This window comes from Quercus lobata, chromosome 5 (assembly GCF_001633185.2).
Source record: "Quercus lobata isolate SW786 chromosome 5, ValleyOak3.0 Primary Assembly, whole genome shotgun sequence".
Taxonomy (NCBI): Eukaryota; Viridiplantae; Streptophyta; class Magnoliopsida; order Fagales; family Fagaceae; genus Quercus; species Quercus lobata.
The window spans coordinates 48,308,500-48,379,286 of NC_044908.1; the positions used below are offsets into that span (position 1 = coordinate 48,308,500).

At 37.6% G+C, this 70,787-nt stretch overlaps 7 protein-coding genes and 1 non-coding gene across 9 annotated transcripts; 4 read left to right on the forward strand and 4 right to left on the reverse strand.

Moving 5' to 3' along the window:
- Positions 1–19,609: 19,609 nt before the first annotated feature.
- LOC115991753 lies at positions 19,610–23,415 on the forward strand. Its single transcript, XM_031115652.1, has 2 exons — positions 19,610–21,024; positions 22,663–23,415. The coding sequence occupies exons 1-2, from the start codon at positions 20,279–20,281 to the stop codon at positions 22,880–22,882; spliced, it is 966 nt and encodes a 321-aa protein (XP_030971512.1). The 5' UTR covers positions 19,610–20,278; the 3' UTR covers positions 22,883–23,415.
- A 1,802-nt stretch (positions 23,416–25,217) lies between these two features.
- Positions 25,218–25,685, reverse strand: LOC115989383 (ubiquitin-NEDD8-like protein RUB2). The gene has a single exon (XM_031113060.1). It carries the CDS (start codon positions 25,683–25,685, stop codon positions 25,218–25,220), a length of 468 nt encoding a protein of 155 aa, XP_030968920.1.
- Positions 25,686–36,218: 10,533 nt separating this feature from the next.
- LOC115990597 lies at positions 36,219–37,160 on the reverse strand. Its single transcript, XM_031114413.1, has one exon. The coding sequence runs from the start codon at positions 37,158–37,160 to the stop codon at positions 36,219–36,221; it is 942 nt and encodes a 313-aa protein (XP_030970273.1).
- A 1,933-nt stretch (positions 37,161–39,093) lies between these two features.
- On the forward strand, positions 39,094–39,166 carry TRNAE-CUC. The gene has a single exon. It is a non-coding gene; the product is annotated as a tRNA-Glu (tRNA).
- A 59-nt stretch (positions 39,167–39,225) lies between these two features.
- LOC115993144 (60S ribosomal protein L11-like) lies at positions 39,226–41,633 on the forward strand. The gene is made up of 4 exons (XM_031117432.1): positions 39,226–39,336; positions 39,439–39,589; positions 39,696–39,891; positions 41,201–41,633. The coding sequence occupies exons 1-4, from the start codon at positions 39,334–39,336 to the stop codon at positions 41,394–41,396; spliced, it is 546 nt and encodes a 181-aa protein (XP_030973292.1). The 5' UTR covers positions 39,226–39,333; the 3' UTR covers positions 41,397–41,633.
- A 990-nt stretch (positions 41,634–42,623) lies between these two features.
- LOC115988980 (SAP-like protein BP-73) lies at positions 42,624–45,445 on the reverse strand. Of its 2 annotated transcripts, none has more exons than XM_031112624.1 (3): positions 45,240–45,445; positions 43,779–44,120; positions 42,624–43,472 (listed from the first exon to the last, which is right to left on the reverse strand). In XM_031112624.1, exons 1-3 carry the CDS (start codon positions 45,346–45,348, stop codon positions 43,024–43,026), a joined length of 900 nt encoding a protein of 299 aa, XP_030968484.1. In that variant the 5' UTR covers positions 45,349–45,445; the 3' UTR covers positions 42,624–43,023. The 2 variants fall into 2 exon arrangements, with proteins under 2 accessions (XP_030968484.1, XP_030968483.1); XM_031112623.1 differs by having other exon boundaries at positions 43,770–44,120.
- Positions 45,446–45,564: 119 nt separating this feature from the next.
- Positions 45,565–49,489, forward strand: LOC115992975 (pentatricopeptide repeat-containing protein DOT4, chloroplastic). The gene is made up of 2 exons (XM_031117231.1): positions 45,565–48,642; positions 48,774–49,489. The coding sequence occupies exon 1, from the start codon at positions 45,651–45,653 to the stop codon at positions 48,282–48,284; it is 2,634 nt and encodes an 877-aa protein (XP_030973091.1). The 5' UTR covers positions 45,565–45,650; the 3' UTR covers positions 48,285–48,642; positions 48,774–49,489.
- A 3,302-nt stretch (positions 49,490–52,791) lies between these two features.
- Positions 52,792–54,934, reverse strand: LOC115988363 (receptor-like protein 51). Its single transcript, XM_031111892.1, has one exon. It carries the CDS (start codon positions 54,770–54,772, stop codon positions 53,360–53,362), a length of 1,413 nt encoding a protein of 470 aa, XP_030967752.1. The 5' UTR covers positions 54,773–54,934; the 3' UTR covers positions 52,792–53,359.
- Positions 54,935–70,787: the final 15,853 nt, after the last annotated feature.

Genomic DNA, 70,787 nt, shown 5'->3' on the forward strand with positions numbered 1-70,787 from the left:
GTTAGTTTATTGTTTACATGGCTAATGGAATATTAACTTAACAATTTTTTTAATAAAAATAATTACAAAAATTATTTTATAGTTAGAGTTCATTTGGAAACAGCTTATTTAGCTGAAACTAAAAACTTTTTGCTGAAAGTGTAGAAAAAAAAAATTAAAGCTAGTTGAATAGTACAATAGGACCTATAAATAGTACCAAAAAGTAAAATGAGACCCGTGAATAGTAAAAAGAAAAGCTAAAAATTTAAATAAGTTAAAGCTTGCATCACATTCCAAACGGGCTCTTATGAGAAACCCATTAATATCAAAATATTTACACCATGTTTATGGTAAAGAGTTTTAAACCATATGATCATCGAATAAGCCCAAAGCTCCCAAAATGAAGAGCATGTTATCAAAATCAGAAACAACAACGCAACAAATAATAACTGAGGGACAACTTTCCCTTTGCCCGTATTCACAGCTATGCAATGTGATAAGGATAATTTTGTAATATTGGCACTTACCCATGGGTAAGGCGAAAGGCGATGATCTTAAATAACCCCATCAGCTTTACTTGAGAGGTAATGACAATAGGAAGTCTACGTCTCCACCTCGAAGCTGACGGCAGTACTGTGGTTAACGAAATAGGAAGCTGATGTGAAGGAGTTGAAGACTACGTATGAGTCTTTGACAATGCTGGCATGGCCTTACTTGGCCTTACTTGCGCCCGACGTTCAATGTTAATTAAGAGAACTCCTACAAGGAAATGATTCCATAAAATACGTTCATAGGGACTCCTACAAGGAAAGGACTTCCAAATCAAGGAATAGATGTCAACCTTCTATTACTATAAAAACCCCTAAACCCTCACAAACCAAGGTACGCATAATTTACTCCAGCTTTGGCACTCTAAAGTTGTGAAAAGTTCTAACTTAACTTTCAGAGGGTATTTGGCCAGTACCACACTGATGCTCTCTATTAGGTCTTCTTTTTTTGTTGTGCAGGTACTGTTTTGAGCGCGCAAGGACTGTGTGGCTCACTGGTAATTTTTCGGCATCATTAGTTGGCACCATCTGTGGGAACTTGCGACTTATAAGCCATATTATCGCTTCTCGGAGAAAGAGTTGCATGGTACTTATTCGCTCAATGGTGGCCACCAACAACGTTCAGGGAGACGAACCACGCACAACTACCCTCGAGAGACAAGTTCAAACTCTCGCCACTGTTGTGAAACGCCTCACCAAGCAAAACCATGATTTGAAAGAGCAGCTACGTCAGAAAAACGCAGGGCATAACACTCAGGAAGAAGACTAAGAAGGTACCAATGCTAAGAGAAGGGACCAAGAGGGGCTGGAAGATAGCAACGCCCCAAGCAGACCAGAACGAGAGGACATAAGCCATCCATCCGTCACAGATACGACTTCACCTCACATGGTTGCAAAGATGCAGATGATGAAGGAACAGATGGACTTTATGATGAACACCCTCAGAGGACGAGTGTTTAGTGACCTTGATGACTTGGTCCGCCGAACCTATTCGCCATTTACCACATCCATCAATTCCTTCCCCTACTGCCAAAGTTTCGTATGCTGCAGATAGAAAACTATAGCGGAGCCAAGGACCCCCTAGATCACTTAGAATCTTTCAAGACCCTGATGCACCTTCAAGGGGTGGCGGACGAGATCGGGTTGTGAAGACGTCGAACATCTTCTTTCGAGAATCCAATAATAGGGTTGTCGATTCGCACAATCTTTGGGGCGAAGCCCGTTAGCTGGACGTTCTAAATCATCCTGAGGTAAGTTTTCCGTTCCTTTTTGGACGAGCCAGTGGCCATCATGCCTCCCACGATCATCCTTATGTCTCCAAGGGCGACTTTGGACGCTCGTTGTCACATCGGGGAGGTTGCTCTTAAGGTGGATCTGCTCTCTCCCTGCTGATGAACTTCTGTAACTTCCCTTACCTAATGAGGGCTTCGATCTGTTGCTTTAAGTCGTAGTAGTCGGCTATGTCATAACCATAGTCACGGTGCAAACGACAGTATTTGTCTCTAAATCTCTTATTGGGATCTCTCTTCAACTTGCCAGGAAAGGTTAGGGCTCTTTCGTCCTTAATTTGCATCAGAACTTGGTTGATTGAGGCAATCAATAGGGTGAAGCTCGTGAATTTCCCCGTGGAGGGCTTAGAGCGCCTATCCTCCCTTCATTCTCCAGTTCTTGCCATCTTCGGTCCTCTGCCCTGCCGCATGTCTTTCTGTCTTTCTCTCTTCGTGGGTTTCTCCTTTCGGGCCAAAAGCGCATTTTCCGCATTCATGTATTTGGTCGTTAGCATCCAAGTAAGGGACTACAACACACACCGGGTCTTGGTTGACAACGGGAGATCCGTAAACATCCTCTACTGCCCAGCGTTCCAACAGATGCAGATTAACATAGAACGTCAAGTCCCAACCAACACTCTACTTGTTAGGTTTGGAGGAACAAAAGTATACTCCCTCAACGCAATCACATTGCTGTGACAGTTGGAAATTATCCCCAACAAATCATTAAAGATGTTACATTCCTTGTCTTCGATTGCTCGTTTGCCTACAATGTTATCCTAGGACAACCTACCTTCAACTCATGGAAGGCTGTAACTTCAACCTACCACTTGATGATCAAATTCCCCACTAAATATGGAGTAGAGGAAGTGCGAGGAGATCAAATAGCCGCGCGCGAGTGTTATATTGTGATGTTAGAGATGGACGACTATTTACAGACCATAAACATAGAAGAGTAGTGGACAGTGGCGGAGCCCGTAGAAAAACTTGAGGAGATACCTCTCGACGGCTCCAGGTTAGACCGAACCACAAGGATCGGCACCTTCGCCAGTCTGACGGTCCACCTGGCGCTCGCAACTTTTCTCAAAGAGAACAAGGATGTATTTGCCTGGAGCCATGAAGACATGCCATGAATTAATCCCGCGGTCATGATACATAGGCTGAATGTGTCACCTTCTTTTCCACTTATCCGTCAGAAGAAACGGGTGTTCACCCAGGAACGAGACCAAGAAATAGTAGAAGAAGTCAGCAAATTACAAGAGGCATGCTTCTTTAGAGAAGTATCTATCCCGATTGGCTAACAAATGTGGTAATGGTCAAGAAAGCCAACGAGAAATGGAGAATTTGTGTAGATTTCACGGACCTGAACAAAGCTTGCCCAAAGGACAGCTACCCTCTCCCACGAGTTGACGTCCTAGTAGACTCCACGGCCCAACACCAGCTACTAAGCTTCATGGACGCCTTTTCTAGTTATAACCAAATCTGAATGGACGAGTCGGATCAGGAGAAAACTTCATTCGTTACCAACCAAGGCCTCTTCTATTACAAAGTGATGTTGTTCTGCCTCAAGAACGCAGGCTCTACGTATTAGAGGCTTATAAACAAGATGTTCGCGAACCAGATCAGGAGGAATGTTTAAGTCTACGTCGACGACATGCTGGTAAAGAGTCAAAGGAAGGAGGACCATTTGGAGGATCTCATGGAAACATTTGACACCTTTCTTACAACATGAAACTCAACCAGAGTAAGTGTGTGTTTGGGGTGACGGTGGGAAAGTTCTTAGGGTTTATGGTGTCTCAAAGAGGTATCGAGGCTAACCTAAACAAGATTAGGGCCATAGTAGAGATGCTCCCCCCCCCCCCAAAGAATGTAAAAGAAGTACAAAGTTTAAACGGTAAGGTCGCCACCTTGAACAGGTTCGTGTCAAGGGCAACGGATAAGTATCTACCCTTCTTCCACACGCTGAAAAAGTATTTTGAGTGGACGCCCGAGTGTTAACAGGCGTTCGAGGATCTAAAGGCCTACTTCTCTTCCTCACCGCTACTAAGTCCTTCACAACCTGGGGAAGAGCTCTTCCTCTATTTGGCTGTCTCCCTGGCAGCCGTCAGCGCGGCCTTAATTAGGGAAGAAGACAAGGTTCAGAAGCCCATGTACTACGCTAGTCGAGAACTTCGCGGTGCAAAAGAAAGGTACCTGCCAATGGAGAAGCTCACCTTCGCTTTGGTTACGGCAGCCCGCAAGCTCAAACCATACTTCTAAGCTCGCATAGTGATCGTCCTAACCGACAAGCCCTTACGACGGGTAATGAGCAACCCTGAAGCTATTAGGCAATTGGCACTATGGGCAATAAAGTTGAATGAGTTTGATATTCAGTACCGCCCGTGTACCGCCATCAAGGGACAGGTCATCGCTGATTTCATAGTAGAGTTCACCAATGGGGAAGACAAGGGGGTAGATAAGTGTCCTTGATGGAGCATACATATAGACAGATCGTCTAACAGATAGGTTGGTGGAGCAGGTATCGGGCTTCTTTCTCCAGAAGGAGCCAAGATTGAATGTATGGTTCGCCTCGACTTCCCTACCACCAACAATAAAGCGGAGTACGAAGTTCTAGTGGCAGGACTTGATCTTGCCAAAGTGGCAAGGGCCGCAAGTGTGGTTATTCATTGCGACTCCAGGTCGTCACAAACCAAGTAAATGGGGATTACGAATATAAGGGTGAAAGGATGAAGAAGTAATTGGAGCAAGTAAAGAGAAAGGTGGACAACTTGTAGGCCAAGATTGTTCAAATCCCCAAATGAGAGAATGAGCAAGCCGATCGCCTTGCCAAAGCCGCTTCAGCAGAACATATGATTATCCTTGACAATGTACCCTCCTTTGTTCAGTTTTCTCCACTAATAGATTCCGTCGATGTGCAGGAAATAGGTTCTGAAAATAATTGGACACGCCATTAGTCTCCTACTTGAAAAATGGTGTGTTACCAAATGGGAAGGAAGCTGCAAGAAAGCTAAAGGTCCAAGCAATGCGATTCGTTCTGATAAAAGATGTCTTGTACAAGATAGGCTTCTCCCGCCTATACCTAAGGTGTTTGGGCCCTGAGGAAGTAGACTACGTCATGAGAGAAGTCCACGAAGAGATCTGTGGAAACTATTCAGGGTTACGATCGTTGGTACACAAACTGATTCGAGCAGGGTACTATTGGCCCACTATGCAGAAGGATGCCCAGACTTATGTCAAAACCTACGACAAGTGTCAAAGGTTTACCAACGTCATTAGATAGTCGTCCAAAGAGTTGACCTCGATGACAACCCCATGATCATTTGCTCAATGGGGATTAGACATCATGGGACCATTCCCGATAGCGGTGCGACAGCTGAAATTCCTTATAGTAGGCATAGACTACTACACAAAGTAGGTAGAAGGTGAAGCCTTGTCAATCATTATAGAGAAGAACGTGCAAAGCTTCGTGTGGAGGTACATCATCTACAGGTATAGGATCCTTAGGGTCTTGGTCTCAGACAACGGGAAACAATTCGACAACGACTCCTTCTTGGATTTTTGCTCATAATTGGGGATAAAAGACCACTACTCCTCCCTCGCCCACCCTCAAGCTAACAGACAGGTTGAAGTCACAAACTAATCCTTACTTAAAATTATCAAGACTTGGCTCGAGGGATCAAAGGGTATATGGCCTAAAGAGCTGCCAAGCATACTATGGGCACACAGAACAACAGCAAGAACACCTACTAGAGAGACACCATTTTTGCTAACATACAAGAGTAAGACGGTTATTCCAGTCGAGGTCAGGCTCACAAGTTACAAGGTGGACAGCCACGATGAAAGTAAAAATGACGAGGCTATGCATCTACATCTCAATCTACTAGACGAGGTCAGGGCGACAGCCGAACAAAGACTCACACGGTACTAGGACCTCATCGCCAAGCATTACAACTCCCGAGTTAGATACAGAAACTTTTAGGTTGGAGATCTCGTTTTGAGGAAGGTAATGGGTGCTACTAAAGATCCTACCCAAGGGAAGCTTGGCCCCAACTGGGAAGGACTTTACAGAATCACGTTATGGCAAAGGAAAGACACCTACCACCTAGAGACACTAGACGGACAGAAGTTGCACCATCCATGAAACACCAAGCACCTATGGAAGTACTACCAGTAGAGCTGATAGCGTCACTCTTCATTTTCCAGTTTACTTTAGTTAATTTTAGCTACACTCCTCAGTTTTCCAGTTTACCTTAATTAATTTTTGCTACAATACTTTTTAAGTCCAAAGGGCAGGTCTTTTTCTTTAGAGAACGACTTTTCTACAAATGCATGGTTTATTCATAATAAGAGGGGTTTATTTAGACATGACTAATGTGTTTTTCTACAAAATATTATCAAGTCCACAGGTGGACAAGTTTATTAGTAAGTCCATAAAGTGGATGAGTACATTCCAGAAGGATGAATTATTATTAGTCCATAAAGTGGATAAGTTTATTAGTAAGTCCATAAAATGGAAGAGTTCATTCCAGGAGGATGAATTATTATTAGTCCATAAAGTAGACGAGTTCATTCCAGGAGGATGAATTATTATTAGTCCATAAAGTAGACGAGTTTATTAGTAAGTCCATAAAGTGGACGAGTTCATTTTAGGAGGATGAATTATTGCCCATAAAGTGGACAAGTTTATTAGTAAGTCCATAAAGTGGAAGAGTTCATTCCAGGAGGATGAATTATTATTAGTCCATAAAGTGGACAAGTTTATTAGTAAGTCCATAAAGTGGATGAGTTCATTCCAGGAGGATGAATTATTATTATAGTCCATGAAGTGGGCGAGTTTATTATTAAGTCCACAAGTGGATAAGCTCATCCTACAAAAGTGCTCTAATATTAGTCTACATGTGAACAGGTTCATCCTATAAAGGTGCTTTGATATTACCAAGTTCACAAGTGGACGAGTTTACTAAGAGGACGGATTGAAATTGTTTAAACCCACTTAGTGGACGAACTCAAAATGGACGAATTAAAATCATTAAGTCTACAAACTAGACGAGTCCAGGCCATGAGGATGCCTTGAGGCTATAAAGTCCATAGGAAGACGAGTTTACTATGGACGGGTTCATCCGAGTACAAACATGTCCTTGCATACAAGCATAAGAAATGGACATACATATGCCAATAAATAAAAAGTAACACGCATATAGTGACGGATGTAAAATGCCATAGATAAAGTAAAGTCTTTACAAATAAAGCCCAAAAACAGTGGGGCACTTAATATTGTTTGAAAAATAGACTAAATATACAGGAAAAATAAAAAAAAAACTAAGTTAGAGGATCTTGAGCAACGGGAGTTGAAGGGTTCTCATCATTCTTCAAAGGGGGGTCCTGGGTATCTTAAGCAGGGGAATCTTCAACGATCTGAGGAACAGTAGATGGGGTCAAAGAAGTGACGGGAGGGATGGCAACAGGCTGTGCGAGGATGATGCTATCATCCTTTAGGTCTGGCTCTGACTCGATAGAATTGTTGCTCTTCCCAAAGGTTGTATCGCTAGTAGGTGGTTACGGCAAGGGCTCGTCCATGGTAACCCTAGATAAATCCAAGGTTGGGTAGACAGACTTGACCTGTTTAAATCAGTCCTCAAACCCGCTACCATAGTAGACGGCGTAGGAATCGATAAATGTTTGTGAAGCTTTGAACTCCTCTATGGCGTTAGCTCTAGCCGTCTCCACCTGCCCAAGTAAGGTTGTTAGCTCTTTTTCCACTAACGCCTTAGCCTCCTACATCTTCACCTTCTAATGACCCTCCTCCTCCAACTTCTCCCTTAACTCTTTCACCTCCGTATTTAAAGTGCGAAGGGCATCCTTATATTGATCTTGTTCATTCTTTAAGTTTGCATTATGCTTCCTTAATCGGCTGTCGACCCCCTCCTTAGCGATGCACCAATCCTAGAGCGCCTTCACACGCACCAAGACCTGAAAGGAACACAACCGTCAGTCAATGAATAAAAAGTGACGAAATAAAATTGACTAAGGAAATAAACTCACCCAAGAGAGGTCGAAGAGAGTTGACGCCCCCAACTCCTTTGTCCCTTGCTCAGCATAAGGATCCACATTCGTTGGCTTTATGATTGACTTTATGGTCTCAATGGCATAGTCCTTGTGCATGAGAAGGCGACGAGGTCCCTCAATGACGGGACTAGTTGACGTCATCAATCCTTTGCCTACTCCATGGCTAGGCTTAGGAGGTGACTTTTTCTTGGGGTGCGTATCCCCAGGAGTGACGACAGCTTTTTTGGGAGGATGGTCATCCTTCTCGTCAGCCTTCCTCTTGGGTGCCCCTTTTTCGAAGGCCTTAGGGGCTGACAAGGACGCCCCTCTTTCCCTTTGGCCTTCTTCTACTCCTCTTTCTTATGAGCAGCGATTGTCCTCACCTGCGCCTTCTGCCTAGCTAACTCCATTTTTGCAAAGGACAAGTGATGTATGTTAGAAAAGAGACGTCAAGAATAGAAGTGACGGGAGAAGTTATGTACTTACGACAACGGGAGTAGGCGTTTAGTTTACGAGCAACTAGCGTCAGCTCTAGACCTCCGTAATAGGCGTGCAAAGTGTCAAGTGTAATGAGATCTCGACACTTCTGCTCCTCCAATGAGATTGCTATTACCAGACAGATAAAAGCTTCCTGCTTGTCGGTAATGTGTGGGTGAATACTAGCTGAAAGCAAGAAAAGTAGACGAGGTTAGAAATATGAGACAAATTTGCTAATGAAAAAAGAAGCAGATGGGATTAACCTGAATCCTTGACAATGCCCCAAGTATTGTCAAAGCCATGGGGCATTATCTCCCATTCTTCCTGACGACACACCCAGTTTGTCCCTTTGACGAAGAAGTACCTACCTTTCCAATTCCTGTTGGAGTCAGGCATGTTGGATACCAACTTCAACTCCTTCTTCCTTATTGTGAAATGGTATATCTCCTTAGACGAGATGATATGTTGGGGTTGATAACACTAAAAGTACTTGTCAAGGGTTAGCTAACGATTCCCACCACTTAGACGACCCCACAGAATCTCTGCCTTAATAAATATCCTCCAAGTGTTGCGGGCAATTTGACTAACAGATAAACCCATAAAATTGGCCAATTGACGGCGAAGTGCCATCAGTGGCAACCTTACTCCAGCTGCGAACATGGCATCATACATGCCGACGTTTGTGGTCCTCCCTGAGTAACACCTCTTAAACTTCCCAGGAAGACAGATTGGGATATTGTCCGGAATCTGATAACGGTCTCTTAAGGTTTTGAAAACCTTGGCTGACATCGTCGGTAAAAAGTCATTAACCGTCCATATTTTGGGAAGAAGAAAAGGATGGTTATCCCCGGGACTCCCTAAAGTTTCCTCAAAGGATTCCTCATCACTGTCATCTTCGTCGCCGTCACTCTCTCTCTCCTCAACTTCACCTTCCTCCTCACCTATTACTTCTTCCTCACCTTCTTCTCTATAACTTTCAACTTCTTAGTCAGGAGATTGGACTGACGTTTCCCTCTCTGACGACCAGGAGAAGCCCTTCTTAGGCTCTTGACCTGAATGAAAGACCTCGTTGTAGCCTGCTCCCTCGCAGATTGACGACTGTCCACTCGTCGCTTCTCTAGACATCTGACTACCTACAAGCAATGGATTCATTCTAAGAACCTAAGTTGACAGCCTCACTATGGAATTAATCAACTAGAAAATGAGAAGTAAAGAGATAAAGTAAAAGAAGAAGGGAGCTTACAAAGTAAACGACTTCCTGGAAAAAGGATAGTCTTGAAGCAATGGAGATAGCAAGAGTGACGAGATCAACAGGCTGACGGAAGCAAGAAGTTCAAAAGGCGACAAACTCTCTCTCTTAAGATCTGCAAGGTTGAAATGAGAGAAATGAGGGAAGGGGGTGAGGTATATATAGGATAGAATATGCACGGAAAATGAAGCGACGCCTTTGTCTTAGAAGCGAAACCAATTAGAGTGCGCCACGTGTTCAAGCATTTAATAAAGGCTGCTCAAGGAATCGCTCATAAATGCTTTTTCCTTATTCCTGAGTGAACGAAATTAAATAAATAAAAATTACAAAACTAAACCCCATAACCCGTCAACTAAAATTGACGAGGCTATGGAGTAGGGGGCAGCTGATAAGGATAATTTTGTAATATTGGCACTTACCCATGGGTAAGGCGAAAGGCGACGGTCTTAAATAACCCTGTCAGCTTTACTTGCAAGGCAACAACAATAGGAAGTCTACGGCTCCACCTCGAAGCTAACGGCAGTACCATGGTTGACGAAATAGGAATCTGACGTGAAGGAGCTAAAGACTACGTATGAGCCTCTGACGACGCTGGTGTGGCCTTACTTGGTCTCCACGCATGTGCATATAAGAAAATATCTTGCACCCCACGTTCAATGTTAATCAAGAGGACTCCTACAAGGAAAGGATTCCGCAAAATACGTTCATAGGGACTCCTACAAGGAAAGGACTTCCAAACCAATGAATAGATGTTAACCCTCTACTACTATAAAAATCCTAAACTTTCACAAACCATGGTACACATAATTTACCCTAGGTCTAGCACTTTAGAGTTGTGAAAAGTTCTAACTTGACATTCGGAAGGTATTTGGCTGGCACTACATCGGTGCTCTCTGTTAGGTCTTCTCTTTTTGTTGTGCAGGTACTGTTTCGAGCACGTAAGGACTGTGTGGCTCACTGATGATTTTTCGGCATCATCACAATAAGTCCTAGAATGGTTACAATCTATGGTATCCAAAAAAGAAAAAAGAAAAATAAAAATTTTGATACAATCCAAGCTCAAGTATCCTACGTTATATTCAACTTTCCCTTTCGTTTCATTTGTACCTAATCTGAAAGACTAAAACTACATATCAATGGGTTTGATTTTTTGGATCAATTATTTTAGTCTTAAAGGATTTATGCCTGTAAAATATTTTTTGTAATTTTTTTACTATTCTATTAGCCATGTAAGTGGATCAGTTAGTTTAGTATTAAGGGATTTATGCCTATAAAATATTTTTTGTAATTTTTTTACTATTCTATTAGCCATGTAAGTAATAAACTAATGGAAGTTAAACTATTTTTACTATTCTATTAGCCATGTAATTAATAAACTATTCTATTTTATTACACGTTTATTAAAAAACAGCAACATACTACACATGCAAAAATTTATAGATATAATTTTGTTATTATCAACTTTTCTTCTATTTGAGTTTAACTAATTCTTATTTGGATACCTTTAAACTTCTAAGTTGATTATAAATTTAAAAAAAAAAAAAAATGTCTATCCTATTTCCTTATTGCCATTCACGTTTACTTAATTCTTCATCTAATCATTTATTAAAATAAAAAGGCAACATACTATACATTTATTAAAAAATAGTAACAAACTACACATGCAGAAACTTATAGATATAATTTGTTATTATCAACTTTTTCTTCTATGACTTTATCACTTTTTTTGATAAAGTTATGTTGACTTTAACTTCTTTTTGTTTGGATAACTTTAAACTTCTAAATTGATTATAACTTTATATATATATATATATATATATAAACTTCTTTTTGTTTGGATAACTTTAAACTTCTAAATTGATTATAACTTTATATATATATATATATATATATATATGTATATGTATATGTCTATCCTATTTCCTTATTGGCATTCACGTTTACTTACTTTTCTTTTTTTTTTTTTTTACTTACATTATGTTCAATCACTATATGACATTTTTTTTTTTTGGATAAACATAAATCTTAAGTTAATTTTTTTTCGCTTATAATTTCTAGAACAATTAGAAATTTAAGTTCCTCACAATTGAAAATTCTATGTGTGTGTGTGTATATATATATATATATATATATATATTTATTAAGTGTATTTTTATATATTCTTTGGCACTACTTCTTCTTCTTCTTCTTCTTCTTTTCTCTTCCCCATCATCAATAATTATCATTCTCTTACAATTTCTATGTTGTTTAGAAATCTAACTCTACTTTGTTTGTTTGTTTGTTTTTTTTTCTTTATTACTTAGGCAATTTGATGTTTGTGAAATCCATAGTAAAAGTCTTTATCAAACCTACCATCCAAACTATTACAAGTATGTATTTCTCTTCTTTGTTTTTGTTTTTGTTTTTTTTTTTTAAAGGTTTTGCTTATGAGTCATAAGTGCAATTTTAAATCCATGAAATCTATTATATAAACCTCTATAAATATTATTTAAGAATGATCAAATTTTGTATTCTCTCCTACAACAACGGTTCTATTTGTAGTTGTGTTATGTTTATATGTGTGTTATTAGATTAAATTAATTTTCTTGAGAAGTAAAATTTTTATGTTACAATATCTCATTTTTATTTTTTTTTGTTAATGATATTATATGTGTGCGAAGGAAATTGTCTAACATTATGAGCATGTAACTTTTTTTATTATTTTAAATTTCACTGTAATTAATTTTTATTTTGGTTTTTACAAATATTAATATCCATACCTATATTTATCACCCACAACACATTTGAATAGTATTCATGATTTTTATTTTATTTTATTTAACATGGCATGTTATAAATATCAACAACATATTCCTTCACAAGATTGCTATTAGCAAGTAATATTAAATCTACATCATGAAAAGGAATTCACATCTTAATATGATCATGCAACTATTTGCTTGAACCAATAATTTTTTCTAACAATTTTCTTTATCCTTTTTATCCATTAAGACTCCTTTAATATTAAATCTTCATGACTCTCCACTCACTTTTAAGGAGACCCATTTAGATAAAAGAGGCCATTAGTGTATCAATATGTAACTCTAAATAAAGGTTTGAAGAACAAAATACCATGTACTCTATACTCTTCAAGTGCATAACACATTTTGGATGTACTACAAATATTCCGGCAAATGAAAAACCTCTGGTTAAGTTTCCTTAGGTTTTTAATTATTAAATTCAGGAATTGTTTTCATATAAATATGTTGTGTGATTGTTTGAATCCAAAGAACAGTACTTTATACACAATTTATATGATCTAGACTCAAGTGATTATTAATTTGTTATTTTTCAATAAAATTATTCCAAAGGTTTATAACCAAAACTGTGCAACACACGAGAGTAATGCTAGTATATAAATAAAACCAAAATCTTTGAAACTCTCACAATTTTCCATATCACCATTTTAATTTATAATTTTTTTTTTAATTTTTTAAACTAAATAGTGAGAGAGTTCTAATAGGACTCTCTCTCTCTTTTTCCTTAATCCTAAAGTTTTTTATTTTATTTTATTTTTTATTTTTTTCGTGAGTCTTTCTTCTTCTTTTTTTTTTTTTTTGAAACCTAAAGTTAGTCCTTTAAAAAAAAAATCCAACGTGTGGTCTTTTTTAAAACTAAATAGTGGGAGAGTCCTAACAGGAGTCTCTCCCTCTTTTTTCCTTAATCCTAAAGTTTTTATTTATTTATTTTATTATTATTTTTTTATGTGAGTCTTTCTTTTTTTCTTTTTTTTTTGGAAACCTAAAGTGAGTCCTTTTAAAAAAAAAAATCTAACGTGTAGTCTCTTTTAAAACTAAATAGTGAGAGAATCCTAACAGGAGTCTCTCTCTTTTTTTTCCTTAATCCTAAATTTTTTTTTTCATGAGTCTTTTTTTTTTTTTTTTTTTTGAAACCTAAAGTGAGTCCTTAAAAAAAAAAAAATTCTAACGTGAGGTTTAATTAAAAAAATTATAATTTTTTTTAATCCTAATTCTAACATAAGTCTCAAAAAGTCAAAAATTTTGGTTTTATATTATATATATAGATAATAATAATGATGTGGCAAGCTCTAAGGATATGAGAATGCAATTTGTTGATCTACTATCAAGATAATATAGATTAGATTGGTGGTGGATAGTAGATTTAATTGCAGTTGAGTATTATGTGAAGTCATCACCATAGAATAGCCCACGCCGGAATGTGTTATGTGGAACCAATGATATGAAAGAAAAAGAATTTTTCTAAACATTGAACAAAAAATTACTTATTTTCATTCATTTTCAAGTTATACATTTTTTAAAGTAAAATCATAAACCTTTAAGCAAAATAAGTACTTTTAATTTTTATTTAAATATCCCGTGCATTACATGGATTAGTAACTAGTTGTTATTATTATTATTATTATTTATTTTTTTATGGTTATATAAACATAGTATTAACAGTAAAAATTGTTCCTTTTTTTTTTAATTTTTTTTTGAGAAGCAAGTAAAAATTGTACTTAAGAAAATAAACTATATAACTTAACTATCAAATTAAGCATTTTTATGGGTTTTTTTTTTTTTTTTTTTTTTGTTGAGAGAGTTTCAACTTATAGCGTCTACTCCTGATGATATCTCTTTATTATCAAATCAAGATACTAATCAATTTTTGGTGTAGGTGGAAATTAAACTCTAAATCTCTTATTCAACTATCAGAAATTTTACCAGTTAAGCTAACTAGAATTTACATTTTTATGTTTTTTTGAAATAGGTAATTAGTGTTGGAGAGGGGGTGGGATTCAAATCTAGATACACTTGAACTCCTAAACATTTCCAACTTTTACTTAAAAAAACCTATTGAATTAAATATAATAGATAAATCATAAATGTGTGTGAAAAGAATAAGTAAATTAAGTAATTTGTAAATAAGTTCTCACTATTCAACAAGAAAACAAACCAAACTTTAATTATGAAATTTAATTTGGAGATAATCTCAATTTCAACTCTTGTACAAAAAAAAAAAAATATATATATATATATATATTTTTTATAGAATGCTAAGTATTTTTAACACACACATGGGGAGAGAGGAGAAGATTTTTTAAAGATACTTACAGTAATATATATCCAAAAGCCGAAAGGGTCTAACTCTTGAATACACAGCACAGACTTTTAATATATCACTTAGCTCAACTTGTTTACCACCTTAGCAAATGATAACATGGAGTCCTCTATTTAAAGGGAAAAAATAGAAGCATGAATTAATACAACTCCATTCAAATATAAGGAACAACGTTGGTTTTAATTCTTTGTAAATAACATTATTTTTTAATAAGCTTTGAAATTTTCTCTCGAAATAAAATGTTTCAATTCAAATATGTTATAGCCCAATATAAAAAGGGTGATACTTCATGTTAGGTTTAGAAGTTGACAAATTCCATGACTTGTAATCTTGGAGTTGTAACGTATCTATAACATCAAATATCCAAGATGCAAAAGAATATGTAATTTAGACTACATTTCAATTGAGTCTTGATAGATCGAAGCAATATTTTTCGTCAAACCTTAGATCGAGTTTTGATTGGTTGAAGCACGCCTCTCAACACTTCTTATGCACAAACTATTGAGAAATTTTACATGTAACTATTGATAATTTTTTTTTCCTAAATGACATTGTAACTCATCCTTATGAATAGAAAAATTTAGCAATGATGATTAGTTAGTCTTACCTTGGTGAATGTGATGGTGGTCATCTCTGTTTTTGCACTGAGTCTCATTAATGGGTCATTTGGCAACAAAATTAAAAAAATAAAATAAAATAAACAACACAAAATTAGACTATAATTAAAAATTAATTTAGACTTTATATGAAAAACTAAAATAAAAATAGATCTTTGATCTTTCCTCTCTTTTTTTTTTTTTTTTTTTTTTTTTTTGCCATTTGATTAAATCATTATTGAATAAATTGCTCTTGACCATATAGATCATTGGTTGGCAGGAGAAAATGGGCAAATGCCCATTTCAAAAAAAAAAAAAAAATTCAGCATTTTGCCCAATTTTCCAAAATAATTAGGGAAATGCTTATATTTTGAAACTCAATTTTCTCAAAATTGAGTTATAAAAAAAAAAAAAAATTCTAAAGCCCTATAGTGGTGTTTTAAGGAGCCTATAGTGACATTTTAAGGACCTATAGTGACATTTTAAGGACCTATAGTGGCGTTTTGTAACTCTATCTCCATGAAGTCGAGTTACATGCAATTTTTTTTTTTTTTTTTTTTATAACTCGATTTCAAGGAGCTTGAGTTTTAAAACGTCACTATATTTCCTTAAAACGTTACTATAAGCTCCTTAAAAACGTTATTATAGAACTTAACTCAATTTTAAGAAAATTAAGTTTCAAAAAAGAGACATTTTTCTAATTAGTTTTAAAAAGAGGGTAAAATGCTGGATTATTTTAAAAAAAAAAAAAAAAAAACAAAGGCCAATTTTTTCCTTGGTTGGCAACTAGGCATCGAAGTACATGCCACTTGATCCAGTGCCAGCAATTGGGTTAACTATTTAAGCCCATTTGTTTGGTTCTTAATTGAAGGGTATGACGTGTACAAGCTGTTAACAGCTGCTATCTGCTTATTATAAGCATAGGTGATAGGACCCTCGTGCCTTTAATACTTTTGTTGTACGCATTGCATTGCCATACACTTCTATTCAGATTGTTGGATGAATTCAATCTGTGCGGCTGTCTTTATTAACTTCACATCCTATTATTTATGGCGTTTCCTTTTCCAAGATAGAACCCGAAATTGTACGCATATTCGGTGTATTATCTTCGTTTCATTTGGCACATAAAATCTCTATTTATGTGATAAAGGGATGTAGTACGCTAAGTATATAGAATAATTTTTAAATATAGATAATTATCTAATAATATTACTTTTTTTTGTTGCAAGAAGAAGACCTTTCTTACTCTCTGCAAATATGGAAGCTCAGAATATATTTAAGAGTACTGTGTTAGAGATATTATAAATTTCATTATACTATAAAACTTATACGCATGACACATGACACTGATTCTACAATATAATTTAAATATTAATTTATTTTGTTATTGAAGTCTACGTCTACTAATCAATCATATTTTGTGCTAAAATGTAATTTTAGCAATTTTTTTATATATATATTACCTATAAATGTTACATGGGTTATAGTGATAGCTCAATTTTTTAATGGTATTTTTTATATTATCTCATGTATTTTATTTGAATACTAACTTCACCTCCTTAACTTTCTATGTATTTCAAAAATAAAAAATAAAGATGTCACACAAGGCAACCAAACACATGTTACTAGTTGTATTCATAGATAAGGACCTCCAACTTCCCCTCTCAATTGTGTCCGCAATTTTTTATGAGGTTGAAAATGTGTCCACACTTCCATAAATATAGTAAATGAAAATACTTTGAGTACCATCAGTTATTAAGAAATACCATCAGTTATTAATAACTGATGGTACTCCTTTCTATTCAGCTCACGCTTATAAGGCAAAGGGGGGAAGGAGTCTTCTTCGATGTAGGACACACGTAAAAAAAAGATAGGAGTATAAGAGTTTCCCACTCCAAAAAAAAGGACCCCCACAGAAACCATAATAAGTATAATCATAACATGAACCATAATAAGTATGATCATGACATAAAGTAGGACCACCTTTGTCCTAGTTTTACTAATATAGGCATATAAATTACGCCATTATTTCCTTTGCTTCTAATTCAAAAATTCTTCTTTTTGAAGTGATTGGCACTTCATTCTTAGCTTTAATTGCTATTGCCTTAAGTGTGTAAGGAACAATTTTTGTTAAGTGAAAATCTAGGAAATGACATGGGTGGAAGTGGAATATATTCTTTATTTTCTTAGAAGAAAAGGAATTAATATACTAATTAATATTAAATGTTTGGGGGCTCAAGAATTTTTGTATAATAATTCATATAGTTTGCTACTTTGCTCTTATCAATTTTACGTATTTTTCACAGAAAAGGTAATAATGTACTAATTAATATTAAATGTATGAGGGCTCAAGAATTTTTGTAAAATAATTCACATAGTTTGCTACTTTGCTCTTATCAGTTTTAGTTGTCAAATATCACAAGGATGTTAATAATTAAGGATTTATTATACAATAATAATTGAGCAATTATTCTTCTGTCACATGAGCCAAGATAGCCCTCAAGTTTGAAGAATGATAGCAAATCTGCGTGTTGCATTTTTACTCATGAGTATATGTGTATATTTTTTACTAGATTCAACTTCTTTGAATTGCGCATAAAACAAAATTTACTAATCCATCATCCAACGGTTATGCATTCAGAGCAACATTAAACAATTGCTAGGGTCAATATTTCATGCTATTTCGTAATCCTTTCTGTTTTCTTGAGAAGCAGGTGGGAGAATTAGTAGCTAATAACCAAAAGAGATTCATATGGAAGTAAAGCCATCAAATCAAATTGACTTGGATACTTGTTTTACTAATCAACTTCACTATTCTTCTTAACTTTCTTCTGTTACTTGGGGAAGTTTTATTTTATTTTTGGTGGGCACCTTTCTATTACTAGAAATAAAATTTTTTGTTGTCCATATACTCTATTCAGTGCATACAAAAAAGGAAAAAGTTCTATATCATCATTACAATCGTGTGGCCTAAGTAAATGGATTAAATGTGTGCATGTGTACGTGGTTTTAAAAAAATAAAATAAAAAATGTCAAGAATTACAGAAAAAGACCTCCTCCCAGACAGAAAGCTCTAATTTATTTTTAGAGAAGAGTCAAGATCAATGCCAGCTTGCCTTAGGTTCAGACAGAAGGCCGCTTAAGAAGCAACCAGTGACCAAAGAGTTGAAAGGATTACACCCCCGGGTAGGGCACCAGATGGCCTCGGACGGGGTAGCCCAATCTCGGGGGCCCGCCTGTACCATTGTGTGAGGAGTTACCCCATTAAGGATGCCCACCAACGGACTCTTGCGGGCAGCGGGATTCGAACCTAGGTGCAGTGCACGAAGTGAACGAACCTTACCCACTCAACCAAACCCCCGTTGGTGACAAAAGTTTTCGTTAATGCAATAAAATCCCTTACTGATTTCTCAAAAAAGAAAAAGAAAAAGAGTTATCTATCTTCCTATGAGCATTTACAGTAAAAAAGCTAAAAAATATAACTTTTAATAACTCAAAATACTACTTGATCGATTTTAATACCTCAATTTATAATACACCCAACATCAAAAATTTTATTTTAACATTTAACACATTAAAATAATATAAATAACACAATAAAATAATATATCCAGCATAATAAATAACAATCACAATTATTAACACATTAAAAAACTATTTTTTTAACACCACACATTAAAATACTATTTTTTTGAGTTTTAAAATTAATACTTTGCTATAGTACTACTTTTAAAATTATTGGTTACTAAATTGACTTTTTAGTAAATTTAGCAACCTTATTGCAAGTGCTCTATAAAAAAAGAAAAAAAGAAAAGAGAGTTATCTATCTACTACTTAAATACTTATCTTATCGATTATCAAAAAATACTTATCTTATCAATCAATTCAAATAAAAAAGGAAAAACAGCAAATGTTTATTAATTTCATGAAAACCCTGGCAATGACATGGCAAATTGGCACTTAGCCAATGGCTATCACAGAGAAACCGGGCCTAAACTTACCGCCTCACCGGACAGAGACCCCCCACCAACAAAAATCCACTAGTTAGAGTTTACCTTAACCTTTTCAAAAAAGAAAAAAAGTGATCTCCAAAATCCCAAATGAGATTATTGTAACAAAACCAAACATAAATGTCTAAATGCGCGTTACAGTACAGTACTGTTCTGGTGGTATTAATGATTCTGTGCTATTCCTATTCCAAACAGCAAAAAATAAGAGAAATGCTTGGGACACATACTTTAGTACAACTTTGTAATTGGTTAATTGGTTAGAACGTGTTAATAGATCATATAGAGACTCAGACATATTCTAACTAATTACAACTCAACATATAACGAGTTGTGGTCAAATTTATACAAAAATGTTGTGAACCTAATATTTCTCCCAAAATCATAGTAACGTGTCCAATTCATTCCCTTTCGTCACTTCTCACGATTTCATTTTTTCACTCAAAAGCTTTGCTTTTCTTTTTCTCTTCTCTACTATTTCTCAGTTCACCGAATCTCTCTCCCTCACTCTTCTCTTTTATATTTATAAATATATCCCACAAATTAGAAACCCCACAAACTCATAGATAAATTAGTTTACTGTACAGTTGTTGGTGCAGTTGATCTTTCAACTTTTTTTTTTTTTACTTACAGATTTTGATAAAGGGAAGTGAACCCATTTGTTTGATGCTGATTGGAGCTGTTTTTTTTTTTTAATGATAATCTACGATCTAAAGGTTTGGTATTAATCAGATTTCGATTTGGGTATTGTTAGTTTTTTTTTTTTCTTTTTTCTTTTTTTGTGTGTGTGGATATTATATGATATGTGTTTTATGTGCATGACATGGAGTGGCTGATTAAAACATTAGGATTGGATTGGACACGTTGTTTATGTTGTTTTGTTTGAAGAAATTCATGTTGGTTATGTAAAAGGGTGCAATATATAAAATTTTTATACACAAATATTATTGCTGGGGTTGTTTTTGTAAGAAAGTTTTGGAATTTTGATGTAATGGGTGGAGAAAGTTTTTGCTTGGTAATGGATCAGGAGGAGGGTAAGTTACCGGGCCGGTTTGATCCGGGGACGAGTGTGAAGAATCCGAGAATTTTGGGTAATGGGGTGGTGTCTGAGGCCGTGAATTTAGTGAATTCAGAAGAGAGGGATACTGTGTGTAATTGTAATGAAAATAAGGGTTTGGAAGTATTGGGTGGTGATTTGGGATTGAGTGAGGTACAAATAAAAGGGCATGAGCAAGTGCTCAATCTGGAGGTGATTGATCGTGGCAGTGGCAGTGGCAGTGAGGTACTCAGTCGAGTTGATCAAGTAACGAGTGAGACATCGAGCAATTCGGTTGGTGGGGCTGCATCTGAGACTGTGGTTGTTATTAATTCAGATGAAGATCTGCGTGTTAGTAGAGATGAAAAGGGATCCGGAGCAAAAAGTAATGAATTGGGGTCGAGTAAGGTACCCACAAAAGAGGTGAAGAAAAGGGTGTTTGAGTTGGAGAAGAGTTCGTGCGTAATTGATGTGAAGTGTGGCAGTGGTAAAGGGTTTGCTGAGGATTGGGATGGGGAAAGGGTTTGTAGGATTTGCCATTTGAGTTCTGAGCAATCATCAGATGCAACGACATCAGTCACTGATAATGCTACTGTTGGTACTATGGAGGATTTAATTCAGCTTGGTTGTGGGTGTAAAGATGAGCTAGGCATTGCACATAACCAGTGTGCCGAGGCATGGTTTAAGCTAAGAGGGAACAGGTAATTGTTTATTGTTTTTGTTAATGTTGAAATTTGAGTTGAAGATTGGAACATATACTGTCGTATTATAAGAGTTTTCCTTAATTAGTGATAAAATTTTATAAGAAAGAAAGAAGAGTTTTAAAAAATGTCCCATGATGATTATAATACTTCTTGTCAATAAATTACAACTGAAAATTCAAATGAGCAATCAAATCCAAGAAAGAATTACACTGCAGGAGGGTTAATCTTTAGCTTCATAATCTTGATTTCAAATTTTTTTCTCTGCTGAATTTGGAATTCAAGTAAGGTCCATATACAGCCACCATAGTTATGAGGAAGAAGGTGGTAATCTCAAGCATTCTATACTCACGCTCACAATACATGAACTTTTTTCCTTGTTGTCATCAGGATACTAAATATATAGTATTGGACTGCGTCATTACAACCATCTCATTGAATATTAATAATTTGTTAGCAAGCAGTGAATTGTATAAGAGCATTTTAGGCTTAAGCTGAAGCTTGGTTCTTTGAGTTTCTTGGCCTTCTTTTCATCCAAGATTCAGTTCCTGCTCTCTTGGAGTTTAGTTATGCTCTTAGTCTTAGACTTTGATCTTTGATTTCTGTTATTATTCTTTTTCCTTTCTTTTGTGTGGGGCTTTTCTTCTTCACTAACTGTTGAGCTGGGGCTTGGCCTATTAAAGTAATTTCTTATTTATAAAAGAAGCAAATGAGTTTTGTCACAGCTTCATCAGTCATCACATCAAAGTCATGGTTACATAGTCAATAGAATTCACTGTTGTAGATGGATCGTGATTCCAAATTGTACAGTTTTGATTTACTTATGTTGGATACAAAAGCACCATGCCACAATACAGACACATTTTATTTTTATCTTAAGTTTTATGCCTATTTGTTACCCTATCATGGATAAAAGGGCCATTATCTTACAATAACTCAATTTTACAATAGGCCTGTCTCTAATCTACATCAGGGGCTTTAAATCTCTAGTCTCAACTTATATAGGAGGTCACTTGGGAAGGCTACCAGATCTCATTAATCCACTGCTTCCCCTACTGTTTATTTATTCATTTTGACCTTATAGTCAGTGTGTATTCTGAAAGGAGTTCACATTGTGTGTATGTGCATAAATATAATCTCTTTTTCAGCTCTTCAATCACATTTTGCAAATATGTATTCTCAGTTGAAGTGCTATTGTGCGTGCTTCAAGCAGATTTGTTCTCATACCATTCTCACAAAAAATGCATTGCTCCTTCAATATGCACTGTTCTATGTAGTGTTTGATACATTTTTACATATGGCAATAACCGATGGTAATTTTGATCCCAAGACAGTAAAAATTGGCATGCAGAAGATACTTGTCTAATATGGTAACCTATAATGTCAAACTTCAAGTACATTTAGGTGCATAAAAGGGGGCCATAATTATGAAATGGATAGTGGGGAAAATTGTTTGCTAAAGAATATGAACTTGCAAGTTCCTGAGTTTTAAGGTAGTTCTATGGTTGAATGGTGTATCCTGAGATTAGTATAAAGTCCCAGCCCTAAACAGAATTCTTGTCAAAGTGCTTTTGAACAAGTTCCTAGCATCAGGATTCACGATTTATGCAGATAACTTTCTTTCTTTCGTTTGTGCAGATTGTGTGAAATTTGTGGGGAGATTGCCAAAAATATTACTGGTATCGGGGATAATGGATTTATGGAGGAATGGAATGAAAGTAGATATACAGGTGTCAGCAGTAACTCCTCAGACAGGAGTGGAGGATGTTGGCGGGGACAGCCATTTTGTAATTTCTTGATGGCATGCCTGGTAATAGCTTTTGTACTTCCATGGTTTTTTCGTGTAAATATGTTCTAGTATATGGGTTTGAATAAAATTAAGAGGTTCTTCCTGTGCATCATCATGTGGTTTCTGGCATACTTTTGGTATGACATATAGCCTTAAGCTTTAATAGGACCATGCTCTAAAAGACATGCTCTGTGAATATAGTAGGGTCCTTCATATAAAAGCCCTGAAGTTTTGAGGCATCAAATTACAAAAGTTGCAACATTTACAAGCAGCAGATTGTGCAGTTCCTTATTGCTTTGCCGTTAGTGTAGCTGATAATGTGCCAGGAATTAATTCCTCATTATTTCTTCCAGCTAAAGTATTGGATTTTGCCATAAATTTCATGTTTGAAGGCTGGAAAATTGTTTAGGCCACTATTTGGATGCGTTCTTTTCTTTCTTGCTCTCTTTCTTTATTTTTATTTTTTTGTTTTTGAGTTTTCAGTGTTCTATTCATTGCAGCTCCATTTGACATGTTATCATGTTTGGAGAGCCTCCATTGTATACATGAAAGTTATGACATTTTTGGATCATACTAGCAATAAAAAGCAGTGATTTTTTTGGTCTGCATATATCCTCTCCATTGTTCTGGACTTAATTCTGATATAGTAATTGATTATACAGTTTTACCTAGCGGTAGTGTGAGTGAGAAATTTGTTAATAAGCACTGATAAGCTCTAACTCAAATGACATTTTCTTTCTTTATAAAGAATGAGATGGAAGGTGAGGCCTTTGAAGGCAAAACCAACTGGATGTGCACGTAACTTATCAATTAAAAAAAAAATTGTTGAAAAGCTAAAGGGAATGGCATTTTCATGAAAGTACATATTTAGGTGCAAAGATCAAGTTAGATTTGGTTTGATTCTAACATGACAATTGAATTAATGTTGATTTTTTAAGTTCTGATACTATTAGATTGCTAAATGTAACTTTCAAGAGTCATGTACATATATGTTTGGTGCAAAGACAAAAGTTGAATCTGTCTGTTCTGGCATGGTTTTTGAATTAATGTATATTTTCAGTTACTGTTAGTATTAGATTGCCAAATGTGTAACTTTCGGGAGTCATGTTATACGTATTTGATCTATTCATGACACAGAAAGTTGATCCTTAAATGTGTGATTATAACTCAACCAGAATTTTCAATACCCCAATTTTATCTTCTTCTTTCTTCTTTTATTCAATTGTTATAAAAAGCGGGAAGCGGCATTAAATTACAAGGTTCTTGGCGATACCCAAACATTAACTTAATTACCAAACTCTAAGAAATCTATTGGCAATGGGACAGGTAAGCTGTGGGTTGGGTTAAAGGTATTTGTCATCTCTAAAGAGGTGGCTTAAAAATTAATGAGGTTGAGATTAAACAAAAAGAGGAGGGACAATTGTGAGTTTTTTATTTTTATTTTTTTTTACGAGATATAATTTCTACTCTAGCCTAATTTAAGTCTATATGTATGTGAAATTCCCTCCTAGATATTTAAACCTCGGCCCTTACCTCTACACCTCACAAGCATTTATACTTGTGGAGTGACCACCGCATGAGTTGGGTTAAAGGTATTTGTCATCTCTAAGGGGGTGACTTAAAAATTAATGAGGTTGAGATTAAACAGAAAGAGGAGGGACAATTGTGAATGTTTTTATTTTTATTTTTTTTTATACAAGATATAATTTCTACTGTAATCTAATCTAAGTGTATATGTGTGTGAAGGTCCCTCTTAGATATTTAAACACCGGCCTTTGCCTATATGTGTGTGAAGCTCTTTCCTAGATACTTAAATACCGGCCTTTACTCTCTACACCCTACAAATATTTATACTTGTGGAGTGACCACCGCACTAAGGATGTGCGGGGTAGGACAATTTTGAATGTTAAAAGAGAGAAAATAAGTGTTAAAGTCACCTAATATGTGGTTAATATGTTGACAACAAGGATAGAAATCACACAATTTATTATCTAGCACTACAAATCCACCTACAAGAAAGAAAGAAAGGAAAACAAGAATATTTGAGGAACAATAAGAAACTATCTAATTAGATTTGCACATGCATGCACCATCACCTGCTTGTACTTTAATTCCTACCATCAAAATATAAATTTTTGGATTCTTCAAATAAGGTAATGGTCATTATGTAAACTGCAAAGAAGATGTACTGGTAAAAAATAATATTCAAAATTCTAATAATTTTATTTTGCTTAACTAGCATATAGTAAGTAGTACTACAAATCACCAGCCTGACAACCTAACTCTCTGAAGAAAAGGTTTCTAAAAAAAAAAAAATAAAGAAAAGAAACAAACTGAATACTATTAAACTCTCTAATAATAATAATGTTGCCATGCAATTCCTAAGAAAGATAGAATACTACTCTCATAAACGACCACCCCTCAACGCAAGCACAAGATGAAGCACAGAGCCACCCTCGATTTTGTAATCTCGAACTGTTTTCTCGTCTGCAATCTGCTTGCCTCCATAAATAAGCCTTTGCTGCATAGGAGGAATCCCTTCTTTTTCCTGAACACGCTCCTTGATCCTTTCAATGGTATCATTCGGCTCAACGTTGAGTTCAAGCTCTTTGCCTGTAAGAGTTTTCACCAAGATCCTTGTTCCTCCTGCAAGCCTTAAAACCACATTGATCTGATTGTAGTCTTGGATGTTATAATCAGCAAGAGTATGACCATCTCTTAAAGTTGTACAGCCTTGAAAAATCAGGCAAAGTTTTTCAAGAGTGACACCTTCTTTTTCTTGAATCATGGCCCTGATGTTTTCAATGGTTTCTGTGCTCTCAAACTCTAGAAGGCTATTCTCCCCCTTAAGGTTTCTCAAAAAAATCTGCATCTTCTTCTTCCTAGAGAGTAGAGACCGAGAAAACTCATAGAAAAATATGAGGTTTTGATCGTTTATATAAGGCTGAATCTATGTACTACTCATAGTAGGAGTAGGAATTCGTTTCCATGTGTAGTTGTGTTGTGTGTTACTAGTCTTTGTGATCAAGAGTCAAGTGGGCCTTGGACAAAACTTTTCCCAAATTGGAAGGAATAGCAAAATTCGTGTTTTTAGGTGCCTACGGGCTATGGTCACTATGGAAAAATAATTATTGGTAACCTTTTTTTAAGAATCCATTTATTATTATTATTATTATTTGATGTGAAGCTTGAAATTTTATTAAGCACTAGCAAAATGAATTACATGGTGGGCAAGAGTTGTCTTATAAAAAAACTGAAATGATGTTTCTTCAATAACCTAGGCAACTTGGCGGTTATATAAAAGTTGTCTAATTTGTTATAAATATGCACAAAAAATATTTCAAAAAATTAATAATTCTCTATTCTTATAAATAAAAACATAAAGAAACTAACAATCAAGACAAAAGAAACAGTAAGCATGTATTTGTTTTGGTTCCAATGGGGAGCTACTTTAAGCAATGCATTTAGATTAGGATTTTTTTAATTTTCAACTTATGTATATCCTTTTTATAACCTTATTTTTTTGAGGTATAACATAATTTTTTGTTTATTTTCAGAAAATCAACAAATGCAGAAAACTAGAGAAGTTGTTTTTCAAACTCCACTTGTTTAGTTGGCCAATATTCCTTTTTCCCCCGTAATCTTTTTAGGAGGGCCATTGAATTTGCTCAAATATTTTGGAAGGGGAACAATTCAAATTTGTGAATGTTTAAATTATGAAATATATACCAATGTCCACCACTGAAGCTTCGACTATTATTAATGTTCTATCTTGATGGAATGATGGAAAATACAGAGTATTCAAAATGTATGAAGGATAAAAAAAAAAAACTGAGAGGAACAAGAAAATCTCATTTTTTATATTGTATTAGGTAGAAGGAATGATTATATACGAGATTCTTTTATTTAATTGAAAAAATGATTATCAAGAGTCTTGTAACTTAATTGACACATTCTCATAAAATAAAATAAAAAAATAGTAGAGATAACAATTAGGTGTACAATACAAAGAATAGTAGAGTAGAGATAACAATTGATGTGTGGCAACAAATCAACACGATAGAGATAATAATTAATGTGTGGCAACAAATGCATTACTGAATTTGATGTGGAGCTTGGGTTGGGTTCGGAGGGGACAATTTCCCCCTCCCCTGCAAACCCCCTTGGCTTCGCCAATGTTTACTGTCCATGAGGGATTCCTTCTTTTTCCTGAATACGTTTCTTGATCCTATCAATGGTATTATTTGGCTCAAATATCAAGTTTAACTATTCAAGTTCTTTTATGTTAAAAATTTTCACGAAGATCATTGTTCCTCTTGCAAGCCTTAAAACTGAATTGATATAATTGTAATTTTGAATGTTATAATTATCAATAGATGACCATCTTCTAAAGTTGTTATGTCTTGAAATATCTGCCACACATTTTCAAGAGTGATACCTTCATTTTCTTAAATCATGGCCCTAATGTTGTCAATAGTTTCTCTCAAACTTGAGAAGGCTATTCTCCCTCTCAAGAGCGACTCCATAATTTTTAAATCTAGACCATTCAAAGAACTATAAAAAGAAGAGGTTCAAGATTTTTGAGATTAGACAGGAGTTAGACGAATGTTGGACAGTGATAATATTATAATTAATTGAATACAAATAAATATATTTAATTTATCAATATTAGAAAATTTTACTAAAAAATATCTAAAAAATTTAAACTTTTATATACATTTTCACAATTTTTATAAGACTAGTATAAAATAATAAATCTTAAATAATAATTAAATTTTTTAGTAATAAATAAAGTAGAATTCATTTTAATCTAAAATAAAATATCATTTTTTAAATTTATCATTAGCACATTCACATGCAAAAGCACACTAAAAAAAAAAAAAACTTAGCAAAGAAATTTTTTTTAGTAATATGTATACATTGAGAGGAGTTGAAATAGTAAAAGGAAAATATAATTTAATTCCTTAAAGTTACGATAAAGATAATAATAGTTGTGAATTAGTCACAGCTGAGCCAAGTGATTTGTTGGTCAAAGATATAGACAAAGGTATTGAGGTTGGGGGCACCTTGAGGTTGGGGGCACCTTCGGTTCATATGATTCTTTGATAATAATAAAAAGGTTGAAATGCAATTTGCACATTTTAAATTAACTAAAATTCATTTTAGTCCTTTAACTTTACTTTTATTCAATTGAATTCTCTAAATTTTAAATTCATTCAATTTAAGTATTATGTTCAATTTCGTTAAACATTTATGTAATCTTGGGATCAAAATTTCCATTTATATTTTGATGACTCTCCAAAATAACTTTTTCACCATGCATGTCTATACACCATCGCACATTTAGTCACTAATAAGGTGTGCGCGCCAGAAATGAGACTATTGGGCTTAGCCTCACTTGGGCTCACAACTTATTTATAAGGTGGGCTTTAGGATTTCTTACTTTGGATCATTCTCGGCACAGAGACTCAAAGTAATATCCTCTCTCCCTCTTTTCTGAACCCCCATTTCTCCCCCAGCTTCTCCTATTTATAGCTCTGAGTTAGTGGGGAGATCATGATTACTGTCATTGTTAGTGCAATTGAAGGTCCAATATTATCTGTTGTAAGTGGATGTTTAGGTGAGAGTGGAATGTAGCGATTATGGCTTTGGAACGTAGTTTCAACTCAGGTTAATATGCTCGGTAGTGATGTTTCCTGAACTGTCGAGCATCCTATGGTACGTCCGGACAAGGTTTCATTGTTTGTTTGGGAAATTTATGTCGAGCATCGGTTAGGGGTCAAGGCTCAAAATTCGTAGTTCGTGAAGGTAGTTTCAAGCAGAATTTAAAGTAATGGGGTTGTGCCATTGGGCCTGAACCCAGGGCCCAATAGGGTCTTGGGACCTCGGTGCTGTACATTAGCCCCTCCTTGATTCATACCCGACTGCCGGGAAGAATCAAGGAACCGACCAAGCCTTTTGGTTTCGAAAACCCTTTGGCCAGGGACTCATGCGGTTATGGCTTCTCATTAATGCTCTTCTCAAAAGACACGTTATTCCGAGACGCCAGGTTCAGTTGTCATTATTGCTTAACGGTTCGTGAACCGAAGCGGCGTGCATGTCGGTTATTTTTGGCATTGACAGGGTCTTTCGTGAATCGTGCCCATTTATTGCTGATTAAACGTTCTCATGCCCTCTTCTGCTCCTATAAATAGCTCTCTTTAGAACATTCTTTCACTTTTTCACCTCTGATTTCTTGAGCATACTCTCTACCGATCACTTCTTTGTGCGCTTACTCACCAGCCCAGAGTTCCTTTCTCCCTTAGAACCCAAAGTAAGTTCTCTTCCCTTTCCTATTCCTTCAACTTCTTTCTACGAGTTCCCTCTCACAGTATTAAGTTTCAAAAAATGGGTTACTCTTATCTCCTGGAGGCTCCGGTGGCTTTGGCCACCTTTAGGCAGAAGTTTGATGTTCCCGGTGATGTGGAAGTGGCTTACTGCCACGAGAGCGAAATCGCTCTTCACCGAGGGCGTGGTACAACTTTTTTTCCTTTAATGGCAATTCTAGAGGGTGGGGTCAGGTTCCCCGTGGATCCTCTTTTGATTAACACACTTAGGTACTACGGCTGTGTCCCGACCAGTTTCCTCCCAACTTTTACCGAGTAGTTAGCTGCATTAGTAGGTTGAATCACACCTTTGATTTACAGTTAGATTACCATGACATTAACCACATGTATAGTCTCTGTGGGAACAAAACTTCCAACTATTACTTAAAAACTAGGGATAATTGGGTACGACTGATATCATGCCTACCTGATTCGAATAGGAACTCGGTCAGGGAGTTTGTCTGGGTGTGCGGCAACTGGTTTGCCGGGGAGGTCCCCTACCCTCTTTCACGGCATGAAGTGGGTTCGTATCAATCTCTGACTTAATCATTGCCCCCCACCCCTCTTTTATTTTCTTTTTACTGAAGTAGCTTTTCATTACTGACTGTTGATATAGCATTTCGTTCTTTTACAAACAGCAAAATGTTTGTTTTGGACATTAGAACAGTCCACGTCAGAGACTTAAATTTTATCCTCCGTTCTGAGGTATTCGTGCACTGGAACGGACAGCTCCGAGCCTCGCACCTGATCCTCAGAGTAGAGCCCGTTTATTCCACCTGGCAGCCCTTTAAACAGGCCCTGTTAGTTGACAGTCCACTTTTGTCATACATAGACGTTCGGTACGCGAATTTTCTGCCGCCAAAGTTTACGACCGGCGAGGCGAGGGAGTTCGGAAAGCGTTACACTTGCTCGGACAAGCTAGTGCTTTTGCGGGACGAGTCTGCAGAGCACGTGTCTCGATGTCTTCGAGAGTTAGCTCACGAGGCTATTCAAGAAAAAGCCCTTGTTCAAGAGCCCGCTCAGCCCGAGAACCCCGTTGAACTCGAGGCCCCTGTTGCGGAGGTCGAGCATCTTGTGCTTGAAGCAACCAACTTGTCGGCTACCGATACCCCTCTCGACGAAGACATGGTGACTAGGAAGGTCATGACCATCGATCGTTTCGTGCCTGGCGCGCGGTAGGCCACTCAGCCCCTACCTTTTTAGAGTCGAAGCCAGGTGCCTCCCCCTCCACCCCTTCCTAAAGCTGGACGAGCCCGGAAAAAGCAAAAGGTTACCGATCAACCGCCTACGGGTTCGAGAGACATAGCCACCCAGACTCCTCCCCAGCCAACAGGAGGTATCGTTATTCATGAGCCGTAAACCTAGGTTGGGTTAAGTGTTGCGTCCTCCTCCCAAGCCACACCAGCGTGGAAGCCTAAGTTTTTGCTGGATGGCAAGCCTTTGCCTTCAACTGCCTGTGTGCGGATGTGGGAGAAAGGTGAGGGGGGTCGCATTGCTCAGACCCTGGCCGCGGGTCTTCTTCTTCCCGCTGACGTGCATGCATTTGAAGACGGGTCGGAGGAGTCCGTAGGGCGCCGATTAGAGTGGCATACTATTGCGGTAACTCTTTATTTGTCTATTACTTACCATTCCTTTCTTTTCATTTTCCGTACTAATTTCTGTGTTTGTCAGGCTGCTCAATTGGCTCATATCCTGGTTGGCCATGCAAAGGATCTTGTCGAGGAGGTTAATCGTGGGAGGGGGGCACGGGAGTCAGCTACCAAAACGGCGATGGAAAAATTGAAGGCAGTTGATTCTGCCGAGAAGAAGGCTACTGTTGCGAAGAAGAATAGAGCGTTGGCAGAGAAGAGGTGCTCAGAGCTCTTGGCTAAGCAGAACGAAACAAACGTCAAGCTAGCTGAAGCAATTAGCCTAAACACATCCCAAGCCGAGGAACTCACCGACCTGAAGGCGGCTTTGGAGGCCTGTGAGTAAAAATGGTATAACAAAGGGTTTGTCGATGCCGAGAAATCTGCGGAACCGGTGGTGGACCAAGCTCGAAGGCTGGGTTTTGAGGCTGGGTGGTTTGCTGCCCTGCAAGCTTTGGGTGTTCCTGAGGATTCCCCTCTGAGAGACCCCGGCGAGATTCCCTTTCTGAGCCCCGTTACTGCTATGCAGGAGCCGCCAGTGCCCGTTGAGGAGGAAGAAATAGCAAGCATGAGGGAGCTGGTGGAACAGATTGATGCTCATGCAGAGCCAGATGAGATGGAAGCCACCAGCATCCCGAATGTACAAGACCTGCTCGGTGAGGACCTGCATTTTCCTGTGACCAACCAGCGACAGCCTGAAGCAACAGATCCAACTAGGCCCTCCACCTGACTAAGTTACTTGCCGTCTAGCTTTTTTTTATGCTTTCACATCTTTTTATTGCATTTTTTTTTCTATCCTTTTTTTTTTTATTGGTACATTTGCCTACTTCACCGGGTTGTGGTGACTGAACAATTTCTTTATTTTGCGGGGATGACCCGTAAACGGTTGCCGAGTTTTGGCGATGAGACATTAATTCTGCTTTTAACTTTTTGAATGACCTTCTGTTCATTGTGTGTTTGCTTGAATTATGTCTGCAAGCACTTCACTTTGACCCTCAGTGCCATCTTTCTTTATCTATTTTTGTGGTTATTTATTCTGTCGCATGTTGGGCCGGGAGCTGCCTGCATGGTGGGTTAAATCATGCCCCAATATATCACGTTCATACGACAGGTGTTAGTTTTCCTGACTGTAAATGGCATGATGCCTCAAAACCTGGTGCACAGTTCTCCCCTGCTCGGCAATTTTGGACGATCCGAGAATGAAATTGCAGTCCTTAGTATTTGTAAGGGTGTTAAGGTTTCCGTCTGCTCGGCGATTTGGATCGAATCGAGGATAAGGCTTCTGTCCTTAGAGTTTTTTTTATTTTATTTTATTTTTTTTATTTTTATTTTGTAACGATAAGGTTTCCACCTGCTCGGCGATTTTGATCGAATTGAGGATGAGGCTTCTGTCCTTAGAGAGTTTTTTTCTATAACGATAAGATTTCCATCTGCTCAGCGATTTTGATCGAACCGAGGATGAGGCTTCTGTCTTTAGAGAGTTTTTTTCTTTTTTTTTTTTTTGGTAACGATAAGGTTTCCACTTGCTCGGCGATTTTGATCGAATTGAGGATGAGGCTTCTGTCCTTAAAGAGTTTTTTTTTTTTTTGGTAACGATAAGGTTTCCATCTGCTCGGCGATTTTGATCGAACCGAGGATGAGGCTTCTGTCCTTAGAGGTTTTTTTTTTTTTTTTTTTTTTTTTTTTTTTTTTTTTTGTACAAAACATGCAATTTTCTTAAAGTGCAATGACGGAATCGAAAATAGCTTAGACAAGTAACTTCATCATTAACTTGATTTTAGCGAAGTACAAGGTTTTGACTTACATTTCAGTGTATAGATGGTCACGGATAAAACTTCTTTAGGTTGTGGACATTCCATGGCCGGGAGAGCGGCCTCTCGTCAAGGTCTTCCAAGTAGTGAGCCCCCGCGCCTGCGATGGCGGTAACTCTGTACGGTCCCTCCCACGTTTGAGCAAGCTTCCCTGCAGCTATGTCCCACATGTTTCCCACGACCTTTCTCAGCACCAAGTCCCCGGCGCTGAATTCCCTACCCTTTATATCTCGGTTGTATCTTTGGGCAAGTCTCTGTTGATACTCCGCGAGTCGTATGGTTGCTGCCTCCCAGCATTCTTCTATCCAGTCCAAGTGCTCCATCATTAAATCGGCGTTCTGGACGGGGTCAAATCCTGCGACCCATGCATTACACAGGCTCACTTCGGTTGGTATCATGGCCTCTACTCCATACGTCAAAGAGAAAGGGGTCTCACTCGTGGATCTTTTGGGAGTTGTACGGTAAGCCCATAAAACGTTAGGTAGCTCTTCAACCCACCTCCCCTTCGCCCTGTCCAACCTTCTCTTCAACCCGTTCAAAATCGTCTTGTTCACTGCCTCAGCTTGGCCATTGCTTTGAGGGTATGCCGGAGTAGAATACTTGTTCTTAATGCCGAGATCGTTGCAGAAGGCCCGGAAACCTTTGCTATCAAACTGTAGCCCATTGTCTGATATCAGTGAGTCCGGCACCCCAAACCTTGTGACTATGTTTTTCCATACAAACTTTTTCACGTCGATATCCCAGATATTGGCCAAGGCCTCGGCTTCCGCCCACTTCGTGAAATAATCAACTGCCACCAATACAAACCGGCGGTTACCTGTTGCTCGGGAAAAAAGGCCGAGGATGTCCAACCCCCATTGTGCAAACGGCCATGGGCTGCTGACGAGGTTTAGACAACCTGCTAGTTGGTGGATCAGAGGGGCGTGTTTTTGGCATTGTTCACACCTCCGGACATATTTCGCAGCATCCTTCTGCATCTATGGCCACCAAAACCCCTGGGTCATCGCCCTGTGTGCTAAAGACCGCCCCCTAACATGGCCACCACACACTCCGTCATGCAGCTTGGTCAGAAGTTCATTTACTTTCTCGGGATGTAGGCATAAAAGGTACGAGCCTGCGAAAGACCTCTGGTACAATTTGCGATTTGCCGACAGCCAATACCGGGGAGCCACTCGACGAATCTTTTTAGCCTCCTTTTCATCATTTGGAACTTTATCCTCGGCTAGGAAATCTATGATCGGGTACATCCAGCACGGATTGGCTACTGACACCATGGCCACCTCAACCTTGGTCGGGTTACAATCATTTTTCATATCGATACTTGGCTCCCTTATAAGTTCTATTTTGATGAGCCGAGGAATCTCCTCGGTAGTAGACGAGGCCCACGTGGCCAAGGAGTCGGCGTGTCTGTTTTGTGCCCGACCTACCTGGGCCACCTTCACTATCCCAAACTTGCTAATGATTTGCTTAGCTGTGCTCAGATAGGCTTTCATCCGAGAGTCCCGAGCTTCAAAGTTTCCTAGGATTTGATAAATAACCAGCCGAGAGTCTGAATAAATCTCCACATCCTTCGCGCCCAGATGCAATACGGCCCTCAATCCGGCTAGAAAGGCCCCGTATTCGGCTTCGTTGTTTGTGGCTTTGAATCCTAATCTGAAGGAATGTTCTAGTCGTATGCCCTCCGGTGTGGTTATGACAATACCAGCTCTGGCCCCCATAGCATTCGAAGCGTCGTCTACAAACACCTTCCACAGACGACTTTCTGCATTACAGATTATCTTCCCGTCGTTCTTAGGGGTAAATTCTGCAATGAAATCAGCAAGAACCTGTCCCTTCACCGAGCTTCGCGGCCAGTACCTTATGTCGAACGAACCCAACCGAGTTCCCCACTTGGCTATTCGGCCTGTGAAGTCTGATCTTTTTAACAATGACTGCAAGGGATACTCGGTGAGGACGAACACAGTATGAGCTTGAAAGTAATGCAGCAACTTCCTCGTGGCGTGCACCAGTGCCAACACTAACTTCTCCAAGGGCAGATATCTCGTCTCGGCATCTACTAAGGTTTTGCTTATGTAATACACCGGCTGCTGCACTCCTCGGTCTCTTAGCAACACAGCACTCATGGCGTGGTTGGACACCGAGAGGTACATAAACAAATCCTCTCCGGACTCTGGGGTCGTTAACATGGGCGTTTGTGCCAAGTATTCCTTCAGATCTCGAAAAGCCTTGTCACATTCCTCGTCCCACTGAAACCCCTTTCACTTCTTCAGAAGTTGATAAAATGGTCTGCAACGATCAGCAAATTTAGAGATGAATCGGTTTAGGGCGGCTAACATCCCGGTTAGCACTTGTACTTCCTTGGGATTGCTCGGTGGTTTGAGATGATTCACAGCCTTTATCTGGTCGGGATTGGCCTCTATCCCTTGAGTAGAAATCAGATATCCTAAGAACTTGCCAGCCCCCACACCGAAAGTACACTTCTCGGCGTTTAGGCGTAACTTATGCTGCCGAAGTATCTCGAATACTCCTCGGAGATCTTCCATATATTGTGACTCCTTTCTGCTTTTTACCACCATATCGTCAATGTATACTTCTACCGTGCACCCAATTTTCTCTCGGAACATCCTCGTCATCATCCGTTGGTAAGTGGCTCCGACGTTCTTCAACCCAAATGGCATGACTTCATAGTGATAGTTTGCACCTGGGGAGATAAATGCTGTCTTTTCTCGGTCCTTGGGCGCCAAGGCGACCTAGTGATACCCCTGGAAAGCATCCAAAAAGCTCATCCTCGGGTGCCTATATGTGGCATCTACTAATTGATCAATCTTGGGCATTGGGAACGGATCTTTAGGACATGCCCGATTTAAGTCTGTGAAATCCACACAAACCCTCCATTTACCGTTCTTTTTCTTTACTACCACTGTATTTGCTAACCATTTCGGGAAGAATACTTCTCTTATCACTCCTGCCTCCTTCAGCCTCTGGACTTCCAAGTTTACCGCGTCAACATGCTCCTTCGATGCTCTTCTCGGTTTTTGTTTTTTCGGGGGGAATGATGGGTCCACGTTAAGCTTATGGACAATGAACTCGGGATCTAGCCGGGCACTTCATATGGACTCCAAGCAAAAACATCCACATTCTGTAAAAGGAATAACAACATCTCTATCTTTTCTCAGTCATTCATGCTCGTGCCTATCTGGAAATACCTGTCAGTGTCTGGAAAGATTCTAACCTTTTAAACCTCCTTAGCATCATCCGCCCTTGTTTCCCTTCGGGGTTTCTGTAATTGCTATAAAGTTTCTCTTTCGGTGGCTTCTGCTTGTCCAATCTGTTCGCCCTTCCACCTAACCGCGGCGACAAGACACTGTCTAGCCACTCGTTGGTTCCCTCGTACCACGGCGACTCCATACTCGGCGGGAAATTTAACTTTCATGTGCAGGGTGGACGGAACAACCTTTATTGTGTGAATCCACGACCTTCCCAGGATTGCAGTGTACGGTGAGAATGATTGGACTACTATGAAGGTCACCATTACTTCCTTGCCTTCCATGTCCACCGAGAGAGAAATCTGACCTTCGGGGATCACGACTCTTCCGTCAAACTAGACCAGCGGCGTATCATATTTCACCAAGTCTTGACTCTTCAATCCGAGCCCTTCGAACAAATTCGGGTACATTACGTTAGCTCCGCTTCCCTGGTCTATCATCACTCTTTTCACCAAGAACCTGCTTATCCGAGCTGTTACTACCAACGCATCATCATGAGATTGGACCGTCCTCTCCAAGTCTTCCTCGTCAAAAGAGATTGTCAGCCGACCAACTTTCATCCTTTTCTCGGGTGATTCTCCTTCCGCGCAGGCCACTGTCAGTACTCTCTTAACTGTGGCCACATCTCTCGGGGCAGCGTGGATGACTTTGATCACTCCCAGCGGGGGTGGGAGGGGATTCCTTTTCTGCTGAACACCCTGGTCGGCATCTCGGTCTACGAAGTCCACTACGAACTCTTTCAGATACCCTGCTTTTACTAGCTGCCCGAGATGATCTTTTAGTACCCGACACTGCTCGGTGGTGTGCCCTTTATCCCTGTGGTATGTGCAGTACAAGTTTTGATTCCTCCGAAATGGGTCACCCCCCATCTTGTTCGGCCACCTAAAGAACGATTCATTCTTAATCCGATCTAGAATTTTGTGCACAAGCTCTTTGAACGCCACATTAACTCCTTCAATTTGCGCCTCTGATTCCTGCATCCAGAAATCTTTTTTCGGTCTTGTCGGAATAATGCCCTGTCGAGATCTGCCGAGTAATGGGGCCTTCCCTTTATTCTGCAGCCGATCATCTTCCAGACGCTTATACTCCTCAATGCGCCTCATAAATTGCCTCATATCCTCGGGAGGTCTTTTCGTCAGCGACTCCTGTAGTTCAGAATCCTTGGGAAGCCCCATCCTAAAGGTGCTTGCCGCTATCTTCTCATTTCCCCCACCGATTTTGTTGTATAGTTCCCAATACCGACTGGCGTAACTCCGAAGGGTTTCACCGACCCTCATCTTTATGAAAAGTAGCGCATCCACCAGTTGCAGCACTCAGCTGCATGTCACGAATCTACTGCCAAACTTTTGGATTAGCTCGGTGAAGCTGCGAATGGAACATTTTCGTAACTCATCGAACCATCTCAGGGTCGTGGAGCCGAGACTAGAGGGGAATACCTTACACATCAGCGCATCATTGTGTGCATGCAAGGACATCATGTGGATATAATGACTGACATGCTCCACAGGATCCGTTTTCCCATCGTAGGAATTGAATGGTGGTTGTGTAAATCGACTCGACATAGGGGCCCGTTCAATTTCATCGGAGAATGGTGACCGGGCAGCCCTTCGTAAGGCTCGGCTCATGGCGTCCATGGCAGCATTATGGGGTCACCGTTCCTCTGGTGAATCCGATCCTCGGTCGTCGTATTCGTGTGAACGTGAACGGTTCCGGTGATGACGTGTCTCTCGGGAGTGTGAGTGGTTCCTGCGCCGGCGTGATTCTCGGGAGAGTGATCGGTTTTGGAATCGTTGGGTATCGGATTGGCTAGAGCTCTCTTCACCTCGATTTCCCATGCTATCATCTCTCCTTTGCCGGTGGTTTCGGTCCCTTTCCTGGCGTCGACCCCTTGCTTCCAACTCTAGATCCATTACCAGTCTGCGCAACTGCTCCAGCTCTCGGTCCCTATCATCATGCTGCCCGTGTTCCGAGGCACCCGACATCGTTCGGTGGGTCTGGTTCGATCCTTCTCCCAGGCCAGATTCTTCTTCTCCTCGCAGACGTTCCCTATCCTCACGCCTTTTCTGTCTTCTTTCCCGTCATGTGGAACCCCGAGAAGATCCTATCGAACCGCTCTGGGCGCGCCCTTTTAAACGCCCCTCGGATATTTCCCTTGTTTGAGTCTCAGTCGAACCACAGTTTCGTAGGAGAGCCCCATGGTGGGCGCCAATTATGTGCGCTGGAAATGAGACTATTGGGCTTAGCCTCACTTGAGCTCACAACTTATTTATAAGGTGGGTTTTAGGATTTCCTACTTTGGGTCGTTCTCGGCACAGAGACTCAAAGTAATATCCTCTCTCCCTTCCTGAATGACTGTTTTTTCTCCCTCTTTTCTGAACCCCCATTTCTCCCCCAGCTTCTCCTATTTATAGTTCTGAGTTAGTAGAGAGATCATGATTATTGCCATTGTTAGTACAATTGAAGGTCCAATATTATCTGTTGTAAATAGATGTTTAGGTGAGAGTGGAATGCAGTGATTATGGCTTTGGAACTTGGTTCCAACTCAGGTTAATATGCTCGGTAGCGATGTTTCCTGAACTGCTGAGCATCCTATGGTACGTCCGGACAAGGTTTCATTGTTTGTTTAGGAAATTTATGCCGAGCATCTGTTAGGGGTCGAGGCTCAAAACTCGTAGTTTATGAAGGTAGTTTCAAGCAGAATTTAAAGTAATGGGGTCGTGCCATTAGGCTTGAACCCAGGGCCCAATTGGGTCTTGGGACCTCGGTGCCATACATAAGGCTATCCAACTCATTTGCTAGACCGACTCACTAGCCCAAGCTGACTAGATCTCTCTAAATTGTGTAGATCTTGTGAGATCATGTCAAGATCTCTCTAGATCTAGAGGATTTTGGTCACATATGGCCGAATTTCGACCGCTTCTGGTGGAATACCGACCAGATCTCCTCCTTGATTTCGACCAAAACCCGATGCATATCTAACCAATTCAACTTGACTCCTTCATTGGTTGGCAGTGGGTTTGAAAAAATTTCACTTGATTTGGTTAGATTGGTTGCAGGTTGGGCATAAACCTGACTTAGACTGACCTGTGGACACCTCTAGTCACAAACTTACCATGCATGGCAACCTTGGCCATAGTAATTGGGCTAGTATTGGCAGAAAGTGCATGTATTGGTTTTATAAATTATATTGTGGTAGGTATTCCTCAATAATCCGTTGTAGTCTAGTTGGTTAGGATGCCCGGCTCTCACCCGGGTGACCCGGGTTCAAGTCCCGGCAACGGAAATTTGCCTTTTTAATTTGTAAAATTTAGGGGCAGTATCGTAATTTGACACAACCAACACCAAAACCCTAGCTCTAAGCAAACCCTACTCCTATTATACCCTCAAATATATCTCTCTCTCGGTCAGCCATTTCGCCTCAGTACTCTGCTCCTCCACATCCACACAACAATGGTGCCTCTCTCTCTCTCTCGGTTATCAATTTTATTGCTTTTTTTTTTTTTTTTTTAATGTAATGATTTAGTTTTTGAATGTGTTGGGTTTTGGATTTTGAAGGCTTCGGAGAAGAAACTAAGCAACCCAATGAGGGAGATCAAGGTCCAGAAGCTCGTCCTCAACATCTCCGTTGGTGAGAGCGGTGATCGTCTCACCAGAGCCGCCAAGGTGTTGGAGCAACTCAGTGGCCAAAACCCTGTCTTCTCCAAAGGTACCAACGATTCTCAATCCCTTCTCTCTCTCTCTCTCTCTCTTTCTTCTGTCTTGATTTGTGAATTCTTGATTTGATTGATTGGTTTTGTGATTGAATGTAACAGCTAGGTACACGGTTAGGTCGTTCGGGATTAGGCGTAATGAAAAGATTGCGTGCTACGTGACGGTGAGGGGCGAGAAGGCAATGCAGCTTCTGGAGAGTGGCCTCAAGGTCAAGGAGTACGAGCTTTTGAGGAGAAACTTTAGCGATACTGGCTGCTTCGGATTCGGTATTCAGGAGCACATCGATCTCGGAATCAAGTCAGTTTATTGCTTTCTGAGTAACATTTAATTGCATTTACATTTGCATATAAATTTGTTTATGTTTGTGCACAATTATGTTAAATTTGCTTGTGTAATAATGAGGGTAGTATTGATGTTGTTATTTGTTTACTTTAGCTATTGGGCCATTGGTTAAATGCATCAGCAGGGATATTGCAAATGGTAGAAAGCAAGCTAGCATAAGGTTTTTGGGGTGTGGGGTATGGATTAGTTATATTAGAATTGTTGAAAGTGAAGGATGTGAAAGAGGAATAGAGACTAGAAGCAAAGATTATCGTGGCTCTGCGTGAGGGCTTAGCTAGTAGTAAGTCTTACTAGGCTACATCGTTACTAAATAAATTTATAGTTTTTCTTTTACATTTAGCCTGTTGTGAGTATTTATAGAGAATAAGCCTAGTCTAAACCATAGACATATCCCCGGGGTAGAGTTGTGACTCTTATTACAAGTATTGTAGTTTATCGGTACGGGTAGTGTTGGTACCTTGAATTCGGATGTGCGTCTTTTCTTTTTCTGTTCCCCCCACATTCTATATTCACAATTTCATTGTCTCTGAAGACTGAACAGTCAAATCTAATCATCCAATGTGAAGATCATTTTGACCCATGGTCTGCCACTGCTAATCTAGTTCTAACATCTTTGATCCTAATGATATTAGCCTTGAATTACTTAAAAAAAAAAAATCAATATTGTACTTATCATTCCTCTTCATTTAGGATTCCCCCCCCCCCCCCCCCCCCCCCTCTTTTTTTTATTTTTTACAACTTTCTGTGCTTTGCTTAGATGAGTTCCAGTTTTGATTGAATTGATATTTTAGTTTATTATTGCAACTTTTCAGGTTAAAGTTCATGTCCAATAAAACCGGGTGGACTTTTACTGCTTTAATTTGTATTTTGATGTTACCAAGGAACTATCATCCTGCTGAAAAATATTTAGTTTGGTAGAGATGGGTACCTAAGTTTGAGTCACATTAAGTCCATAAATTCTACAGTTCATTGAAGCCTCTTGGGTTCCTGCATTTTATAAAATTTTGTTGTTCTGATGGCATGCATTATATTGTTAACATGTTCGTGTTGTGGATTTGTTTTATATTTATTAACATATGGCATTTCCCACGTGTAAACTAGATGTGAGTTTGTTCTTCTGCTGGGCTGTTATGGTTGAGAAGGCGAGGGATTTCATGTTTTTCCTATCAGGAAGGCCTTAGGCTAACCTCATCAATATTATATATGAAAGAGCAGTTTGACTTGTAATGTTAGAAATACTAACTGTTTTTTTTTCTCTCCTCAGGTATGACCCTTCAACTGGTATCTATGGTATGGACTTTTTTGTTGTTTTGGAGAGAGCAGGATACCGTGTGGGTCGTCGTCGTAGATGCAAGTCCCGTGTTGGAATTCAGCACAGAGTTACCAAGGAAGATGCAATGAAGTGGTTCCAGATGAAATATGAAGGGGTGATCCTTAACAAGTCCCAAAACATATCTTAGAGAGATCTCCTTTATAGCCTTGGATAAATTAAAGTTTTGGCGAGCTGTTACCTTCCTTTGGTTTCTTTACCAGGATTTATATTTTGTCTTAAGAGATTATGAGTTACATTAGTTTAAGTACTTTCCAGTGATTTATTTTTTTAACTCTTGATGTTTTAATATATGGGAGTTTGATATCATTTCTGCTTCTGCTCTCTATTCCTCCAATTTTGGTTCAATATGAATTGCATTGCTGGTTGGGTCTTGTACTGCCTTGTATTTGTTTTGTTCACCTGATGCTTCATCATCTACACATCATCTTTTTGAGTGGATCCCTACTGTTGCTATGATTCCCCTGCGAAAACTACTTAGAATTTTTGTTGAATCGAGAGAGGCTTTCTGAAGGTTGTTGACATCATAATTATCACTCATAACCTCCCTTCCAAGAAACTCTTACTGTCGTGAGAAAAATTTGTTGATGTTTTTGCCTTCCAAAAGATTGAATCTGAGAAATTGACACATCTAATAGTTCGCTTCTGCTTCGTATGACTGGTTACTCAATCATTTTATACGCCTGCTCAATTATGGCAGATGAGATTGGGTTTTTGCCACTAGTTTGGCCCATTTTTGGAAAAATTGGGATTCTACTAGTTAATTGGCTGAGGCAGGCTGGTATGTTTGTTGTTGACACGGCATTTGGTAGACAATGTTATTGACCTCAGAAGTATTAAGACAATTGTCCTCATCTCAAATCCATACGTATTCCAGATCCAATATATAAAATCATGAAATATGTGCCCCATGCAATATAGCTATAGCTAGCAACGTTTTATGGCCTACAATCAAATTAAATTCAGAAACCAGCCGCCAACATCTATTTGCTTACCATGTTGCTCAAAGAGTGTTAGAGATAGTGGCTCATATATTCTGAATGAGAAGTAACATTGGTCTCGTCTCATGGGTGGTGGTGACTGGTGAGGGGTGAAGGCCCTCCTCAGTATGGTAAGGGTATATTGGAAAATTTTAATACACCATCACCGTGTTAGGGTTTCTTTAGAGGCATATAAAAATCATTGTAAACCATTCACTTCTGATAGTGAATTTTTTCTGCTGCTCACTACTATGGATGTAGGCACACTGTCAAACCACATAAATTTTAGTGGTGATGTTCACTCTATTTTTACTAACATTGCTAAGATCTGAAGTCTTCAACAAAGAGCAATCACATAATGCAGGAGAGAATAAACATCTTGAAAGTTGCATCATAAAAGTTCGTATTAAACAAGTGAAAACTGTAGAAATTGTTCAAGTTTATCAGAATTACGCAATACTTACATCTATCAAAATTTGGGGGAGGGGAGGTGTTTGACACCTTGCACATAATGCTGTTTTAACTGCATGAGGATTCAATTAAATAGAATCTGTTCATGTAGCTAAAATTTACATGTCATGAAAATTAGAGCTGTCGAACACATTTGAAGCAAACAACCAAACATGAAAATGAAAACAGGACACTAGCACCAAAAGAGATGGACCTTCAATGACAAACCACATGAAAAATTGGAAGATCAGCTTCTTTTGTGATTCCTTTATAACTTCAAACCTCCTGGTTCTATGTTTTCTCATCTCAGGAACACTTCATATTCTTTTAGGACCTTAGTAATTCTATGAGCTCACTCTTCTTCAGTTTCGAGTAACCCTTAAATCCTCTAGACTTTGCCAGATCCTTAAGTTCAGTTAGTTTCATTTCCTCTATTCTCGGCAACTTTAACTCCTTTCTTCCAGCACTAGCCTGTGATGCTTCATTATTCAACTCAAGTATCCTTTCTCTTGGGGTTGATGGAGATGGTATTGGTGATCTCTTAACAAACTTAGATGGCAGCCGGGTTGGCTTTAAGTATGCTTCATTATTCAACTCAGGTATCCTTTCTCTAGGGGTTGATGGAGATGGTATTGGCGATCTCTTCACAAACTTAGATGGCAGCCGGGTTGGTTTTAAGTTTCCTACTAGAGGACTTTTCTGTACCTGTTCTTTTTTCTTAGCCACACCTCTTCTTCTTGTCAACACCTTATAACCTTCCTTGTTCGAAGTTTTATCTACAATAACAAGAGAGTCTGAATTACATAATAGGAGATTTGTAGGAGATTTTATAATTATATAAAAAACTAATTGTTGCATACAACACTGACACTTGGTTAATTTTCTTGCTCAGAAAGTGAGATGTGATTTTTCAATAACAAGTTTTATGTGTTCTTCAAGCTTGTCCTTTTTTCTTGCATGCCAATGAAATTAAAAAAAAATTAAAGAAGATTTCAGCTTCAAGTTTCCCTACGATATCAGTATATCTTGTCAAAACTTAACAATTTCACAACAGCAGCAAATGTGACATCTATCAGCATCACCTTTCACTTGCTTTCTTGATTTGCGAAGAATCTCCAGAATTGATTCAGGTGAGGTCTTATCCTCAGACAAGTTGGAATTTCTCTTAGTTTTTACAGAGTCATCCTTCGAGATTGCGGATTGAATTCGTCGGAACATAGCAATGATCTCTTCCTGGTTAGACGAGTTGGATTTTTCACCATTGGATGATTGAGGTGTCTCATTGTCATCCTCTGATGTTCTTCTTGAGGCAGAACTTCTCCAGGGAGAACTGCGTCTTCCATTTTCATCAGATCTTATGCTTGAAACAGTTAACCGACAAAAATCATTTTGGGAGTCAAAGAGTGAAGGCCCATCTGCAGTCTCTGCCAAATTTAAGAAGCTGCATCAAAAAATGATCTTTCAGTCTATAGTTACAAAAAAAACCATTATGGGTCTGTTTGGGATCCGTTTATTTTGCTGAAATTGAAATTTTTTACAAAAAGTACTATAGATAAAGGTAAAAGTTAGCTGAAATAAACAGTGAGATCGATAAATAGTACCAAAAAGTGTAATGAGGCCCATGAATAGTAGTAAAAATAAGCTGAATAGTAAAATAAGTTGGCTTTTTAAGCTGAAGCCAAACGCACACTATATATATGATATCCAATATTCAGTTTAAGGCTGTAAGCTAATAAAAAGGGAATGACAGACTCAGATACAGTCAATTAGAAGCATACAAACAACAACTCGTTCAAGAAGAATTTAATGTCTATATGCAAATAAAAATAAGAGTAATTGCATTCTATGATGACATTCCAAGATCACAGTAATTGCATATTGCAACTTCTCTCAAAACCAAGCAGCACAAGCACTTCAATAGAGGAGCTGCATAAGTGCTGCACTTTTTCAGATGTCAAATTATATCTTGACTCGAGACATCCTAGAAACTTCTTCCCCCCACACCCCCCCCCCCCCCCCAAAAAAAAAACAAAATAGACTTAAGCAGTTTAAAAACACAGATTTTTAATTTTGGGGTTGGACATCCAGGTGAAAATGAAATGTCAGAGTAAAAGTAGACAGATTGAGGTTAGGACTAATTGCCTGGTAGCCTTGGAACCAGGCAGCCATTATTATTCACTCAAAAAATAAGAAGCTAAATTTATCATATCTACTTGAATTACTACTTGTTCTAACAACAATTTAAGTTTAGGCTAAATGTTCCTTTTGAACACAGCACAGTGTAACAACAAAGGTATTGGCACACTCCAAATCATCAAAACCCAACACAGATTCCTCATAATTACTACAATTCAATCACAAAAACCAATAACTAAGCATAAAGACAGCAACGCAGTGCTACAAATCTCAACCACAGTACAATACAAATACAACAATATCTCATCCATTAAAAAAAAAAAAAAATTAAGGACAAAGGGGGGTGGGGGAGGGGGGTTTGTATTTGGGAATGGGAAAACAGGATGCGGGTTTTCAAAATTTGATACCTTTGAGAGAGGAAATGCGTTTTCCCAGCCTGGATTGCCTGCTGAATGAAAGAAAAAAGGGAAATTGAACAAGGGTAGAGTAAGAATGCACAAATACCACTGCATTCATATTTTTCTGTAAAATCTGAGATTATGAATATGCAAATGGATTATGCTAATCAAATTCACATATACTTTCTCCTATAGTACCTTTCCCTTCTTTTCTTTTTTTTTGGGGGTTTTGTTTTTGTTTTTTGTTTTACTAGAAAGAGCTGGTCCACATCTTTCAAAAGCGCGTGATGTGCACGTGCACAACACTTTCATGGCTTGATTATAAGCCTGTGAGCTTCATGTCATGCACTTAAATTGTTGGTTTTTTTTTCCTAGTTGAGAATTTCTCGCGCTCCTCAAATTTCAGGGACATAGCTGAAAATGTTGATCACAGCCAATACCACACCAATCTTCTGGGTTTCTCTCCCTAACCATAATAATCCTAAAGAAAACCGTGTCATGTCCCAAAATGGTTTCATTTTCTGTAAACCATTTTCAACAACCACTCTATCGTCTACAAGTTGGTATGGTTCTTGTACTACAACCCGTGCCTCGGCCTCACTCACCAAAACCACCATTCATGAAGTTACAGATGTAGATGCCAAAATTTGTAAATTCTATGAAGCGGGTAACTTGAAAAACGCCATGAAATTGCTTAGTGTGTCTCAAAAATCCGAGCTTGAGACCAATACATATTGTTCAGTTTTGCAGCTGTGTGCTGAACTTAAATCGCTAGAAGACGGTAGAAAGGTTCACTCGATGATATGTTCTAATGGGTTAGTGGTTGATGGAGTTTTGGGTTCAAAACTTGTATTTATGTATGTGAAGTGTGGGGATTTGAGAGAAGGGAGGCGGGTTTTCGATAAGGTTGCTAATGAAAAGGTCTTTCTTTGGAATCTTATGATAAATGAGTACTCAAAGATTGGTGATTTTGGGGAAAGTATATGTTTGTTCATGAAGATGCAGGAGTTGGGTATTGAAGTGAATTCTCATACATTTTCTAGTGTTTTAAAGTGCTTTGCGGCCTTAGGAAATATAGAAGGTGGCCAACAGGTTCATGGGTATTTGTTGAGATTGGGTTTTGGTTGTTATAACACAGTTGTGAATTCTCTGATTGCTTTCTACTTCAAGTGTGGAAGAGTTGAGAGCGCACAAAAGTTGTTCGATGAATTGGCTGATCGAGATGTTATATCTTGGAATTCTATGATAAGTGGGTATGCATTGAATGGTCTTGCAAAGAGGGGAATTGAGTTTTTCAAAGAGATGCTATGTTTGGGTGTTGACGTAGATTTGGCGACAATAGTGAATGTTCATGTGGCTTGTGCAAGTATTGGAACTCTTTTGGTCGGTAGAGCAGTTCATGCTTTTGCAATAAAATCTTTTTTTGATGGAGAACTCATGTTCAACAATACTTTGCTGGACATGTATTCAAAATGTGGTGATTTGGATGCTGCAACTCAAGTTTTTGAGAAGATGGGCAAAAGAAGTGTAGTGTCGTGGACTTCAATGATGGCAGGTTTTGTCCGAGAAGGTTTATCTGATGGGGCAATAAGATTATTCAGTGAAATGGAAAGGAAAGGTGTTAGCCCTGATCTTTTTACGATCACAAGCGTCCTTCATGCTTGTGCTTGTAATGGCTCTTTGGAGAGTGGCAGGGATGTACACACTTATATACAGGAAAAGAAAATGGACTCTAGTTTGTTTGTCTCTAATGCTCTCATGGATATGTATGCAAAATGTGGAAGCATGGAAGATGCTTACTCTATTTTTTCTCAGATGCAAGTAAAGGATATTATCTCATGGAATACCATGATTGGGGGCTACTCAAAGAACTGTCTTCCCAATGAAGCTCTTAATTTGTTTGTTGAGATGCAACGAGTAATAAAACCCAACAGCATAACAATGGCCTGTATCCTTCCAGCCTGTGCCAGCTTAGCAGCTCTAGAAAGAGGACGAGAGATTCATGGATACGTATTGAGAAATGGATTTTTTTCAGATCATTATGTTAGCAATGCACTTGTTGACATGTATGTGAAGTGTGGGGTGCTAGTTCTTGCACGTTTACTCTTTGACATGACTCCTTCAAAGGATCTTATCTCATGGACAGTAATGATTGCTGGATATGGCATGCACGGGTTTGGAAGTGAAGCTATTGCTACCTTTAATGCAATGAGAAATGAAGGTGTTGAGCCTGATGAAGTTACCTTCATTTCTATACTTTATGCATGCAGTCATTCTGGATTACTTTCTGAAGGATGGAGGTTTTTTCATATAATGAGAAATGAATGCAATTTTGAGCCCAAGTTGGAGCATTATGCTTGTATGGTGGATCTTCTTGCTCGCGTTGGGAAGCTATCGAAGGCATATAAATTCATTGAAACGATGCCAATTAAACCAGATGCCACAATTTGGGGTGCCTTGCTCTGTGGGTGCAGGATCCACCATGATGTAAAACTAGCAGAGAAAGTCTCAGAACGTGTTTTTGAACTGGAGCCAGAGAACACAGGATATTATGTACTTTTAGCGAATATCTATGCTGAGGCAGAGAAGTGGGAAAAAGTTAAAATTTTGCGGGAGAAGATTGGTCGGCGAGGATTGAAAAAGAACCCAGGGTGTAGCTGGATAGAGATCAGAGGCAAAGTTTATGTATTTGTGGCTGGTGATAGTTCACACCCACAAACCAAGAAGATAGAGTCACTATTGAAGAGATTAAGAATGGAGATGAGGGAAGAAGGTTACTTTCCTAAGACAAGATATGCTTTGATTAATGCAGATGATATGGAGAAGGAAGTGGCTCTCTGTGGGCACAGTGAAAAGTTAGCCATGGCTTTTGGAATATTGAGCCTGCCTTATGGCAAAACCATACGTGTGACCAAGAATCTGAGAGTATGTGGTGATTGTCATGAGATGGCCAAGTTCATGTCAAAGTCAGCTAGCAGGGAGATTGTCTTGAGAGATTCCAATCGCTTTCACCTTTTCAAGGATGGCAACTGTTCTTGCAGAGGTTTCTGGTGAATCAAGGGTGAGTAGGGGTTTGAATGTAAAGGAGTTATTATCTTAAAAGAGTTGCAAATCAAGTTGATTCTTAAGAAATGATTCATAAGTTGTTGTAAAATGGTTTGTTGACTGAGACAAACATGCTTGGATGAGGACTTATGGTTAAGATCTCTTATACATATTGGGTCACTTAAACAAAGACATAATTCACAGTTCAAACATTGTGATTGCACTTCTACATAGAGGCTCCCTATATGTCTCTTTACAGCCTGGAGGAGTTTATGAATCACGATGTCTCGCGTGAATGGAATTTTCTTGAAGAATCCTTCTTTTGATGGCTTTGTATATGGTCAACATGCAGGTTTTGTCTTGCATTGTAAGTAGCAGCATTTTCCTGTCTCAGTAGACCTTTGGAGGCATAATATTTAGTTCATATGAAAATAAACAGTTTGTCATTAATGCTAATCTCTGATTTGTATTCATAAATATTTTCTCCATTCTTGACAGGGGTACCATTACCAAAGCGAGGATGATCGATCTCTCTGGAAGAAAGCGTTGATTGTGTCCTTAGGAATTCTTTTTCCCTGCTGGGGAGTTGAAAAAAATTGAATTCCCCATCTTTATAATTGGAAGGATGGGAATTATTAAATGTGGAGCTGCATAAAAGATTTCCAAAGTAGGTACTACCAACTTTGGAGGAGTCCTGAAAAATCTTCTAGGATGTAGAAAATGACGTTTTAACACTGATAAAAGCACGAAACTTTCTGCATATGATTTATTATCATAGGAAGGCCCATGTAAACAGTTCACTTGGAATCATTCTTGTATTGTCTCTAAAGGCATCTTTTAGTAATTTGCCTTCCACTTGCTTCTTTTCTCACTTTTCTTACTGCTCTTGTCCATCACAAGCCTTGGGAAACTGCTAAGCATTGCAGGCCCACCAACGCAGACAGCAGACAGGTCAATGTGATGGGCCAGTCCTTGAATATGTACGATAAGATCTAATATTCCAGGGTTCAGACAATTTTATATTGTATGGTTATATTTTCGTTGTTTTAATATAGTATAAGGTTTGGACCACTTTGACATGTTTTATGTGCTGCACAGCTCTCTGGTGTGGTTGTAAGACAGTGGTCTTGTATTGTATTCTTCACAATGCAAAAGACAACTTTCTTTTGCACTTAGAAACAAGCATAAGTTAAATATGTTTAGACTTGCAAGTGTGATAGAATCATAGAAACATAATACTACGATTTCACAAAATTGTTGTGTACCATCACAATGACATTGAGATTAAAGCAATTTGAGAAAAACAAGCTCTCCTATAAACTTTTATGATGCACTTGTGGATGATATTCTAGACATTCACTTCACTGTAGTGCTCCGTGGCTTTTACTCTCATATCTTCTTTGTAGTTATTTTTTTGGCCACGATTATTTCCTCATGTTGATAAATTACAATTATTAGTTCACCAGTCCTCCATGAGCTTATTCCTGGTGGGCGAACTTTGGAGCTATTGGAGTAATGATTACTACCATAGGAATAAGTAGAACACACACAAACTGTAGAATTTTTTTTTTTTTCGTTTTTAAATGAGTTCTTTTTTGCTTTAGTTTTCTTTTTTAAATGAGTTCTTTTTTGCCTACAACTTTTGCACTTTTGCCACAACATTGACATAAGAGACTACGAACATCTGTTTATCACTTTCACATAAACTTCAATCAGCCATGTAATGATTATGACAAAAATAGTGTTCATAAATTTTCTCTTGTAAATTTTTGCCATAAATTATTATTTTCCCTTTCTATCAACTTTTTTAAGTCATCTTTCTGTGAGGACGGTATATGATTTATTAACATTGGGACAAGATATATGTTTATTGTAAATTAGGTTCAGCTTTCATATTGCTGCTGAGATGCCATTCATGACTGCGCCTATGTGGCGAGTCCAAATAGCAAAATGCATAATGCAAAAACAGCTGCCTCTAATTATGGCATTGACACATGAGTACATAAAACAGCTTGCCATGTTAAAAGAGTCCAGCGCAAGGGTGTTGAGTAGATAGCAATTCATGACGTACCTTTTAAGTGATGCACTAAATTATGTACATTCTGTCTAGGAAGATTTATCCACAAGCACATTTGGTCCAGTTGAGGGTTGAGGCAGCATCATGTTAGTTTGTGGAATTTCATTTTGAAATCTTAGTACAATCTAATCACCCTAAGATTTGCTTAGTTTTATGCCAAGTCCTGTAAAATAGCGTGGAAGTTTTTTTTGTTTTTTTTTGGGGGGGGGGGGGGGGGGGGGTATTTAAAGCAATTTGAAATGGTAAAAGTACTTCCCAGATACAAACCAAAAATGCAAGCTTAATTCTGATTGTTGAGTCAGCTAACACAAAAACAATCCCTTGTTGGTGCACTATTTTAGATCTGAAATTAGAATCTTCTAAGAATATATAGATTGTGTTGTGGTCGAAGGGCTGATGAGAAAATCCCTATCTTCTAATCTCTGTTGTTATTCCAAGCTTTTAGCCATCTCAAACATTCTATCACCAGGAAAGGACAGAAAAGACAAGCAAGAAGAGCATTCTGTTGGATGGACATAATGATGCAGGGAAAAGGTTTACAGGGCCTGGATATATCAGGTTTCCAGTACCTGCTCAAAACAGATGCCACAATGCACAGGCAGTGTAGGATTTGGAGGTGGTGAGAATATTTGAATAGAGGCTGAAACTCAAAGCTATGGAAAACAAAGAAAGAAAAGCAAAGAGGAAATCAAGAAAATGGCAAAGAATAAAAAGAAGACAGTTAAAGAAGCTGGTAGGTTTATGGTTCTAACAATTGATTCATACGGTCCAGTCAAAATCACTATACATTTCAGATTTTCATCAAGAAAGGAGAGAGAACTTGAATTAACCATTGAATTCATATGGTCCAGTCAAAATCACAATACATTTCAGATTCTCATCAAGAAAGGAGAGAGAACTTGAATTAACCATCTAATAACATTTACATTGAGAACATGGTTAGTTGGGTCAGAGACATCTATTGTCATTCTCCATTTTACAACTCATCAACCATCTCCAGCTTGTTCATTGTCTATTCAGGGTCGTACATATATAAGTATAATTTGTTTTAATGGAGTGTGTGTGACAGAAAATTATCCTCCTATATCACCAATTAAAAAAAAAAGTCATCCTATTTATCACCGTCACCTAAAATAATTGCAATTTTCTTGTAATGATTTGTTCACCTATAAAAGGGAAAGGCCATGAATTTTTAGATAGAGAGGAATGAGAGATGAGTAGAGGGAATGGAACAGAAGGTATTTAATTATTTTCTTTGGAATTTTTTAAAAATGATAATAATATTAATAATAAATGGAAGAGGGAAAGGGTTCATTTCAAATCTCTCATTTTTAATTTCTACAAATTGGAAGTATTTGGAGAAGGAAAGAAGCGATTCCACTAATATTAAAAATTAACAATTAAAAAAAAATGTCAAATTTACCCAATTAATGCCAATTTATATATATTTCTTTAAATTGAACAAAAGATGGATATTATTGTCAATTTATATGATGTCTTATCATTTCCTCTCAATCCCATTTTAATTTTTAAAACATGCAAACAAATGGAAGAGATATCAATTCCCCTCCTCCTACTTAATTTTCAAAATATTCAAAAAGGGTAAGCAATAATCCTTCCCTTTCAATCTCCTTCTCCCTTGTAGCCTCTACATTGTCAAATTTATGAGTAATTTTTAGGTACTTCTGGAGCACAGAGAGTACGAGCACAGATAATGGTACTCCTTCCTCTCACATTCATGATGTGGTCAACTCATTAAATTCATGATGAGACCCACTATGAATATAAGAAGAGGGAGTACCATATTTTTGTACTCCAAAAGTACCTAAAATTTTTTCTAAATTTATATGATGTTTGATCATTTCTCCTTAATCTCATTTAAATTTTTAAAGCATCTAAACAAATGGGAGGGATATCTATTCCCCTCCTCTTACTTAATTTTTAAACATACTTAATTTTAAAAGTTAAAGGCTCGTTTGATAGAGTAGTTTGAGTAACATTGTTTGAATTTTTTTGAAATACATATTGGTAAAAAAATGTGTAAAAATGCATGTAATATTATTTAAAAACTGAAAACATATTACTAAAATGTTCTACCAAACGAACCCTAAAACATTCAAACAGGGGAAGGGAGATCATTCCCTTTCTACCCTCTTCTCTCTCTCTCTCTCTCTCTCTCAACTTCCAAATATACTGGGACGCAAACGTAAATTACTGTATTAGCAATAAATACCTTTTTTTTTGTGTGCTAATATTAGCAATAAATACCTAGTACAGCTGTACAGGTGAAAGTTCCTAAATTACAAATCTAGAGCCTAAAATATTGTGAATCATTGTTTTAGGCTTGTAGCACACGGGCGCTCATAACAGCCATGAAGACCTCCTCATGGAATTTCCTTTGACTACATAAATATACTGGGGAAAAAAGAAAAAAAAAAATACCTGAACACCCTCATTCTATTATCATAGACTTAATCGATACCAACAATATAAATGAAAATCACTGTAATACTAAAGTATGGCTTCACTGTACTAAAGAAAGAGTAAATGGACAACAAACCAACACAATTTAAGCACATAAGGATGAATTGAGTAGCTGATTAATATATAAGTGTGGAAAGGTAAATGCGTGTAGCTCAAGAAAAAAGTACATACTCAGGAATAAAACACCAACGACTTTCCCCTCTATGGCACATTAATAATGCAACCAAGTGAATACACCTATCAGACAAATTGAAACCCCACTACTCTTTTTCCCCCATCAAATGATCACATCAGCAAAAAAAATAACACACCAATTCAATGATTGCTCTCTCCTTTTTTTTTGTTTTTTGTTTTTTTACCGTTGCACCTACTCTTCTTCATCATTAAAGTGTATAATAAATGAATCAAACTCATCTCTAGGACTCTAACAACCAATATTTCCCTAATCTAATAAGTAACCAAAAAATAAAATTATAAAAAAAAAAAAAAAGCAAAAAAGCAAAAAATGGTTCTTCTCCTTTCTTTAACGACACCATTTTGAGAGAAGAACTAGGAAAACAATAAGAAAGACTATAGAAGAAAGCCCAATTGCCACACCAAGAACAACCTTACTTGGTCCATGATGATGCTCCTTCTTGTTACTTGAATCACTCCCATCACTCTCATCATAATCCGAATCACTGCTACTTTCATCTGCTGAAGAATCCGCCTTAGAGGCCGGTGGTGACATAGGCAACCCATGCTTATCACAAGGCGCAATCCCAAGCTTCAACTTTGATGACAGAACCGAATGGTTATAGCACAAGTTAGTGTTCCCACCAACCTTAAACACAGCCAACCTCTTAATGAAACTCCCATTGAAAGGCATTACCCCTTGAAACTCGTTGTTTGCTAGATTCAAGTACTTCAAGCTCTTCAACTCAGAGAGAAACCTCGGAATAGTCCCATTGAACTGGTTTGAGCTCAGATCAACATGAACCAAACCTGGTATAGCTGACATCGAGTCTGGGATCGAACCTGATAACGAGTTAGATGCTAAAGACACGTTCTTCAGCGAAATCAAGTCCCCAAACGAAGTGGGTATTTCACCATCAAGCGCATTCGATGAAAGATTTAAAGACTCGAGGTTTTCAAGTAGTGTAACCGAAGTGGGTATCTTTCCTCTGAGCTTATTAGCTGAAAGATCGATGTGGGTAAAGTTCAGATTCAAGTGTTTTGGAATGTAACCGGTGAGATTGGCGTGTGAGATGGTAATGGAAGTGAGTTTCTTCATGTTGCCGAGAATGACAAAAGGGCCAGAGGCACTGATGATAGTGGAAGAGATAGTGAGGTCAGTGAGGTTTTGGAGGCGAGAGAGCCAGACACCAGTGAGTCTTTTGAGGGACTTGATGCAAGTGAAGGAGTGGAGAGAGGAAGAAAGGTCAGAGGGAAAGCGAATGGGGGAGATGGGACAGTTGAGGAAGGAGAGAGAGTGAAGAGAAGAGAGAGATTTGAGGGCAGTGAAGGAGAGAGCTACATCGTCTGAGGAACAGTTTGAGAGAGTGAGAGAGAGGAGGTGACGAAAAGGTTTGGAAGAGTCACAAAGTAAAGTGGCGTTGTTTTTGGGTTGGCAAGGGTCTTTGGAAGTTGGGATGTTGAGGGATTGTAAGGCTCTCAGTTGTTTTGGGTCTAGAGTGGAGGAAGAAGAGGAAGAGGGTGATGATGGTGATGAAGGTGAAGGTGAAGAAGGTGTTGCTGGAGTTGGAGAGGATTCAGGGGAGGGTATGGTTGGAGTTGGAGAAGATTTGGGTGAGGGTGTAGGTGGGAGAGAGATAGGTGGAGAGTGAGTTTTGGTGGTGGTGTTGGTGGCGGCGGCGGCGGCGTTGGAGAAGAGGAGGAGGAGAGTGAAGAAGAATGGTAAAGGAAATGGTTGTGGTAGCGGTGATGAAGGTGACATTGTTGTGTGTGTCAGAGAGAGAGAGAGTGAGCTGAGTTTGGCTTAGGAGAATGTGAGGGATTTGAGCATGTACTGATGTTTGTGTTGGGAAAGTAGGAAGATTAGCTTTTTTAGTTTTGTGTGACAGTTGGGACTGTACTTGTCTACCCTTGGATTTCCATATATTTACTGTAAAGCTCTCTCCTTTCCTTTCCTGTTTCAATTTTTTATATTGCCACTTGCCATTATTTTTTTGGTTTTTCACTTTTCTCCTTCTCTTTATGTTTTTTTTGTTTTTTTTTCCTCGGTGGTTTTTTTTTTTTTTTTTGAAGAAATAGGTAAGAAATTTTATTTAAAGCAAATCAATTTTATTTAAAGCAAATCAAATTGAAAAACATCATCTAAATCATGTGATAGATCTTCTAACCATACATCCAAATCTGCAGATACAATTGCTCTACAAGCAAGGGTATGAGCAAGCTTATTGTCCTCTCTCTTAACATGACAAAAACTACAATTAAAATAAGATACCAGACGATGAATATCAGTAATTATATTCCCAAACAAAGTCCTTGAAGGCTTGGCAGCACCAAGAGCTTGGATAACCCTCAAAGAATCACCCTCCACCTCCACGGATTATAGACACAGCTCCTGCGCAAATACTACCGCTTTTCTAGTAGCTAAAGCTTCCACCATGTCCACAGAACCCAGAAACACTCAACGTACCAATGATCATCCCCTTCGAGTCCTTGATAACCACCCCAAGACCAGCACAAGCCTGCTCTTCAAACAAAGCTCCATCAAAATTAACTTTGAACAAACCAGAGGCAGGCAACTTCCACCGAGTATCCCCACTTCGAATAGCCATCTGAGGGATTTTTTTATGGACATCATGAAACTCCTTTAGCAACGTAGAAGCCTGATGACACACCTCATTAATACCCCAAACCTGTTGTCTCTCCCGAACTCGATTCTGACGCTCCCAAATACTCTACACAACCATGGCAAAGAGCTCCACTGACTTGGAAGAAAACTCCCCACATAGAAAATGAAAAACATCTTCAAATGTGGAAAACTTCTTTGAACGCAGAGAAGAAAAACACTGGTCAGACATCCAAATGGCCTTAGCCTCATCGCACAGCCATAGAGCATGGACACTATCTTTAGTTAAGTCACGACACTGCTCACAAAGGCTATCAGTCACCACGTGTCGTTTGAACAAATTCAGCTTAGTAGGCAGCGCCTCTCAGACAGCTCTCCATAAGAAATGTCGAACTTTCTGAGGCACTCGAAGCTTCCAAATGCCATGCCACAACCCTTTACCCAACTCCACATACGAAGGACTAGGCAGGTTCTGTCTACTGAGCTCCACAAATAGTCTATACGCACTCCAAACCGAGTAAATATCATCAGAAGACAAAGGCCAGACCAGCGTATCCAAATTGACAAATTGACTAACTGGTATGCATTTGATAACTTCGGCCTCCCAAGGATAAAAATACAAGTCAATAAGCTCCTCATTCCATCTCTTGGACCCGGGTAGAAACAGATCACTAACTACCTGAAGGGACTGATCCCGTTGCAGAGATAAAACACATCCACCCCTTGCTGAAGGCAGCCAACGATGCTGCCAAATTGAAATATCTTTCCCATCACCCACCCTCCACCTAGCTCCCTTTAAAACCCCTTCTCTAGCTTACAAAATACTACACCAAGCGTAGGAACACCTCGATGATTCCTTAGCATCAAAGATATTACTGGACTGAAAATATTTAGCCCGAAAAACCTTATACACCAAGGAATTTCTATCATGAAACAAACCCCATACTTGTTTTCCCAACATAGCATCATTGAACATCCTAAGATCCCGAAATCCCATTCCTCCTACAGATTTAGAGGAACAAAGAGTCTCCCATCGAACCCAATGAATTTTCCTAGAATTTTCAGAACAATCCCACCAAAACTTCCTGATCATAGGTTCAATATCTTTGAGCAAAACCAATAGGAAGACAAAAGACACTTATAGAATAAGTAGGGATGGATTGAACCACTGCCTTGATCATAATTTCCTTACCAGCCTGAGAAAGTAATTTCTCCTTCCATCCTTGCATACGATACCAAATCCTCTCCTTGATGTGATTGAAGTAGGCTTTTTTCTAACATCCAACAAAGGATGGAAGCCCCAGATATTTCTCATAATTCTTGATAGCAGGCACCCCTAACATAACCTTTAACTCTTCTTGAACCTCCTCAGAAGTATTCCTACTAAAGAAAGTGGTCTTATCAAAATTGACTTGTTGCCTTGAGGCAGCTTCATACCAAGCCAAAATGTTCTGAATTTTAGCACAATCTGAAGGTGTTGCTCTACAAAATAACAAGCAATCATCTGCAAAGAAAAGATGAGAAAATTTTGGCCCAACTCTACAAATAGAATACCCTTGAATATCACCATCACAAGTAGCTTGAGAAAGAAGAGCATTCAAACCTTCCGCACAAAATAAGAATAAAAAAGGAGAAAGAAGATCCCCTTGTCTTAAACCCCTTGAAGGACGAATCAAACCTTGAGGCTCACCATTCACCAGAATTGAGTACGAGACTGTAGTCACACATTGCATAATCAAGGCAACCCACGATTCATTGAAACCTATCTTTAAGAGGATCTTCTCTAGAAAAATCCATTCAACTCTATCATAAGCCTTACTCATATCAAGTTTTAAGGCCATGAAACCTATCTTGCCCGAACATTGAGTTTTCATATGATGCAAAGTCTCAAAGGCAATCAATATATTGTCAGTAATAACTCTATCAACAATAAAAGCACTTTGGGCTTCCGAAATAATAGAGTTCAAGATAGGTTTCAGTCTATTTGCAATAACTTTACTCGATATTTTATAAATAACATTACAAAGACTGATAAGCCTAAATTGAGCAACAGTTTCAGGGTTATTTACCTTAGGAATCAAAGTAATGAAAGTGTGATTAATGGACTTAAGAAAAGTACTAGAATTAAGGCAAGAGAGTACTGCATCAAAGATTTCCATTCCAATATCGAGTCAAAATTTCTGATAAAAAATGGGAGGCATCCCATCCGAACCTAAGGCCTTTAGGGGGGCCATCTGTTTAATTGCAACATCCACCTCCTCACACACATAGGGCATAGTTAGGGTAGCATTCATAGAATCATCAACAACGGATTGAACCCCTGCTAAAATTCTCTCCAAATCTGTTAGGTTGGAAGAAGTAAAAAGCCGAGCATAGAAATCAACAAAAAGGTCAGCCACTACCTTTTCATCCGTAACCCATGCACCATCCCCATCTCGAACCCCCTTGATAAAATTACTTCTCTTACGTTGTGTAGCCACCCCATGAAATTTTTTTTGTATTTCTATCCCCCTCTACCAACCATAAGGCTCTTGACCGTTGAAACCACATACGATTCTCTTTATCAAGTAAAACATTAAGCTCTCGTTTTAATTGAACCACCATATCATGAGAACCACCCTTTGCTAAAACCTCCTCAGCCTTCCATAAGAGTTCCTTTTTCTTCTTAATCTGATCCTTCACACTTCCAAAATGGTTCTTACTCCAAGAATGTAGCATTTGTTTACACTTTTTAATCTTGTTCACCACCCTATACATAGGTTGCCCCTAGGCCGAACCTCCTAAACCTTTTTAACAACATCACTACAACCCTGATCAGCCAACGACATCTCCTTAAAGCGAAAAGGTTTACGTTTCCACCTAATAGACTCACCATTTGGATCAAAGAAGAGAAGTATTGGCCGATGATCAAAAGCAATATAGTGAAGATACCTAACAGTAGCTGCAGGAAATTTAGCCATCCAATCATAATTAGCAACACCCCTATCCAATCTCTCCCAAACTACATGCCCATGTCTATTGCCGTGCCATGTAAAATCAAGACCAGTAAATCCAAGATCAACAAAACCACAAGTATCCAAGACATCCCTAAAAGCCTGCATTTGTTTATGAGGGCGCACCCGACCCCCACACTTTTCTTTAGTAAAAAGAATTTCATTAAAATCTCCCATGCATAACCGAGGTAAATGTGGCTTTAAATTCAGCATGCGAAGCATATTCCAAGCCTCATCCCTTGCATTTGTATCCGGCTCGCCATAAAAACCTGTAAATCTCCAAACATCATTAGTACCACCATTAACCAAAGCATCAATATGAAGTTTAGAAAAGCTATCAACCCAAACTGAGACCCCTTGTCTCCACAGAAGCGCCAAGCCACCCCCTCTATCCTTACTTCTCGGTTGCTTTTAAATAACGCTTATAACCTTTCTAAAATATTTTTACAACATATTTAAATGAAGAATTATTACTAATTAATAAAAAAAATAATATTAATAATTAGTATCAAAAAAATAATAATAACTGCAGTTTATTATAAAATTATTGTGAAAAAGTTAGTTACGTGCTTTATTTATTTATTTATTAATCAAAGTATTGAAATCCAGAGCCTAACTTAATTCAATTGACAAATTAATGGTTTTTATGGTTTTCTGAGCAAGTTAACAGGAACTAAAAACCATAAATATGTCTTCAGTTAACTTTTTTTCCCCTTTTTTTTGGTTGAGAAGACAGTTAGCTAATTAGGTACGCATTACTCCACTTGTCTCACATTAAGTGAAACATTTGACTTTTAATAAGACTTTTATTTGTTTTATTTTTTTGATATGGCTTTTTATTTATTTATTTTTATTTAATTTAAAAGAGAAGATTATGATTATATATATATATATATATATATATATATATGTGGGAGGGTTTCATAGTCTCAGCCCCCAATTAGCAGGTATTGTCCGCTTTAGGCTCGATTTGTTCGTGGCTTTCATGGCTTTACTCAATCCCACATCGGAGAGAGACACCTCCCACATGTGCCTTATAAGCTTGAGCCCAAGACACATGTGTACCACTACATGTAGCAGTGGTACACATGTGTCTTGGACTCAAGCTTATAAGGCACATGTGGGAGGCGTCTCTCCCCGATGTGGGATTGAGCCCAAGACACATGTGTACCACTGCTACATGTAGTGGTACACATGTGTCTTGGGCTCAAGCTTATAAGGCACATGTGGGAGGCGTCTCTCCCCGATGTGTGATTGAGCAAAACCGTGAAGGCCACGAACAAATCGAGCCTAAAGCGGACAATACCTGCTAATTGGGGGCTGAGACTATGAAACCCTCCCACATTAAAAGGCGCCTCAGCCCCCAATTAGCAGGTATTATCTGCGTTAGGCCTTTTAATGTGAGAGGGTTTCATAGTCTCAGCCCCCAATTAGTAGGTATTGTCCGCTTTAGGCTCAATTTGTTCGTGGCCTTCACGGTTTTGCTCAATCCCACATCGGGGGGAGACGCCTCCCACATGTGCCTTATAAGCTTGAGCCCAAGACACATGTGTACCACTACTACATATTATAAGGCACATGTGGGAGGCGTTTCTCCCCGATGTGGGATTGAGCAAAACTGTGAAGGCCACGAACAAATCGAGCCTAAAGCGGACAATACCTGCTAATTGGAGGCTGAGACTATGAAACCCTCCCACAATATATATATATATATATATATATATATATATATATATATATTGTAGTGGGGTGAGTTCTGAGCAAATATCGGGCCTTATTATAATAAGATAAGTACTGGGTCCAATTTAAGTATCAACTCAAACAATGGAGATAAATTCAGTATTGACTAGCCCATTTTTATAATGAACACAAGACCTCTAATCATTGATTAGGCCTAACACCCTTCCAGGCCTATATATATATATATATATATATATATTGTAGTGGGGTGAGTTCTGAGCAAATATCGGGCCTTATTATAATAAGATAAGTACTGGGTCCAATTTAAGTATCAACTCAAACAATGGAGATAAATTCAGTATTGACTAGCCCATTTTTATAATGAACACAAGACCTCTAATCATTGATTAGGCCTAACACCCTTCCAGGCCACACGCCGAGGTCATGTCCAAGGCGTTTCTGAGCTACCAAGATAAATCTTAGAGAAGCTAAACTTTTCTAAGGTAGCTTTTTGAAAGTTCTTGATGATTCCACAACCACCTTTGCATTAATGAAGGTCACCTGTTTGGCACTATCGTATTTAATGTAGAAGGACAAGCCTAAACACTACAAAAAAAAAGGGCTATCCCAACGTTTTGATAATCGCTGGGATAGCCCCAGAAAGCGCTGAGATAGGGTCAAAATTCCTATTCCGTCGTTTTTTTTCCCGGCGCTTCAAATCGCCGCGGTTTGAATGTCGGTATAGGGTCACCGGACCTGTACTAGCGCTTTTCAAAAGCGTTGGGATAGGTCCCAGCGCTTTCCAGACCCTGTTCCGGCATTTTTACTTGTGTCGGGACAGCCTTTACGAAAATGTGAATATAACCTATACCAACGCTGGAATAGGTACTACCTATGCCAGCGCTTTCAAAAGCGCTAGCATAAGTCTTGAATGGATAAAATTTAACCTATTCCAGTGCTCTCAAAAGCACTGGTATAGGTCTTGAATGGATAAAATTTAAAAGGCCTATACCAGTGCTTTTGAAAGCGCCGGGATAGGTCTTTTTTTTTTTTTTTTAATTTAATTTTTTTAGCACTTGTAATGTACCTACAATACATATTTTCCAATACCTATTTTATAGCAACTGTAATGAACCACAGAAAATTTCACAAGGTAATCATTATGAAAAATAAAGCCTGCACCTAAAGGTATATCCATTATCATGTGCTTAGATAGGTCATATGCATTAACCAATGGTGCCTAACTAAACCAAGAATCACAAAAAGTCCAATCACACAACCAACCACCAAGCTAGTTTTGGATTAAATAATTTATGAAGGCAAATTAGCCAATGAGCCTAGGTGTAGAGCTGTTCACCCACCAACCATCACATTCTACCATTGACAAAATTTCACCAACCCGACTGACAACAGTAGTTACCAACAATGTTGACATGGTGGTTGGTAGGATTTTTGCCAAAACCCCCAGGCATTTTGTCTCACAATGAGTGAATCCTTTTGGGGGGTAAGGGAAAAAAGAAAGAAGATGAAAACAACACAAAAACAAACACAGACAAACAAATCTAACAATGACATAGATGCCTATGTGCTGTTTATAACATCACAGAGACCTGAAGATAGATCCCCAGAGGGCATCAAGGTTGAATTAATAATAAACATAAATACATAATTAGCAATATAATTCTTCTCACTTCCTATTGCAGCTCACTTAACAATGCCTTAATCCCAACATGATGCCAGCTACATAATTCTTTTCACCATAGGTCTCAATAAGAATTCACTACTCAGTCTCATTAGATCAAAATATGGATGGTAAGCTACCTGTAAGAACTTGCACCAATGATCAACCAATGGCCACTGCTTTTCGGCAAATAGTAATTGCCACATTCCAATAACTATATCCAATGTTACAGATTTCTGACCTTGAAATACTAAGAAAAATCAGCTACCTGCATATGTAACCAGAATTTGGGTGACAATGACATTGTATAAAAAAAACACATACATAATTGAATTTTTAGGTGTTAAATATAATTTTTAGTAAAGTATATAAAATGTAGCACAGAGCTGTAGGAAAAATCTGTTTGTAATCATTCGTGCACATGTTGTGTGCATGCATACACACATGCATCCCCATGCTTTTGAATGAATAGCCTTTTAAGCTAAATGAAATTTCACACCCATTAGGGATCATATCCACCTAGACAGCCATAACACTTCGCAAAAAATTTAGCAAGTGGCTCGTTGTCTCTTTGCTACATTTCAATTGGCTCAGTAATGTGAGCACGTCTCTCCATATTGTAAAATTTTTGGAAATTATCATCCATAGGGAACTGGAAAAATGCATTTAGCTTCGCCATCTCTACCTATCAAAAATTCGCCTATCCATGTTTATTCCAACAAAAAAGGGGAAGGAAACATTGTATAAATGAAACTTAAAACATCTAAATCCCCCATCACTGTTCTAGGGATAATAGTAATAAAAGCTTTAAGGGGCACCTATCCATCAAAGATTCAGTCATTTAGTGTAGTTGTCAAAAGCTCTGATTCCTGCTATATACATGCAGTAGTGACTTTGTGATGGTATTATGCACATACAAGGACGCTATATATCTCAGCACAATAGGAAAATAATAAAATCCAAAAGAATAGGTCACTATATAATTTAAGAACTAATGCAAAAAACCGTACATCCCTGGTTCAAGTTTTAGCACCTAAATCTAAGCTATCTTCCCAATAAAATTCAAATTCTATGAGCAGCCAGTGTCACACAACATGAAATGAACACATGTATCAAACATACTTAGACAACTTCAATCATTCTTTCTCAAACTATTTTTCAGTTTCATGAATAAGTCAAAATTTATTGTTTTGGATATTCTATAATAATGTTACATCCACATCTTGTATGCCCTCAAGAAGAAATCAATTCCTACTATTTTGGTAATTTTTAGGTTTTGGGGGTATTTTGGTCATTTGATTTTTATAAGTTTTAGGGGTATTTTGGTCATTTTTAAGGTTTCAGGGGTATTTTGGTCAATATTTTGGGTTTTGGGGGATATTTTAGTCATTTTTAGGTTTCAGGGGTATTTTGGTTATCCAATTTAGGTTTCGGGGGCATTTTGGTAATTTTTTTTGGGTTTTGGGGTTATTTTAGTCATTTTTAGATTTCGAGAGTATTTTCATCATTTTTGGGGATATTTTGGTAATTTTTTAGGTTTTTGGGGTATTTTCGTCATTTTTTGGGCTTTGGGGGGTATTTTTGTAATTTTTAGGTTTCAGGGGTATTTTGGTCATTTTTTGGGTTTTAGGGGTATTTTGGTCATTTTATAATTTTGGGGTATTTTGGTCATTTCCTAGGTGACCTATCCCAGCGCTTTTAGAGCGCTGGAATAGGTTGACCTTATTCCAGCGCTTACAAAAGCGCTGGGACATGCCTCTTTTCATAAGGGAATGGAGAGACTTGTCCTAGTGCTTTTAAAAGCGCTGGGATAGGTCTCTCCGTCCCCTTATGAAAAGAGCCCTATCCCAATGCTTTTGGAAGTGCTAGGACAGCTCTTTCTCCATAAGGAAAATCAGTAACCTTATCCTAGCACTTTTGGAGAAAGACCTATCCCGGCGCTTTTGGAAGCATTGGGATAGCACTTTCCCTATAAGGGAAATCAGTAACCTTATCCTAGCACTTTTGGGCTTCCTAGCGGCAAAAAGTGCTGGTATAGGCTTATCTATTATGGCGGTTTGTAAAAATGCCGGGGAAAAAACGCTGGGACAGAACGATTTTTTTGTAGTGAAACAGTTAGAAAGGCCCAAGAAGTCTCCGTTCATGATGAAAAACCAAGAAAGAAGAGCCTGATGAGGCTATAAATTATTTAGGTGGATGCTTGAACAGTAAGGAAGATCCCAAAAGTCTTCGTTCATAATGAAAAACCAAAAAAGAAGAGCCTAATAAGACCAAAAGTTATCCAAGTGGACCAAGATAAAATACGAAGAAAAAGAAGAAGATGGCTCATATAAAAGAGAAGAAAGAAGGAAAAATAACACAAAATATAGGAAGAGAGAAACAGTAAGAAAAACACTTAAGAAAGATCCATGTAACATATTTCACTAGAATTGATAAATAGATCTTGATAATTTACATGTTCTTGTCCAAATTTCTCATTATGGATCAATATCAACCCATAACATAAATTAATTGTACCACGTGTTTTGCTTAGTATCTTAAACCACAGAATTAAGGAACATGTTACTCTCTCTCTCTCTATATATATATATATATAAATTAAACTTGAAAAGAAAAGTATATCACTTATATTTATTGAATTCAAAATCATATGGACAATAAATTTAAAATTGCTAAGCTAACATATCCTTTCCATAATTTGATCCTAGTCAAACAGTTTAAATTGGTATTTTTGTTTTTAAAATTTTTTTTTATAGAGTTTCAATTTATAACTTCTGCTCTTAATAATTTTGTTCTTTATCATCAGTCCAAGACACCAATTGGTCTTAGGTGTAGGCAGAGATTGAATCCTAAATCTTTTATTCAACCACCAGAGACTTTACATGCAGATTAAATCTTTAGAATGAAGTTTTTGTGTACTATGAACTAAGTATTAAAAATGATGGAAGCAAGAAAAAATATAAAAAATGAGTATATGCAATTTAGCTTGGTATTATTTTGCAATATCAACTAATTCTTTGTTCTAATTTACTAATTGATATGGAATTAAATAATTGCGTTATAAAATGGTACTTTGAATCAAGACTCATGTTTTTGTCAACACGTCTAATACAAAGTAAAATACTCCCTTCTAAAAAAAAAAAAAGGTTAAAACACTTGTCTCTTTTACAGAACTGTCATACTCACAATATTTTCACAACAAATTTTAAGTAGTAAGTGGTTATTGGTTCTAATTTGAACATACCACTAAAAAAACTTTTTTTACCCATTAATAACAGTCAATAATAACTTGTCATTTAATATTTTTTTCTCTCCACTCCTCCACTATCTATGATCTATCTATTAAAAAAGAGTTATGTCCATAACATTTTCACAATAAATCTTAATACTTTTTAGTGGTAGGTTCAAATTAGCCTATTACATGAACCACACAATACTCAATTTAGTTAAGTATTCATTATAATTTAAAGGAAAAAAAAATCATACCATATTCTGTAAAAATGATAGTATTGTATTCTTTCCTCTCGCATCATTAAAATACACATGAATGACCAAAACTAATAGGGTTGCTCTTTTACGAAGTTGTTTGGTTCAAATGGGTTGTTTGGTTCAAATGGATTGTTTGGAATTCCTTGAAGCTGCCAACCAAAAACTCACTTCATAGATGTTATAGAGTTTGCTTTGCATAAACTAAAAACTCTAGACTTTGACATCTTTTATGTTGCGTAGATATCATAGGATAAAGTATTTTTGGTGAATTTCTGGATCTCCTCAACTTTGACAAATTTGTCCTTCGGAGGCTGCGTGGATGCTAGAAAACATCAATTTAATTTGTGCAAGTTTTCATTTAGTTTGTTTTGTTAGTGTGTCTTTGAAACCTAGCTCTTGCTATTGTTGCAAAAGAGAATTAAAGAGGATGTTATTTCTTGATTTGAAGAATGCACCTCTTTTCTTTTTCCAATTATATAATGTAGTACGTAATCTTTAATCAATAAAATCTACTACTGATTTCTCTCTCTCTCTCTCTCTCTCTCTCTCTCTCTCTTTTATTTTTATTTTTTATTTTTATTTAAGGTTTGAGTTTAAGAAAATTCTTTTAATTTAGGGCAAAACTATGTTCTATAACTATTTTCCTAATTAAGGTCACTTAAGACTCAAGAGCTTAAAAATACCTAGTGAGGAAAGGGTATTACGAAATTTATTCTCAGCCCATTGTGTTTGCCAACGACATGTGTCTTTGTTTATTGAATTTGATGACCTGTGTCAGTAATTCAGTATTAAACAATAACCCCATTAAAATTAAGGAGAGAAGTATTAAACAATAATAACAATCGGCTAAACAAATTATGTTAATGTTAATTAAAGGTTTAAGAGGGTACAATATTATAAGGGACAAAACAACATGAATTTCTAAGTTTAAACCCTTAATACAGATCATAGATGTTGGTACGTATATCTATGTTGGTATATGATACAATACAATATAGCCGTTCTTTATAGGCTTTCTTTTATAAACTCGAATATATATATATATATATATATATATATATATGCTACTTTCCAGCTCTTTCTTTCCTTGGCTCCTCTTTTTATTATTTCTTTTGGGACCGACCATTGATGACTGTAGGGATTAACAAATTTTTTCCCCTTCTTTTAAACATCTGGGCGCTGCATCTCTTGGCAACTCTACAAATATAGAAGATATATAGGTTTAACTAAGAGCATTTTTATTTTTATTTTTTTTTATGTACTTGTTTCAACTTTTTTTACTTGAGAGAGAGGAGTTGGATATTTTATTCCAATAAATTCTTTTGCTAATGAACAGTAACACCCTAGACAAAGAGAGTAATGTTCATTAGCAAAACACTTTTTGAACTTTAGAAAGATTGTTGATTTAGGGTGTGTTTGGATAAAACTTATTTTGCTGAAACTGAAAATTGAAAATTGAAAATACTGTAGTAAAATAATTTTTAAATGTGTGAATAGTGCTGTGGGACCCATTTTTAATGAAAAAATTGATAAAAAATGAAATTTGTGGGTCCGTGAACAGTGCACATATGCACTGTTCACTGCAGAAAGTCAACATTTGTGGTTACTGTTCATTGAACAGTAACTGCAATACTCCAAAACGCGTGAAAAAAAAAAAAAAAGGAACAAAACGCAGCTTGAAAACGCAGACTTGGAATCCAAACACACACTTAGTGTGCGGTTTGTGCGTCCACGTTGGGTGTTTTCAGATTTTTTTTTTTAGCCGAATAATTTGACTTTTCAACCACCTTTAAGCCACACAAGTGGGTTCTATGTACTGTTCACGGGACCCACAAATCTCACTTTTCAGTAACTTTTTCATTAAAAATGGGTCCCACAGTACTATTTACATATTTAAAAATTATTTTGCTACATTGTTTTCAGTTTTCAACTGTATCCAAATGGATCCTAGTGTAGATAACTCAATATTGGTTTACTTTAGCAAAATACAACTTCATGAAGTTGTATTTTAAAGTTTTACTTCCTAAAATAGAGAGGATTTTGGTTTTATCTTATCTAGTGGAGATACTCAAGATATGTCTAAACTAATGCTAAATGGGAAGATAACTCAATATTCGTTTACTTAATTTTATTTGGAATACTAGATAAGTTTGAGTTCTGATAACGCCTTAAAATGTATACTTGTTATATATTTATGTGGACGTTATCTCTTTTTTACTATGCTTAATTTGTATAATTAAGCCATGATTTGCATTAGTCCCTATTATTTATCTTTACATAATTTCTTGAATAAGATGTCATTCATTGTGTGTAATTTTCTACTTTTAGGAAATCATGTGAGAAAGATGAGTTTACAGGAATTTGTGAGAGAATGAAAGTCAAACTAGAATTAAAGTGGAGCTAAAGGACCATGCTTAAATGTCTAAGGAGGTACAACTGGAGTGCTTAGATCATCTATCATGATTGGAAGCTTCAAATAAGGAAAGAAATCAAAGAGGCAGAATTTGAAAAGGAAATATCTGATTTGAGTATTGATCAGTATTTTGGGCGTATCTCTCTCCTCAAACATCCAATTGACACAAGGCCATATGGGTTGGAACCATGACTTAAATATCTACAACTTTCCAGTTTTGAGTTTTTCAAAATTCTCAATTTTTGAAGGCCGAAATAAACTCACAAGTTACTGCTGTAAACCTAGACGGAAATTAAAAATAATAAAAGTTTTATTTTCTTTGAACACTTAGACATTAGGGTTTGGAAGGGAGGCTGTGTAGAATGAATTTGGCATAGAAAACCTTGTATTTTCCTTTCTCTAATGGCAGCCTAAACTCTTTGCTAGGGCTAGGGGTTATGTTTCTTCTATATAGTATGAATATTCAATGTGATTCTTTCTAGGATTTTATCAACAACATATTTGATTGTTCAATTAGATTTCTTTTGATGTATTAGTTCTTCCATGCTTTCAATAAGTTCAATCATGTTTTTCTTATTGTTTAGATGAATTTTTAATAGTTTCAAATAGAAATCAGGTTTTAAAGTGAATGAGTTTTTTCTGAAAACTTTTCTAACCGCATTATTAATCTAGGTTATCATGCGTTATTGAATTGTCCCAGTTCAACTGAATCATAAGTATTTAATTGTAAAAGAACAATCAATTATAAAATATATAATTTCTTAGTTCACTAAGAATTTCATATCGATATAGGGAAATACCCTGATGCCCTAGTATTTACATTATTGAATTAAATTTGTTTTTATTATTATTCTTATTAACAATCACATAGCAAAAGTACTTTTCTTCTTCACCCAAATTGTTGTTTAATTACATTGTCTTTAAATTTACCCCGTTCCTTGTGGTTCGACCTCGGTACACCGAGAATTATATTACTACGATCTCCTGCACTTGGAAGTGAGCAAGCAAGTTCGTCATCAAGTTAGATTACTACTTCTTTTTATTTTTTTATGGGATGAAGTTAGATTAGTTATTCAAACTTGATTCGTTTTCTTGTAGAACAAACCTTGAACTACATCGGCACCTAAACATATAGATATAATTAGCCACAATTTTCTTTATTTTTTAACTTTTATTTTTGTAACTAAAATTAGTAAATTAAATAGGAAAAAATTAAAACGGAAAAGGGAAAGAAATAATATTTTCCAATCCTAGAGTTTAAGCATTTTAAAGTTAAGAAAATATAAACATTAATAAGATCAATCCAAAATATTTCTTTTTTATGAAACTTATGAGAGAGAGAGAGAGAGAGAGAGAGAGAGAGCCTAAACATTTCAAATGGTTTTGGCATAACCCATGCAAGTGGATGGAGTCATGTTTATTGCCTCTCAAGATAGAGTTTGAAAAAAAATGCATCATTGTGTTGATGATTTGATAGAAAGTACATCATCTATATCTATATTATATCTAAAAGTTGAAGCGTAGCATTTATCGTTGCTACGCTCCAGTTAAGCCATGTCAGCTCCATGTTATCATTTATTTTATTTCTTTCATTTTTATTTTTTGTTTTATTGATTTACATTTATTGAGCATCTCCTTAGATTCATGTATTATTCTATCTCCAACTCTACTGTGTGTCTCTTTATTAGCCTAAACTCTTCAAATGCCGCTATTAAATGGAATTCTGACAGTCACTGACAAATTGCAACCTCTTCACCTCTCATTTCTTTCTTTATAAATTATTAGTTGTTCTCTCTCCACAAATTGATCGGTATGGCCTTCAATGGGATAGTTTCTTGAGTGTTTTAACCGTTCTTTCTGTCATGACTCAAGTATGTTTGCCAAAACCCAATCAAATGAGTACAAGAGATAGAGAATGACTCTAGAGCTTGCAGATGAAACTGAAGCACATGAGAGGCAAACATTAGTAGCCCAGGTCCAAAGGGTATGAACTCAAAATGAATTTTGTTATTTTTATTATTCTTATTATTTATTTATTTCCATCTCATTACTTGAAAAAAAAAATGTACTTCAATTTTGGGATTTCATGATGAATGAGTTTGAGTTTTGATGGCCTTAAAACTATTCAAATATATATTTTTTCTTTTTCAAAATTGATTTGAGTTTGGCATTTGATCATATTTGTTATAAATTGCTTTATGGTTTCTGTAAGGACCAGATTTGAGTTCTCAGCCCACTATGTGGATGGACTTAGGTCCAAAAAACCCCAAAACAATGAATTTGTAGAGTGTGGGTTGAAAAATTGGGCTTTAGTTAATCAAACGAACGCTGAAAAGGATTCAAATGATAAGAGAATGAAAAGAAAAAAGGGTTGTGTTGAAAATGTTGTCCTCGGCAAAGTCCGAGAAGGTCTGTTCTTTTCTATTACTCACAAGTCCAATTACAAGTTTTATTCTCGAATGCTATATTGTTTCTGTCCTTTTCTTCCCGTCTCCTTTCGATCCCCTAATCTTGTTTCCCCCTTCTTCTTTTATACTCTCCCTTCTTTTCATCTCCACCTTCCACCTGTATGCTAGATGGTTAGGGTTGATACTTGTCTCATCAGGACTTCCCATAAGTCCTCATGTAGTAGTTGTAAGGTTGAAATACACTATTCAGGTATTACTTTTACATTAATGCGGCTTGGGAGTTAGCTGTAGTGCATTTAATGCGGAGGTAGCAGCTTTCTCCCCAGATATTTTGAGGCTCTTCCTTATCTTATATCTCTACAATGCTTGTCCGCCCCAACTGAATTTCCGGGGTTGTCATCCTTGCTGTCAAACCATCTTCCAGGACCTCGGCCAAGTTTGGTTGAGGAAGTTTTCTTCCTCGGCACCCTCTCCGGAGCTATTATGACCA

Coding starts and splice junctions, on each gene's coding strand:
- LOC115989383 (XM_031113060.1), bottom strand. CDS start 25,685: ATGCAGATTTTTTTGAGAAACCTTAAGGGGGAGAATAGCCTTCTAGAG.
- LOC115990597 (XM_031114413.1), bottom strand. CDS start 37,160: ATGAGGGTCGGTGAAACCCTTCGGAGTTACGCCAGTCGGTATTGGGAA.
- LOC115992975 (XM_031117231.1), top strand. CDS start 45,651: ATGTTGATCACAGCCAATACCACACCAATCTTCTGGGTTTCTCTCCCT.
- LOC115988980 (XM_031112623.1), bottom strand. CDS start 45,348: ATGAATGCAGTGGTATTTGTGCATTCTTACTCTACCCTTGTTCAATTT. Junction 44,121..45,239: donor ACGCATTTCCTCTCTCAAAG/GTATCAAATTTT, acceptor TAAATTTGGCAG/AGACTGCAGATGGGCCTTCA. Junction 43,473..43,769: donor GCAAGTGAAAGGTGATGCTG/ATAGATGTCACA, acceptor TTGTTATTGTAG/ATAAAACTTCGAACAAGGAA.
- LOC115991753 (XM_031115652.1), top strand. CDS start 20,279: ATGGGTGGAGAAAGTTTTTGCTTGGTAATGGATCAGGAGGAGGGTAAG. Junction 21,025..22,662: donor TTTAAGCTAAGAGGGAACAG/GTAATTGTTTAT, acceptor TCGTTTGTGCAG/ATTGTGTGAAATTTGTGGGG.
- LOC115993144 (XM_031117432.1), top strand. Junction 39,590..39,695: donor AAACCCTGTCTTCTCCAAAG/GTACCAACGATT, acceptor TGAATGTAACAG/CTAGGTACACGGTTAGGTCG. Junction 39,892..41,200: donor CACATCGATCTCGGAATCAA/GTCAGTTTATTG, acceptor TTCTCTCCTCAG/GTATGACCCTTCAACTGGTA.
- LOC115988363 (XM_031111892.1), bottom strand. CDS start 54,772: ATGTCACCTTCATCACCGCTACCACAACCATTTCCTTTACCATTCTTC.